The 72,089-nt window shown below is 44.6% G+C and overlaps 2 protein-coding genes and 1 long non-coding RNA gene across 5 annotated transcripts in view; 2 read left to right on the top strand and 1 right to left on the bottom strand.

Annotated features, from left to right (window-relative positions):
* Positions 1-24,956: 24,956 nt before the first annotated feature.
* On the top strand, positions 24,957-51,069 carry mettl26 (methyltransferase like 26). The gene is made up of 6 exons (XM_070901193.1): positions 24,957-25,306; positions 33,979-34,141; positions 36,217-36,276; positions 48,445-48,512; positions 48,636-48,714; positions 50,082-51,069. Exons 1-6 carry the CDS (start codon positions 25,101-25,103, stop codon positions 50,136-50,138), a joined length of 633 nt encoding a protein of 210 aa, XP_070757294.1. The 5' UTR covers positions 24,957-25,100; the 3' UTR covers positions 50,139-51,069.
* LOC139281170 (uncharacterized) lies at positions 36,284-40,416 on the top strand. The gene is made up of 3 exons (XR_011596836.1): positions 36,284-38,503; positions 38,625-38,787; positions 39,019-40,416. It is a non-coding gene; the product is annotated as an uncharacterized lncRNA (long non-coding RNA).
* A 13,326-nt stretch (positions 51,070-64,395) lies between the features above and the next one.
* The window catches only part of LOC139281171 (ras-related protein Rab-40C), a 109,370-nt gene continuing 101,676 nt past the window's right edge, over positions 64,396-72,089 (bottom strand). For all 3 annotated transcript variants that reach the window (XM_070901195.1, XM_070901194.1, XM_070901196.1), the window contains 2 exons: positions 68,493-68,715; positions 64,396-66,138 (listed from right to left, as the gene is read on the bottom strand). In XM_070901195.1, the coding sequence (XP_070757296.1) occupies positions 65,861-66,138; positions 68,493-68,715 (501 nt within the window). In that variant the 3' untranslated portion in view covers positions 64,396-65,860. The remainder of the gene's footprint in view (positions 66,139-68,492; positions 68,716-72,089) is intronic.

The following is a 72,089-nucleotide window of genomic DNA, read 5'->3' on the forward strand; positions in this document are numbered from 1 at the left end:
ACGTGGCGATGGACCAGGGAGTTAACATTGTGAATGCGGCTCAGGACCCTGCAGGCAGGCAAGGGCATTTTGAAGCCGGCCAGGCAGCAACAGACGCAAGGGTGGGCCTGCAATAGGGACAATGGAAAGGGGATCGGCAATTCACGCCATCTCGAGGAACAATGCGTCCCGTGATGGGACCATTGACACCCACCATCAGAGCGCTTAGAAACAACCAAAGGGACAATCAGAGAGGAATGCCTGGTAACAGCTCTTTTGTTAACAACAACCTCAGCTCATGCTGGAGGTGTGGGGGTAGACATACTGCGAAAAGCTGCAGGTTCCAGCAATTTATCTGTAGGAATTGCAACATCAGTGGACACTTGGCCAGAATGTGCAGGAAGGCTGTAGCGTGGCTAATCTATGAGACAGAGGAACCAGACGAGGGGTCTGCAATGCAGGATGATGCTTGGGGCAAAACCATGGATGTTGATGTTCAGCGGGTTTATGTGGCTGACGGCCACAGCTCATATACCAAAACGCCACCCATGATGATGAAAGTTTTATTGAATGGCATCCTGGACACAGGAGCCAGCCAGTCCCTTATGAGCGCCCAACAATTTGAGAGACTATGGCCACACAGAGCTAGCAGGCCAAAACTGGAACGCATTGATACGCAGCTACAGACGTACACCAAGGAGATCATCCCAGTGCTAGGCAGTGCAAACTTGGTGGTAACACATAACGGGTCAGAGAACCGGCTGCCGCTCTGGATTGTCCCGGGAAACGGCCCCGCACTTTTGGGGAGGAGCTGGCTAACCGAGATGAACTGGAAATGGGAGGATGTGCACGCCATTTCATCTGTGGAGCAAAGCTCATGCTCACAGGTCCTACAGAAATTCAGGGCACTGTTTCAACCCGGTGTCGGGACTTTCAAGGGCACCAAAATAGTGATAGACATCACTCCGGACGCCAGAGCGGTGCCGTATGTGATGCGTGAGAAAATTGAAAGTGAATTGGACAGGCTGCTCAGAGAGGGCATAATCTCGGCCGTTGAATTCAGTGACTGGGCAAGCCCCATCGTTCCTGTTCTCAAAGCGGATGGCTCAGTCAGGATTTGTGGCGGCTACAAGGCCACCATCAACCGAGTGACACTGCAGGACCAATACCCGCTTCCGAGAGCGGAGGACCTCTTTGCCATGCTGGCAGGTGGCAAGCTGTTCACCAAGTTGGACCTCACTTCGGCCTACATGATTCAGGAACTAGCTGAAGAATCCAAGCTTCTGACTACCATCACGACGCACAAGGGGCTATTTATCTACAACAGGTGTCCGTTTGGCATTCGTTCGTGGCCGCTATCTTTAATAGGAACATGGAAAGCTTCTTAAATCCATTCCTGGAGCGATCGTATATCAAGACGACATCCTAATAATGGGTCGAGACACCGAGGAACACCTCCAAAATCTGGGGGAGGTGCTACGCCGACTGGACCGGGTAGGCTTGCGGTTGAAAAAGCCCAAGTGTGTGTTTTTGGCTCCAGAGTTCAAGTTTTTGGGCAGGAGAGTTGCCGCAGACGGGATTCGGTCCACCGAAGCTAAAACCAAGGCGATCCGCCGGGCGCCCAGGCCTGGCAACACATCGGAGTTGCGATCATTCCTGGGACTTTTGAACTATTTTGGGAACTTTCTGCCGAACTTAAGCACATTGTTGGAGCCGTTACACATGCTCTTGCGTAAAGGTTGTGAATGGTTTTGGGGGGACGGTCAAGAACGGGCTTTCAATAGAGCGCAGAACCTCCTTTGTTCTAACAAGCTGTTGACTTTGTACGACCCCTGTAAAAAACTGGTTTTAACGTGTGATGCATCATCCTATGGGGTTGGGTGCGTGTTGTAGCAGAGTAATGATGATGGCCGACTTCAACCAGTGGCTTATGCCTCCAGGTCGCTCTCCTAGGCAGAGTGTGGATACGGCATGGTCGAAAAGGAAGCACTCGCTTGTGTTTACGATGTGAAATAGATGCACCAGTACCTTTTCGGTAGGTGGTTCGAGCTCGTAACACCACAAGTCGTTAACATCCCTGTTGTCCGACAGCATGGCTGTCAATGCCAATGCGTCAGCTCGCATACAGCGATGGGCTCTCAAGCTGACTGCGTATGACTACACCATACGGCACCGGCCAGGCACCGAGAATTGCGCTGATGCGCTCAGCAGGCTCCCACTGGCCACCACTGAGGGGGCGTCGGAGCAAAGCGCTGAGTTGATCATGGCCGTTGAGGTTTTTGACACGGCAGGCTCCCCCATCACAGCCCGCCAGATCAAACTCTGGACCAACAGGGACCCCCTCCTATCCATGATAAAGAAATGTGTTCTGACTGGGGATTGGGCGCCCGCACACGGGGCGTGCCCCGAGGAGGTCAGACCGTTTCACAGACGGATGGATGAGCTCTGCATCCAAGCCGACTGCCTGCTATGGGGCAGCCGGGTAGTCATGCCCCAGAAAGGAAGGGAAGCATTCATCTGGGAACTCCACGGCAAGCACCCTGGCATCGTGCTAATGAAGGCCATTGCCCGGTCACATGTATGGTGGCCGGGAATTGACTCAGACCTGGAACACTGGGTTCGCAGGTGCACGACATGTGCCCAGCTGGGCAATGCCCCCAGGGAGGCCCCCCTCAGTCCGTGGCCTGGCCCACCAGGCCATGGTCACGCGTTCACGTAGACTACGTGGGCCCATTCATGGGGAAAATGTTCCTGATCGTTGTCGATGCATACTCGAAATTGATCGAGTGCAGAATTATTAAACTCGTGCATGACATCCATCACAGTGGCGAGTCTGCGCACGGTTTTCGCAACCCACGGCTTGCCGGACATTCTGGTCAGCGACAATGGCCCGTGTTTCACCAGCCATGAATTCCAGGAGTTTATGTCGGGTAATGGCATCAAACACGTCTGGACAGCGGCGTTCACGCCGGCTTCCAATGGCCAGGTGGAACGTGCGGTCCAAGTCATAAAACAGGGCACGCTTCGTATCCAAGGACCCTCCCTTCAGCACAGCCTATCGTGCCTCCTACTGGCCTACAGGTCCCGCCCGCATTCGCTCACGGGAGTCCCCCAGCGGAACTACTCATGAAACGCACGCTTAAAACGCAGCTGTCCCTCATTCATCCAGCCCTGACAGACATTGTTGAGGGCAAGCGCCAGGTCCCAAACCGAGTGCCATGATTGAAACGCAAAGGGGAGGTGTATTGAAATTGATGACCCGGTATTTGTTCTTAACCATGCTTTGGGACCCAAGTGGCTTGAGGGCACCGTAATTGGCAAAGAGGGGAATAGAGTCATAGTGGTCAGACTCAACAATGGGCAGATATGTCGAAAACACTTGGCCCAAATAAAGAAAAGGTTCAGCATAGACACTGAGGAACCTGAGGAAGTGCATGAGATGTTACCTACACCACTGCCAGTGGACGAGCAACAAGGACATTCACGAACATGCACAGTCCCTGCGGCCAGCCCGGAAAGGCCGGAATCACCTCAGGTGACAGAGGTGCATGCCAAGGCTCAGCCACCAGAGCCCCAACTGCAGCGCTCCACGAGTGAGCGTCGACCACCTGAAAGACTTAACCTTTAACACAAAAAGACGTGAGGGGGGAGGTCATGTCATGTATGCAACCTTCATACAACTGTAACCTTCATGTAACTGTAACCTTCATGCAACCACACTGTACACTGTATATATGTCCTGGAAATGCACACCTTGACCACAGGGGGTGAACTTGTGGAAGACATTCCTCACCTGGGCATTCAGGTATTTAAAGGGAGGTCCCACGCAGGGTCATCACTTCTTGGTCCTGGGAATAAAGGAAGGTCATGCAGTGGCCGTGTCTGCAATACATGCCTCGTGTGATTCAGTAACAAGGTGCAGGGACACCACAAATGCGAGGACATGAATTGATGGGGACCAATGGGGGGATGTTGAAAGGGTAATTGACAGGTTTCAGGACTGCTTTGTGTCAATGGCATTAGGAGGGGTGGGGGAAGAGTGGCTGTTGCATTTTCTGGTGACAAAGGTACACTGCTGCAAACTAAGTTAACTTTGCATTAAGAAGTGCATCCCTGGCATCCCGGGCAGCAGTGTGAGCAGCTGGGGACACATTGCCCTCATCACCCTCCTTCCTCCTCCTCCTCCCCCTCCGAATCACCCGCGGAGGACCTGAGCTCTTTGCCTTGTTCTTCCTGCAGGTCCAAACCTCACTGTTGTGCAATGTGTGCAGTGCACAGCAAACCATGACCATTCTGGAGACATGGCAGGTGTCTACTGAAGGGTGCCTCCAGATCTGTCGAAGTATCTGAAGCTCATCTTCAGCATGCCGATGGTCTGTTCAGTCACACATCTGGTGGTGATATGGTATTCATTGTAGGCTGCTGGGCTTCAGTAGTGGGGTTTCTGACGGGTGGCATGAGCTCGGTTTGCAGTGGCCGAGCAGCCATCCCTGAAGTCTACTTCCAGGTGCGAAGAGATCAGGGAGCTCAGACTGCCGGAGGATGAAAGCATCGTGGCAGCTACGCGGAGATTTTGCACACGCCTGCATAAACATCATTTTGTGGTTGCACACCAGCTGCACATTGACCTGGCAAACATCAGTCACCTGTCTTATGCATCTGTGCACGGCCGAGTGAGTGATCCCGGATATGTCTGCAGCAGAGCCCTGGAAAGATTCGGAGGCAAAAAAGTTGTGGCGGGTGGTGACTTTGATGGCCACTGCTAACATGTGGTCCAGGTCCAGTTGGCAGCAGGTCTTCTTCTAGGAGGCTGCACCACCTGATGTGACATCCTCAGCCTCCTGAGACATCATGGGTAGTACCTCTCTGCTAATCCCCTCTCTACTGGTTCCCTTTCTGCTGTGCAGCCACCGGTCTATGAGCATCATCATCATCATCATCATCATAGGCAGTCCCTCGGAATGGAGGAAGACTTGCTTCCACGCTTAGCATGAGTTCTTAGGTGGTTGTACAGTCCAATACGAGAACCACGGTCTCTGTCACAGGTGGGTGGGGAGTCTGATTTGCTGCACGCTCCTTTCGCTGCCTGCGCTTGATTTCTGCCCTCCCGGATGCACTTTCTCCACTTAGGGCGATCTTTGGCCAGGGACTCCCAGGTGTCAGTGGGGATGTCGCACTTTATCAGGGAGGCTTTGAGGGTGTCCTTGTAAAATTTCTGCTGCCCACCTTTGGCTCGTTTGCCGTGGACGAGTTCCGAGTAGAGTGCTTGCTTTGCGAGTCTCGTGTCTGGCATGCGAACTATGTGGCCTGCCCAATGGAGCTGATCAAGTGTGGTCAGTGATTCAATGCTGGGGATATTGGCTTGGACGAGGACGCTAACATTGGTGCGTCTGTCCACCCAGGGGATTTGTAGGATCTTGCGGAGACATCGTTGGTGATATTTCTCCAGCGACTTGAGGTGTCTACTGTACATGGTCCAAGTCTGTGAGCCATACAGGAGAGTGGGTATTACTACGGCCCTGTTGACCATGAGCTTGGTGACAGTTTTGAGAGCCTGGTCTTCAAACACTCTTTTCCTCAGGGCGCACTGGAGACGGTGTTGGATCTCGTCATCAATGCACAGCAGGCGGCTGGTCATCTTGGTCCTCATCTAGGTCCAATCTAAGGCTGCATAAGCGGCACCCAAGCTGATGTGATAGAGCTAACGCCCGAAATGTAGAAAGTAACCTCAAAATTGTACAAAGTAGTCTCTCAGCAGAAGTACTGTGAATAAACCCTTTCCCACCAGTAGGTAAGAAAGCAGCTGTGAGTGCTGAGCGTTTATTGCCATCTTTGTCTGCGATTGCTTCAGCTCCCTCAATTGCGCTGTGTACTCGTCATGCTCTCACTGGCGAGTTTCAGGGAGCCCGGGGAACCCATGGACCCAACATTAAAGTGAAAACAGTGCATCAGTGTCGTAGCATGCGGAAATTCACAACCCTCCTTTCCCTAGGAGATTGCACGCAGGCAGCCTATTGTGCTGGAGTCAAATGCGGAAGTCGGCAAGTTGGAGCCGCACTGTCAATTTCGCCGGTTTTAAACCGCCACCCACACCCAAACCCACGCGTCATCCACATTAAAATTCAGCCCTATGATTCTTTTATTGCCTTGATCACAGATAATTCAATTCCTCTTCCTCTGAAGAGGAATCTTCCTTGCTGTGAATGTAGAACATACAAACTGTCCAACGTAATGCATTTTAAGATGTAGCTTTTGCAAGAATGTTAGCTTGGTTGTGTCTGGAGGAAGAGGGCTGGCAATTGATAACCAGGGCACGGACTTGTCGGGGTTTGAATATAATGTGGCACAACTCTGGAAACTTTAGAATGGCACAGAAGATTTATTTTCCTCTTTTATAGAATAATAAACGTAGAATAGTAAATACCCTGCTTGCTTCTATTCAGTGAAATCTGAGTCAGGAATTTCTGTTGCTCATTTATGTATACATATTTAATTTATGATGCTAGCTTCTGAAATGTGAATATCTTCACATGCTCTATTGCTTCTACTGCTTGCAAGTTGATGGTTTACAATAACAAAAATCAGATAACAGAATAATCAAAAGGGATCTGTAATTGAGAGGTGAACATGAAAAAATGGTGCATTCCCAACAAACATTTACAGTTATATTAGTGAGCAAGTGGAAATAACTGAGTGATGTCACATCATGCAGCTTTAAGCTATGGCCTCTAGGTTCTGTGATAGCCTGCAATTTCACTGGATTATCTTTTGAAGTCTTGGTTCCATGCTGTTGTTGGTATGTGAATTATATTCCTTTTGACATGAATATATTCTGTGAGGGCAGAATTTTCCACTTAAAGATTTTCTAAACCACCAATAGTTTTTTAATATAACATACCATTTATTTATGACTTCTTGAAGTAATTATTGATAGTCTGCCAGCGCATTGCATTTATCCCACGGGAGGAGAGGCACCATTCCTTATTTCGATTTTCCCTCTATGGCCCCTTATGCATTTCTTTTAGGTTTCTTCTAACCGAGCGAGTATTAGAATTGCCACCAAATCTGACCAGGTGATTAAGTCCATTTAATGTTATTGGTGTCATTTTTACAGTTATTTGTTAATGTATTGTTCCATGCTAGTCACTGAGCAAGTAGCCAGGGAACATTGAAAAGTACATTGGAGGTCTTCTGTTTTGTTATTGACATCATCATAGGCGGTCCCTCGAGCAAGGATGACTTGCTTCCACAAGAGTTCACAGATGTTTCAATGAAGGACCCAATGTTCCAGTCCTAAACTCTAATTGAGGGGGTGGAAGATGCCTGTGCGTGGATTTTTTTAACGTGTGGTGACTGTTGCACATCAGCCACCACATGGGCTTTGACAGAGCTGGGCCTTTATCCAGTGGCAAGGGTTGAACCAGAACGACTGGAGACCAGCTCTGCTGCATGGACCTATTGCGTGCACATAGCGCAGTGTGGGCAGGCCCGTGCTGCCCCTGGGCCCTCGCCTCTTCTGGGCCCCGAACCCTCATTCACCTTCACCAATGATGTTCCAGGGCCCAGCGCTCCAGCTCTATTTATCGCCCCAACTTGTGGTGGTGTTTTCACACAGGTCGGGGCGACCCATGCCTATCCTCACCCACCCATACATTAGTGTATGGTGTTAATTCTGCTTTGCAGCACGAATCGGGGAATGGGAAACCTGGCAGATTCCTTCTCCCAATGGTTAACCAAACGCAAGCCAGGAGATTTGACGGGAGATCTCATTGAGTTCAGCTTTTCACCACATGCTGCAGCTTAAGCCAGAGAACTATTTGAAGGAGCATTTGAAGGAAAATATGTGCGGACGGACACAAATGCTTTTGAGAGCTAAAATCGCTTTTCGCCATTCCCACTGGATGCAAAGTCTGTCGAATGATGCGTACAAGAAAGTGGGAATAGCACCATAGTGGTACGTTACTGGACTAGCAATCCGGAGACCAAAGTTCAAATCCCACCACAGCAGCTGTGGAATTTAAAATTCAGTTAATTAAATAAATCTGGAATTAAAAAGTCCGTATCAGTAATGGTGACCATGAAACTACCGGATTGTCATTAAAAACCCATCTGGGGGTTCACTAATGTCCTTCAGGGAAGGAAGTCTGCTGCCCTTACCCAGTCTGGCCTATATGTGACTCCAGATCCACAGCAATGTGGTTGACTCTGGAATGGCCCAGCAAGGCAATTAGGGATGGGCAATAAAGGCAGGCCTTGCCAGTGGTGCCCACATCCCATGAATGAATTTTTGAAAAATGCTACTGAGAACCCGGTCTCCTGTAAACATTCAAAATGGGACAGGCTCACCAAGGTACAATGAGCGAGCCACAGAAAATCCCTGTAACCTCACAGTTTAAAGTTAAAGACATCATGAAACAATACAAAACTTTCACATTTTACAAAAAAACAATAAGGACAAGATATTTTATACATAATAGCTGCTTACTTTAAAATCATGTATGCAGGACACCACTGCAGAATTCAAAGCCCTCCAAAATAAAGGGGGCCACTTGTACAGCAGTATCTGATATGGCAGCTTTATAAAATGGAGCAACTTGTACACCAGATTTTACGGTAGTGGTCAAAATCATTTGAGGGGGCCGAAATGTCCTCCCTCTTTAAGACCCATTACCGCCTCCAATGATGTCCTTATGATATCAAGCTCTTCGATTCATTATTGACATAAAGATAATGTAGAGAGCAGAGATTTTATCCCTTCAGGTATATTGTATAAGCTGTAATTACTCAATGAAAACATCAGGTACACAAAGCAGTTTTCCATTTTTCTCCAATCTCCAACTAATTAAATATTCACTAAAAATGACTGGGACAGGTTTGTCACAGATGAGGGTATTTCTCTAGTTCTGTGTGTCGTTCAGTATACATGATAACATTCATTTTTAAACTCCTGATTTACCACAAAATGAGCACTGTCAAATTTTTAGATTAATCCAACTGATAATCAGTTGTCTGCTTTGTCCTTTCACTTTATATTTTTCTTATTTTCTAGAGTTATATTTGCCAGGGAAAAATCATTTCTGGTCTTAGACTTATAAATCACACATAAAATAACATTATTGTTTATCTGTCTTGCTTGAAGTAAGCATTTGGCTATATGTTTCCTCATGGAATTAGCACCATCTAAATGTTATGGGTTGATATTCCTTTTATTTCACTTGGATGTAAAAGAAGAAATAAAGACTTGCATTTATATAGCGCTTTTCATGACCACCGGACGTCCCAAAGTGCTTTACAGCCAATGAAGTACTTTTGGAGTGTAGTCACTGTTGTAATGTGGGAAATGCAGCAGCCAACTTGCGCACAGCAAGCTCCCACAAGCAGCAATGTGATCATGACCAGATAATCTGTTTTTACTATGTTGATTGAGGGATAAATATTGGCCAGGACATTAGGTAGAGGGACATTAGGTAGAAATGATCATATATACATAGCGAAGCCTGTTTGATTTTCTGTCCATTTAAGTTAGTGGATGGAAGATCAGGTGGGCTGTTACAGTCGTGCAATTTGACCCACTCAATTTTTTTCCTATGTCCTGTACCCTGGCAATCTTTTACGCCCAAGTGGCAATAAGAGGAAAATTTGCCCTTGACTGTTTAAAGTGGCAACTTTAAAATTCTTAGCGCGATGATGGTTGTTAGTGCTAGGGAATTAAATACTTCCCACTTTAGACACCCAGGCCCCAATATTTAACAGGGAAGGGCTTTGTGTGTGTGTGTGTGTGTGTGTGTGTGTGTGTGTGGGGGCAGGTGGAGTTTCGAACAGGAAAGCCAGAAGCCCGGGTTTCCCCACATGCTGTGGAGTTTTAACTCTACAGTGTGTGACTTTAGGATCCCCTGCCTGGAAGTCAACCTGATTAAAAGGCTTGGCTTCCAGTTAGGTGGGGAGCACTCCAGATCACCCTCAAGTGCCAGCAACAAGCACCTGCTTGCCAGGCATAGCTTTTTGCAGATGCAGAGTAAAGCTCCCTCTGCTGTACCTGAACACAACAACTGGCAGTTATATAGCATCTTTAACATAGTTAAACATCCTAAGGCGCTTCACAGGAGCATTATCAGACAAAATTTGACACAGAGCCACATGAGGAGATATTAGTACAGGTAAAGAGGTAGGTTAAACAGAGCGTCTTAAAGGAGAAGGGAGAGGTGGAGAGGTTTAGAGATGGAATTCCAGAGTTTAGGGCCTAGACAGCTGAAGGCACAGCCGCCAATGGAGGGGTGAAGGAAATTGGGGATTCACAAGAGGCCAGAATTGGAGGAATGCAGAGTTCTCGGAGGGTTGATGGGGCTGGAGGAGGTTACAGGAATAGGGAGGGGTGAGGCCATGGAGGGACTTGAACACAAGGATGAGAACTTTTAATTTGATGCGTTGCTAGATCGGGAGTCAATGTAGGTCAGCAAGCACAAAGGTGATGGGTGAACAGGACTTGGCGCGAGTTATGCTACGGGCAGCAGAGTTTATGATGAGCTCAAGTTTACAGAGGGTGGAAAGCGGGAGGCCGGCCAGGCGAACATTGGAATAATCGAGTCTGAAGGTAACAAAGGCACGATTGAGGGTTTCAGCTGCAGATGAGCTGAGCCAGAAGCGGAGATGAGCGAAATGTTAAGGAAGTAGCAGAAGGTGATCTTGGTAATGGAGAGGATATGTGATCAGAGCTCACATTCAAATAGGCTGGCAAAGATGCGAAGAGGTACCTCAAGTCTCAACTCCAGTAGGGCACCCCCTACTCCACCACTATGGTAATTTCCCCATTTTCCACATCACTCAGCCTTATGTCAATTTGAGTAACATTGTCAATTAATACCATATTGGGGCAGGTTGCTGTAGGTGCACGTTCACTAGGAACAATTGTGGCTACCAAATCTAATTTTACATAAGACTCTTAGAACCAATAGATTAGAGGACATTAATCTCATCAACATGGGTTGGATTTAAGGTGAAAGGCCAGCATCTAATCCACTGCAATGTCTGGTTCTCCTAATGTGGCAACTCGATGTTTTCATTGACTTGATGATCTGAGTAATGACGTGTCCTCCAATATTATAAAACAGTCTTAAATCACCCCTCCCCCTGCCTCCCCCTCCCCACAGGATAGTGTGAAATAGGTCCTGATGGAGTGTGGTAGGAAAATAAATAACTTACATTTATATACCACAAAGGTAAGAATCTCTGGATTACTACCTGAGCCATGAGCAAATTTGCACAAGGTAAATAAGATCAGAGAGTTCAACACTTGTCAAAGACTGGTGTGGGAGAAATGTGTTTTGGTTCGTGGGACACTGGCACAAGTACTGAGGTAAGAGGGAGCTGTTCCGTTGGGATGGGCTCCACTTAGACCGCGCTGGGACTAGGATCCTGGAGAATCAAATAACTAGGGCTGTAGAGAGGGTTTAAACTAATTAATAGAGGGGAGGATTCAGGTGAGCAAAAATCAAAAATGTCAAAGAATAAGGAGAAGGCAATAGAGCAGGGTAGCACTGGGGGAAAATGAAAACCAGGGCGTGCCAGGAAGGAACAGAATGTATAAACATAAAAGTGAATCAGAAAGTGGGGTCAAAGCAGGAAAAAATGGTAAAAGAACAAATTTTAAAGTTCTTTATCTGAATGTATGCAGCATTCGTAACAAAATAGATGAGTTGATGCACAAATAGATACAAATAGGTATGATCTGATAGCCATTACAGAGACGTGGTTGCAAGGTGACCAAGGCTGGGAACTAAATATTCAAGGTTATTTGACAATTCCGAAGGAGAGACAGAAAGGAAAAGGAAGTGGGGTAGCAATGTTAATAAAAGATAAGATCAGTGAGTTAGTGAGAAACGATATTGGCTTAGAAGATCAAGATGTTGAATCAGTGTGGTGGACTTAAGGAATACTAAGGGGAAAAAGTCACTGGTGGGCATAGTCTATAGGCCCCCCTAACAGTAGCTACACTGTTGGACAGAGTTAAATCAAGAAATAATGGAGGCTTGTAAAAAAGGAACCACAATAATCATGGGTGATTTTAACCTTCATATCGATTGGACAAAGCAAATTGGCCAGGGTAGTCATGAGGAAGAGTTCATAGAGTGTATCCGGGATAGTTTCCTTGAACAGTACGTTGCGGAACCAACCAGGAAGCAGTCTATCTTAGATTTGGTACTGTGTAATATGACAGGATTAATAAACCATCTCCCAGTAAAGGATCCTCTTGGAATGAGTGACCATAACATGGTTGAATTTCAAATTCAGTTGGAGGGTGAGAAAGTTGGATCTCAAATCAATGTCCTAAACTTAAATAAAGGAGATCACAAAGGTATGAAGGCAGTGTTGGCTAAAGTATGGAACAGTTGATGAGCAGTAGCAGACATTTAAGGAGATATTTCATAACTCGCAACAAAATATATTCCAATGAGAAGGAAAGATGGTAAGAGAAGAGATAACCATCCATGGCTAACTAAGAAAATAAGGGATGGTATTAAATTGAAAACAAGGGCAAGACTAGTGGGAGGCCAGAGGATTGGGAAACTTTTAAAAGCCAGCAAGGAACGAATAAAAAAAATAATAGAGAGGGAAGATAGATTATGAAAGCAAACTAGCACAAAATATAAAAAGAGATAGTAAAAGTTTCTACAGATACATAAAAAGGAAAATAATGGCTAAAGTAAATGTTGGTCCCCTAGAGGATGAGACTGGGGAATTAATAATGGGGAACAGGGAAATGGCAGAGATGTTGAACAAATATTTTGTATCGGTCTTCACGATAGAAAACAATAACAACATCCCAATAGTGGATAATCAATGGGTTAGAGGGAGGGAGGAACTTAATACAATCACTATCACTAAAGAAGTAGTACTCGGTAAAATAATGGGACTAAAAGCAGACAAGTCCCCTGGACCTGATGGCTTATATCCTAGGGTCTTAAAAGAAGTGGCTGCAGAGATAATGGATGCATTGGTTGTAATCTACCAAAATTCCCTGGATTCTGGGGAGGTCCCAGCGGATTGAAAAACTGCAAATGTAACGCCCCTATTTAAAAAAACGAGGCAGACAGAAAGCAGGAAACTATAGACCAGTTAGCCTAACATCTGTTGTTGGGGAAAATGCTGCAGTCCATTATTAAGGAAGCAATAGCAGGACATTTAGAAAAGCATAATTCAATCAAGCAGAGTCAGCATAGTTTTATGAAAGGGAAATCATGTTTGACAAATTTGCTGGAGTTCTTTGAGGATGTAGTAAGCAGGGTGGATAAGGGGGAACCAGTGAATGTGGTATATTTGGATTTTCAGAAGGCATTCAATAAGGAGCCACATAAAAGGTTACTGCACAAGATAAAAATTCACGGGGTTGGGGGTAATATATTAGCATCGATAGAGGATCAGCTAACTAACAGAAAACAGAGAGTCGGGATAAATGAGTCATTTTCCGGTTGACAAACAGTAACTAGTGGGGTGCCGCAGGGGCCTCAACTGTTTACAATCTATATTAATGACTTGGATGAAGGGACCGAGTACAATGTAGCCAAGTTTGCTGAGGATACAAAGATGGGTAGGAAAGCAAATTGTGAGGAGGACACAAAAAATCTGCAAAGGGATATAGACAGGCTAAGTGAGTGGGCAAAAATTTGGCAGATGGAGTATAATATGGAAAAATGTGAGATTTTGAAGGCAGAGATAGACAGATTTTTAAGTGATAAAGGACTAAAGAGTTATGGGGAGCGGGCAGGGAAGTGGAGCTGAGTCCATGATCAGATCAGCCATGATCTTATTTAAATGGTGGTACAGGCTCAAGGAGCCAAATGGCCTACTCCTGCTCCTATTTCTTATGTTCTTATATAGTGCCTTTCATAACCTCAAGATGTCCCAAAGAAGTATTTTTAAAGTAATTACTGTTGTAATGTAGGAAAGCCAATAGGCCCATTCTACTCAAACTTTCCTCATAGGACAGCCTTCTCATCCCATAAAGCAATTTAGTGAGCCTTTATTGCACTCGCTCTAAGGCAGATATGTTCTAATGGGGATCAAACCCTCGATCTTGGCGTTATTAGCACCACGCTCTAACCAACTGAGCTAACCGGTAACGCGCCGTCCCTTCAGCCCGCTCAGCGTCCCTTTGGTCCACCTGGAACTGGCGACTCGGCATCCCTTCAACCCACATGGAACTCGTGGCACGTGGTATGGTGGCCTTCCTGTCCTCTCCAGCGGCTCACCAAGAATAAAGATGGAGCGGAGTGCAGCCAACAAAAGCGAACAGGGCCCCAGTGGTTCCCACCCTCACCCTCCACACATCTGGTCCCTCAACACCTGTCCTGAAGGCGCTGCTGAGTGCCAAGCTTATGGCTCACATCTCAGCATAGGCAACTAGGCCCATATAGGAGAGCCTGGCCTCCAGTCGTCTCTGACCCACTTGCCACTGGGCCAAGACCTCGCTCTACTAAGCCCGGGCCACCCCACGTTAAAAGAACTCACGCACAGGCAACTTCCACCCTTCAAAATTAAGTTCTGGACCTGGAACATTAGGACCCTCATGGACAATCCCAACAGCAACAGACCGGAACGTCGCACTACTATCGTTGCCCGGGAACTCAGACGACTTGACGTTGGCATCACCACCGTAAGCGAGTCTAGGCAGATTGGGGAAGGCTAGCTCAAAGAGCAAGGTGGTGGTTACACTTCCTTCTGGAAAGGCAAACCAGAAGAAGAACGCCGCCTCCATGGAGTTAGCTTTGCCATCAAGAATGGGAGCTCGGCGGACGGGAGTCGACACTAGAACGGGAGTGGACCGCGGGTCTGTCCCCGGCGGTAAGTAAGAAGATCCTGAAAAAAAGGTTAGTGAATATTTTATATATTTTTTTTCCATAGCGACTTACCTGGATGGGGGTCCCCTGATGGTCTTCCGATAGTTTAAAAAAAATGTTTTCCTGAGGATTTTTTTTTTCCAGCTGTTCGATCCTCCGTGGGCCCGACTCCATCCTCGGCGGCACTTGGGCGGCAAGCTCCTCTGCTGCCAAGAATGAGACCTCCCGCATGTTGCTGCCCAGATTGGTGGCATACGTCATCCATTTGCCGCCCGTCAACCTTCGAGGGACCTCGGCGATGAATATCCCGCCCAAAGTACCGTCCGGTACCTCGGCGGCCATCGGCGGTGTTGTGTTCCTAACACAGATGAGACTGCACACAGGGAGGTTAAAGTAACAGTGACCTCAGTCTTTATTAAGACACTCCAGAGTGAGGAACAGGCCTTAGGGGCCGACTTATATACAGTGCTCCCAAGGGATGCTGGGATCCCTTGGGGCTTCAGGGGATGCACTCCCTGGTGGCGGAACATGGGAGTGCATGCTTTACAGATACACAACATCACTCCCCCCAAAGTCAAAGTAAAAATTATTTACAAGGTGAGGCAGTCAGGAGCCTTTCTTTCCCTGGTGGACCGTCTCGGTACAAATGTCTGTTCTGGTGTGTTGGCTGTGCCCTCACTGGGCTGACGTGTTGTTGGCCCTGCAGAGCTGCTGGGTGAGCCTGGCCTTGGTGGGCTGTTGGGCGTGATGGGTTCAATTTCCTGGTCCGGCATGATGTTGTTGATCCTTTGGGTTTGTGTTATGTGCTCGAAAAAGGTGGTGTCTGCTGTGGATTGTTCAGGGCAGTCTGTGAACCGCAGCCTCATTTGGTCCAGGTGCTTTCTGCAAATTTGTCCATTGTCTAGTTTGACTACAAACACCCTACTCCCTTCTTTAGCTATCACCGTGCCCGCGATCCACTTGGGACCATGTCCATAGTTTAGCACCATACACAGGGTTATTCAGATCAATTTCCCGTGACACAGTGGCGCGACCATCATTTACATTTTGTTGCTGCCGCTTGCTCTCTACCTGATCATGCAGGTTGGGGTGAACCAGCGAGAGTCTGGTTTTAAGTGTCCTTTTCATGAGTAGCTCAGCCGGGGGCACCACTGTGAGTGAGTGGAGTCTCGTGCGGTAGCTGAGCAGTACTTGGGACAGGCGGGTTTGGAGTGAGCCTTCTGTGACTCATTTGAGGCTCTGTTTGATTGTTTGTACTGCCCGCTCTGCCTGCCCATTGGAGGCTGGTTTAAACGGGACCGAGGTGACATGTTTGATCCCATTGCGGGTCATGAATTCTTTAAATTCGGCACTGGTAAAACATGGCCAGTTGTCACTGACCAGTATGTTAGGCAGGCCGTGGGTGGCAAACATGGCCCTCAGACTTTCAACGGTGGCGGTGGCGGTGCTTCCCAACATTATTTCACATTCAATCCATTTTGAAAAAGCATCCACCACAACCAGGAACATTTTACCGAGAAACAGGCCCGCATAGTCGACATGAATCCTCGACCATGGTCTGGAGGGCCAGGACCACAAACTTAGTGGTGCCTCTCTGGGCGCGTTGCTCAACTGAGCACACACGCTACATTGCCGTACACAGGACTCTAAGTCAGAGTCGATATCGGGCCACCACACGTGGGATCTGGCTATCACTTTCATCATTACTATACCCGGGTGTGTGCTGTGGAGATCCGAGATGAACGTCTCCCTGCCCTTTATGGGTAGCACTACGCGGTTACCCCACAACAGGCAGTCTGCCTGAATGGACAGCTCGTCCTTTCGCCACTGGAATGGCTTGATTAGCTCTTGCATTTCAACGGGGATGCTGGCCCAGCTCCCATGCAGCACACAGTTTTTTTACTCGGGACAGCAGAGGATCTTGGCTGGTCCAAGTCCTAATCTGGCGACCGTGACAGGTGATTTATCATTTTCAAATGCTTCCATGACCATCAACAAGTCTGTGGGCTGTGCCACCATCAACAAGTTTGCAGGCTGCGCCATTTCCATGCCCGTGGTGGGCAATGGTAGCCGACTGAGAGCATCCGCACAGTTCTCGGTGCCTGGCCTGTGGCGGATGGTATAATTATACGCTGATAGCGCGAGTGCCCACCTTTGTATGCATTAGTATTTATTCCCTTGTTTTTAGCGAACAGGAATATGAGGGGTTTCCAGCTCAAATTTGAGGCCAAACAGGTACTCATGCATTTTCTTTACCCCGAACACACACGCTAATGCCTCTTTCTCAATCATGTTGTAGGCCCTCTTGGCCTTAGACAAGCTGCTGGAAGCATAGACGACAGGTTGCAACTTCCCCGTAACATTAGCTTGTTGTAATACACACCCAACTCCGTACGACGATGCATCACATGCTAGCACAAGTCTTTTACATGGGTTATACAATACAAGCAGCTTGTTGGAGCGTAAAATGTTTCTGGCTTTTTCAAAAGCAATTACTTGGTTTTTTTCCCCATACCCAGTTCTCACCTTTACGCAATAACACATGTAGGGGCTCTAAGAGGGTGCTTAACCCTGGCAGGGAGTTACCAAAATAGTTGAGGAGTCCCAGGAACGACCGCAACTCCGTGATGTTCTGTGGCCTGGGCGCGTTCCTGATAGCCTCTGTATTGGCGTCTGTGGGTTGAATGCCGTCCGCCGTGATCTTTCTCCCCAAAAACTCCACTTCTGTTGCCATGAAGACGCATTTCGACCTCTTCAGCCGCAGCCCTACGTGATCCAGTTGCTGGAGGACCTCCTCCAGGTTTTGTAGGTTCTCGACAGTGTCCCGAGCCGTGACCAATATGTCGTCCTGAAAAATCACCGTGTGTGATACCGACTTGACTAGGCTCTCCATGTTTCTCTGGAAGATCGCTGCAGCCGACCGAATTCCAAATGGGCATCTGTTGTGCGTGTTGATGCAGGTGAGGCCCTTCGAAGACTCTTCCAGCTCCTGCGTCATGTAGACCGAAGTCAGATCGAGCTTGGTGAACGTCTTGCCTCCTGCCAGTGTCGCAAATAGGTCATCTGCCTTAGGTAGCGGGTATTGGTCCTGTAGTGAGAAATGATTAATAGTTACTTTATAATTGCCGCAAATCCTGACCGTGCCATCACTTTTGAGTACTGGAACAATCGGGCTGGCCCACTCACTGAATTCCACTGGGGAGATGATGCCCTCGCGTTGCAACCTGTCCAGCTCGATTTCCACTCTCTCCCTCATCATGTGAGATACCGCTCGCGCCTTGTGGTGAATGGATCGTGCCTCTGGGACCAAGTGGATCCGCACCTTCGCCCCGGAAAAGTTTCCAATGACTGGCTCAAAAAGGGAAGGAAATTTGTTAAGAACCTGGGTACATGAGGCCTCATCGACATGTGATAGCGCTCGGATGTCATCCTAGTTCCAGCGGATTTTGCCCAGCCAGCTCCTTCCAAGCAGTGTGGGGCCATCGCCCGGGACAATCCAGAGTGGCAATTCGTGCACTGTGCCCTCATAGGTGACCTTGACCATGGCGCTGCCCAGGACAGCGATAAGCTCTTTGGTGTACGTTCTCAGTTTCGTGTGGATGGGGCTCAGGCTGGTCTGAGTGCCTTGTTGTACCACAGTCTCTCAAATATCTTTTTACTCAAGATGGATTGGCTAGCGCCAGTGTCCAGTTCCATGGCTATGGGTAAGCCATTCAATTTTTACGTTTAGCATTATAGGTGGACATTTCATCGAAAATGTGTGCACACGGTGTACTTCAGCATCTGCCTCCTCTCTTTGAGGCTCGAAATTGCTTTGGTCCACCATGGACCGATCTTCCTCTGCCACATGGTGGTTAGCAGGTTTTGCAGAGCGTGCAGCTCATCTGCAAGCTCGTTGGAGGTGCCCCATTGTTCCACAGCTCTTGCAAACATACCCTTTGAAGCGGCATGAATAGGCTGAATGGAAGCCTCCACAATGCCAACAAGGTGTGAATTGCCTTGCATTCATCCTTTATTGGGACTCTGAGTCATCTGAGGCCTGCTGGCAGTTGCAGACTCGTGGTTTCTGCCCTGTACATTTCTGCTCGCAAACACAGTTCCAGTTAATTTATGAACATTGCTAGCACTGTGGAGGCTTCCATTCAGCCTATTCATGCCGCTTCAAAGGGTATGTTTGCAAGAGCTGTGGAACAATGGGGCACCTCCAACGAGCTTGCAGATGAGCTGCACGCTCTGCAAAACCTGCTAACCACCATGTGGCAGAGGAAGATCGGTCCATGGTGGACCAAAGCAATTTTGAGCCTCAAAGAGAGGAGGCAGATTTGTTTGGTGTTATCACTGGTGGACATAAACGCCTGTGCTATTGCAATGGCCTTACTGAGGGTCAGTGTCTCTACAGTCAAAAGTTTTCGTAGGATGGTCTCGTGGCCAATGCCCAGTACAAAAAAGTCTCTGAGCATTTGCTCCAGGTAGCCATCAAACTCACATTGTCCTGCAAGTCGCCTTAGCTCGGCGATGTAGCTCGCCACTTCCTGATCTTCAGATCGCAGGCACGTGTAGAACTGATACCTCGCCATCAGCGCGCTCTCCCTCGGGTTAAGATGCTCCCGAACCAGTGTACACAGCTCCTCATACGACTTATCTGTGGGTTTCACTGGAGCCAGAAGATTCTTCATGAGGCTGTAGGTCGGTGCCCCGCAGACCATGAGGAGGGCCGCTCTCCTTTTTGCAGCGCTTCCTTTTCCGTCCAGCTCGTTGGCTATAAAATACTGGTCTAACCGTTCGACATAGGCTTTCCAGTCCTCACCCTCCGAGAACTACTCCAGGATGTCCACAGTTTGCTGCATCTTTGCGTTGGATTTGTGTACTCGTCGTCAGTTGTTGTGTTCCTAACACAGATGAAACTGCACACAGGGAGGTTAAAGTAACAGTGATCTCAGTTTTTATTAAGACACTCCAGAGTGAGTCACAGGCCTTAGGGGCCAGCTTATATACAGTGCTCCCAAGGGATGCTGGGATCCCTTGGGACTTTAGGGGATGCGCTCCCTGGTGGCGGAAAATGGGAGTGCATGCTTTACAGATACACAACAGGCGGCACTTGGGCGGGCGGGGGCCTTCACCAAATTCGGCCCGTATGTCTCTATTTATAAAGGCCAGGATCCTGTATTTTTTTAGCAGCCTTATCAACCTGTCAAAGATTTGTGTATGCAAACCCCCAGTTATCTCTGTTGCTGCACTCCCTTAAAATGTAACCATTTAGTTTATACTGCCTCTCCTCATTCCTCCTTCAAAATTGCATCACTTCACACTTCTCTGCTTTAAATTTCATCTGCCACATGTCTACCCATTTTACCAGTCTGCCTATGTCCTCCAGAAGCTTGCTACTCTCCTCCTTATGGTTTAATATATTTCCAAATTTTGTGTTATCTGCAAACTTTGAAATTATACCTCCTATACCCAAGACCAGGTCATTGATATCAAAAAGAGCTGTTGCCCTAATACTGACCCCTGTAGGACACCACAGTATAGTTTCCTCCAGTCTGATAAACAACTGCTCCCCACTACTCACTGCTTTCTGTGCCTTAGCCAATCTTGTATCCATGCTAGCGTGGCTGAGATTCGGCGAATGTTTGGTGCAGAAGTGCGGTGAGAGATTGTGGTGGAGGTGCGGCGAATGTTTGTGGCGGAGGAGTGGCGAGAGATCGCGTTGGAGATGCGGTGAATGTTTGTGGCAGAGGAGCGGTGATCAAGATCGTGGCGGTGGTGCGAATGTTCGTGGCGGAGGAGCAGCGTGAGATTGTGGCGGAGGTGCGGCACGTGAGTGTAAGGGGGCCAGAGGAGCCGAGGGCCCAGAGGCAGCATGGGCCAGCCCACACTGCGATATGTGCGCGCACTCGGTCCATGCAGCAGAGCAAGTCTCCAGTCGTCCTGGTTAACTCTTGCCATTGGATAAAGGCCTAGCTCTGTCAAGCACGTGTGGTGGCTGATGTGCAACGGCCATCACACGTTAAAAAAAATACACGCACAGGCATCTTCCACCCCTTTAATTGGAGTTCAGGACTGGAATATTGGTCCTTCATTGAAACATCTATGAACTCATCTCTTTTGGTGTGGAAGCAAGTTATCCTCATTCGAGGGACCGCCTATCCATGCTACTGCTGCTCCTTTAATCCCATGGGCTTCAATTTTGCTAACAGGCCGATTATGTGTATCATCTAATGCAATAAATTGAAAAAAGTATGGTAACAGCAAAGATAATTGTTGGTGCCAGTTTTAAAAGGTGATATTTCCCTTAACCATTAAGGAGCTCTTATGTAAAATCAAAGGATTCTCTCTGTTTCACAATCTGGAAAAAAAAGTCAGGAATAAACACTCTGAAATAGAGAACATTAGGTTTCCATGGAAACTCAGTGCTCAGCATTGGATTTTAAATGTGTTAAATTGCATTGTTCATTTCCTGTTGGGTAATGACTTTACAGATTTTAATTACTTCATTTTGTTAGTACTGTCTGTGACCATTTATCCTACTGTTGGATTTATTTTCCTTTGGTGCTTATTGCTTAGTGTTTCAGATTTCTAAAAATAAAATAGTAATTTATGTTGATTCTTTCTCTAACCTATCTTTCTAAATGGCAGAGCTGCTTCACTAATGCCTTGTAGTTTTAAATCATGAGAGGGAGTCTTGAGATGCTCTCTCAACACAGATGTAAATATGTCACGTAATAGAGAGGGAGAAAAATATTGCATCAGTGGAAAACAAGGACTAGTGGTTTAACCCACTTCTCCTTTCTCAGCATTTTCGCCCAGCTTTCTTTGCTCCTCACTTGAAGATGATGATTTATGCTGGGATACAGTTCCGCAGGTGCTGGCAATCCCTTGGTACTTTGCTCAAGTGGCCATTCTTTGAAATAATGGGTGTCAGCGGGCCATCACAGCTGAGCCTCGTCCTGTCCTTACCTAGTATCCGTACTCATGCACTTTCCAGCAGGAGTCATTGAATAGAAATCAGGGCGGTGATTTTAATCTAACCCGTCCATCAGGAAACTGACAGATCGTGTACTGTTCACAACCTTGGTTGCATATTTGACCTTGAAATGAGCTTCTGACCACATATCCGCAACATAACCAAGACCGCCTATTTCCACTTCCGTAACATGCCCATCTCTGCCCTTGTCTCAGCTCATCTGCTGCTGAAACCGTCATCCATGCCTTTGTTACTTCTGGACTTGACTATTCCAATGCATTCCTGGCTGGCCTCCCACATTCTACCCTACGTAAACTTGAGGTCATCCAAAACTATACTGCTTATGTCCTATCTTGCACCAAGTCCTGCTCACCTATCACCCCTGTGCTCACTGACCACACTTGATCAGCTCCATTGGGTGGCCACATCATTCGCATGTCAGACACGAGACTCCCAAAGCAAGCGCTCTACCCGGAACTCCTTCACGGAAAACGAGCCAAAGGTGGTCAGAGGAAACATTACAGGACACCCTCAAAGCCTCCCTGTAAAAGTGCAACATCCCCACTGACACCTGGGAGTCCCTGGCCAAAGACCACCACTAAGTGGAGGAAGTGCATCCAGGAGGGTGCTGAGCATCTCGAGTCTCATCACTGAGAGCATGCAGAAATCAAGCGCAGGCAACGGAAAGAGCGTGCGGCAAACCAATCCCACCCACCTTTTCCCTCAATGACTATCTGTCCCACCTGTGACAGGGACTGTGGTTCTCGTATTGGACTGTTCAGCCACCTAAGGACTCATTTTAAGAGTGGAAGCAAGTCTTCCTCAATTCCAAGGGACTGCCTATGATGATGATGACATTGGCTCCCAGTTAAGCAACACCTCGATTTCAAAATTCTCATCCTTGTTTTCAAATCCCTCAATGGCCTCACCCCTCGTCTCTCTGTAATCTCCTGCAGCCCCCCAAACTCCCGAGATATCTGCGCCCCTATAATTCTGCCCTCTTGAGCATCCCTGATTATAATCACTCAACCATTGTTGGTCATGCCTTCTGTTGCCTAGGCCCTAAGCTCTGGAATTCCCTGCCTAAACCTCTCCACCATGCCACCTCTCTTTTCCTCTTTTAATAAGCTCTTTAAAACCTACCTCTTTGACCAAGCTTTTGGTCACCTGTTCTAATATGTGATTATGTGGCTCGGTGTCAATTGTTTTTGTCTTATAACACTGCTGTGAAGCGCCTTGGGATGTGTTACTATGTTAAAGGTGCTATTTAAATACAAGTTGTTGTTGTCTTACACCTACCCGATTTTACTCTCCATTGATCTGATCTTTTCCCCTGACTTACACAACTAAAGTGCTCAGAGGGCTACCCCTGGTATTTCAGAGACCGTTCTAGTATACCTGTACCCCCACCACTATCTGGGTTGACATCAGTTCACTTAGTACAGGCCAGAAATCAAGCCTGATATCAGCTCAGTCTGTATGGCTTAATATCACAACATGTAATGCAGTTAACCACGGAAATATTAGGGGAAGCCCTCTTATCACTTTTATTCTGTAGGTCGTAAGTGTAGGATTGGTTTGATGTATTTCTCTTTTCTCAACTGGAATACTATATCAAACTTACAGTTTCATAGTATCCCCACTGGGTCCAATTAGAAATCTCATATCTAGGAACAGAAAAAATGTTTCCACTTGTGGAGGAGACCAAAATTAGGGGCCATAAATATAAGATACTCACTAATTAATCCAATAAGTAATTCTTAAGAAAGACTTGCAATTATATAGCGCCTTTCAGGAGCACCAGATGGCCCAAAGTGCTTTACAGCCAATGAAGTACTTTTTGAAGTGTAGTCACTGTTGTAGAAAATGTGGGAACCAATTTGCGCCCAGCCAGCTCCCACAAACAGCAATGTGATAATGACCGGATAATCTGCTTTAGTGATTTTGGTTGAGAGATAAATATTGGCCAGGACACCGGGGATAACTCCCCTGCTCTCCTTCGAAATAGTATGATTGGGTCTTTTACATCCAGCTGAGAGGGCAGATAGGGCCTCGGTTTAACATCTCATCCAAAAGACAATACCTCTGACAGTGCAGCATTCCCTTGGTACTGCACTGGAGTGTCTGCCTAGATTTTTTTGTGCTCAAGTCTCGAGTGGGACTTGAACCCAAAACCTTCTGACTCCAAGGTGAGGGTGTCAGCCACTGAGCCACAGCTGACACTTTTATATGGAACTCGCTACCACAAGTAGTTGAGGTGAATAGCATAGATGCATTTTAGAGGAAGCTAGATAAGTACATGAGGAGAAAGGAATAGAAGGTTATGCTGGCAGGGTCAGCCTAGATTGGTACAACCCTAAAGGGGTTACACAAACAGAGAAACCTGGGAGTATGTGTGCATAAATCGTTGACGATGGCAGGGCAGATTGAAAAAGCAGTTAAAAAGGCTTACAGGATCCTGGGCTTCATAAATAGAGGTGTAGAGTACAAAAGTGTGAAAATTGTGATAAACTGTATAAAACACTGGTTCGGCCCCAACTGGAGTATTGTGTCCAATTTTCAGCACCACACTTTAGGAAGGATGTGAAGGCCTTAAAAAAAGGTGCAGAAAAGATTTACGAGAATGATTCCAGGAATGAGGGACTTCAGTTACATTGATAAGACTGGAGCAGAGAAGATGGAGAGGAGATTTGTTGACAGAAGTGTTCAAAATCATGAGGGGTCTGGACAGAGTAGATACGGAGAAACTGTTCCCATTGGCAGAAGGGTCGCGAACCAGAGGACATAGATTTAAGGTGATTGGCAAAAGAACCAAAGGGCAAGAAAAAACTTTTTCAGGCAGAGAGTGGTTAAGGTCTGAAATGCACTGCCTGAAAAGAGTCGTGGAGGCAGTCTCAAGTTTATCTTCCAAAAGGGAATTGGATAAGTATCTGAAGCAAGATCATTTTCAGGGCTATGGGAAAGGGCAGGGGGAGTGGGACTAGCTGAGAACCAGACTAGCTGAGAGCCAGTGCGGGCTGTAACCATTCTGTGTCTATGGGAGGAGACTCACGTGGAGTGTAATATTCTCTTGTACAAGGAGCGTCCGCGAGTGCGCAGGCGCAGCGGTGCCTGCTGGGAGTTGTAGTCCGCTACGGTCCCTTTGCCGCCCCGCGGTATGCAGACGGTGCCGGGACTACAAGTCCCAGAGCGCCGAGCGGCCAGGGGGGACAGCTCTGGGAAAGTTTTTTTTGATTCAGTGAGCGAAGCCGCACCGCAGCTCAGCTCACACACCGGCGGTGGCTCTCCGCTCGCTCCGCACCCTCTCCAACCTCGGCCCCAGGATGATCGTGGCGCCGGCTGCCGAGAGGAACAAGGAGCCCATCCTGAGCGTGCTGAGGCAGCAGCTGGGGCCCGCCGCCTCCTCCCCCGCCCCCGCACTGGCCCTGGAGCTGGCGTCCGGCTCCGGCCAGCACACGGTGCACTTCGCCCAGTCGCTGCCCAACGTGCTGTGGCAGCCCTCGGAGGTGGAGCAGCGATCGCTGGAAAGGTGAGGTGCAGGAGGCCGAGGGCGCAACAGGTGGCTCCCCCCCCGCCCCGCCACTGTTGTAGCTTCAGTAGTTTTCAAACTGACGGGCAGCGATCGGAATGGAGGTGAGATTGACCGAGCCGGGCGCCTCTTCACCGGCAACCGGCACTGTTACTCACTCACCTTTTGTCACTCACTCTCACCCATTCACTCTCTCACCTATAGTCACTCACCCACTTACACACACACTCACTCACACCCACTCACCCATTCACTCTCTCACCTATTGTCACTCACTCTCTCACCCACTCACCTATAGTCACTCACCCACCTATTGTCACTCACTCTCTCACCCACTCACCTATAGTCACCCACTTACACACACACCCTCTCACCCATTCACTCTCTCACCTATAGTCACTCACCCACCTATTGTCACTCACTCTCTCACCCACTCACCTATAGTCACTCACCCACCTATTGTCACTCACTCTCTCACCCACTCACCTATAGTCACTCACCCACCTATTGTCACTCACTCTCTCACCCACTCACCTATAGTCACTCACCCACTTACACACACACTCACTCACACCCTCTCACCCATTCACTCTCTCACCTATAGTCACTCACCCACCTATTGTCACTCTCTCTCACCCACTCACCTATAGTCACTCACTCACTCACTCTCACCCACTCACCATTGTCACTCACACTGACTCTCCCCCACTCACACCCACTCCCAACTCCTGGGCTCGTCTCTTAAAGGACGCGTCTAGTGACAGCGAAAGTCATTGTTCACCAATTGTGACTCCGTTCGTCAATAGTCACTGTTAACCAATGGTCATTCTGTTTTTCAGTGGTCACTATTTGTCAATAGTCACTCTTTGTCATTGGTCTCTCCGCTGGTCAATGGTGTCTCCGCTTTAAATTAGCTCGATCAACAAACCGTGAAAGGTTTGTGACTCAATCATTAGAACTAAAGGTCGCCGTATTCCCGCTGCGTGTATTCAGCACGTTTAAACAATTTCCCATTCTGATTCTAAAATGTCAAACGCCGTTGTCTGTTCAATGTCTTAAAATTAAATCGAAACGAACCTACAGCAACCTCAAAACGATGCATTCGATTTATGCGCCGTGGCACGAGCGGGGCTGAAAGTCCAGATCATAAATGTCTTGTAGTGTTTGTTGATGGACAGCGCTATAATCCTGTTCCTTTATTCTGTCTCAAACAACCAGTGCTGAAGGAGGGACGATCATGATCAAGATCTGGGAATGACTAGAATCCAAACAAAAAGACCTGAAGCAGAAGCAACTAAACTGAATTCCAGACTGCAAATGATCAGCCAGGCACAAGATTTTTTTTAAATCAAACTGTATAACCATCCTATAGTTCAAAGGGTAAATGATGCACATGTTATGGTATTGATCTCTGGTATGTGCTGATCTCAGCTGAGCAATGGTGGGATTCTAGCTACTGCTGACTTCTGAATCCCTAGTTTATAGCAGAGTGGAAAATGACCTGTCAATTATCCAGGTACTCCCTGCTGGAATTGCTGGCATGTGGTGGAAGGACAGGATCCGGCTAGACTGTGATGGCTCTAGTGATTGAATGCTAACATTCAGTGTCCAAGCGCACATATAAAGAATGAGAACTTGGATGAGACACCAGAGGGCTGTCCACATCTGTGAAACAGTACCATAGCTTAGAATCATGGGTTAATTCTGGGGATGAGGGGGTTGATTTATGAGGAAAGGTTGAGTAGGTTGGGCCTCTACTCATTGGAATTCAGAAGAATGAGAGGTGATCTTATCGAAACGTATAAGATTATGAGGGGGCTTGACGAGGTGGATGCAGAGAGGATGTTTCCACTGATGGGGGAGACTAGAACTAGAGGGAATGATCTTAGAATAAGGGGCTGCCCATTTAAAACAGAGATGAGGAGAAATTTCTTCTCTGAGGGTTGTAAATCTGTGGAATTTGCTGCCTCAGAGAGCTGTGGAAATTAGGACATTGAATAAATTTAAGACAGAAATAGACAGTTTCTTAAACGATAAGGGAATAAGTTGTTATGGGGAGCGGGCGGGGAAGTGGAGCTGAGTCCATGATCAGATCAGCCATGATCTTATTGAATGGCGGAGCAGGCTCGAGGGGCCGTATGGCCTACTCCTGTTCCTATTTCTTATGTTCTTAATAGTTACAGCACAGAAGAAGACCATTCAGCCTGTCGAGCCCGTGCCGACTCTCGGGTAGTCCCACTCTCCTGTCCTTTCCCTGAGGGCAATGTAGGGGAGGATTTGCCTAAATGATCCCAACCAAAATTGAGTGGGATCACAACCGAGAGTGTCAGAAAATGCAGGCAGTGAGGTCTACCGGTGGCCATTGCCCTAACTGGGATTTCCTCCTTATTGGGACTACTGTTGGTCACAACGTCCCAATCTGCCACGTGCAAGTGGCACCAAGAGGACAGGGCCCGAATCACCCGAATTTTTATCTTTCCGCCCCACTTCCCAGGGCTGCCATATGGAAGGTAGTGTATGGCCCCAGGAATTGGTGGTAAAGTCCAACAGGTGCCCCCCCCCCCCCCCTCCCCAGGCAGCTCCAGAGATTTACCTGCTGGCCTTCAGTAGGACTTCATTTCAGATCTTTAGGGAGCTTCTGTCCCTTTAAGACCTCTTGCTGGATCTTCTGGTGTTGCAGCAGCCTTTGCAATGGCCAGCTCCCTCTTGACAGCGGGAATCCGGTTGGGAGCCCTAGCTTCCATACCTCATGAACCCTGACCCAAGAGAATGGGTTGGGTCTGGACCATACACTGAGGGGAGGGCGGAAGTCTTGCCCCACCAGAACTCTGTCCCAAAAAGGAGAACTCCCTGACCTCAACCTGCTCCATTAGTCATTGCCTTCAGGAGAGACAAAATTGACTATTAACTAAATCTATGAACATGCCAGAAGCTAGTAAAAGATGGTCTTTCCAAATGAAGATTTATCCTGTCCTTCAAGATTTTTTCCAATAATTTTCCCACTACTGAGGTTAGGCTGACTGACCTGTAATTACTCAGTCTATCTCTTTCTCCCTTTTTAAACAAAGGTACAACATTAGCAGTCCTCCAGCCCACTCGCACCACACCTGTAGCCAGCGAGGATTGGAAAATGATGGTCAGAGCCTCTGCTATTTCCTTTTGTGCTTCTCTTAACAGACTGGGATACATTTCATCCAGGCCTGGGGATTTATTCTCTTTCACAGCTGCTAAGCCCCTTCATACTTCCTCTCTCACTATGTTTATCTCGTCTAATATTTCACACTCCACCTCCCTCATTGCAAAGTCTGCATCGCCCCTCTCTTTTGTGAAAACAGATGCAAAGTATTCATTAAGAATCCTACCAAAGTCTTCAGCCTCCACACGCAGATTTCCTTTATGGTCTCTAATAGGCCCTATTCTTTCTCTAGTTAACCTCTTGCTCTTAATGTATTTATAAAACATCGTTGGGTTTTCCCTGATTTTACTTGCAAACATTATTTCATGCTTGTTCTTTGCTTTCCTGATATCTATTTTAATTGTACCCCTGCACTTCTTATACTCCTCTAGAGTTTCTGCAGTGTTGAGTTCTCGGTATCTGTCATAAGCTTTCCTTTTTTTTTTATCCGACCTTGTATGTCCCTTGTCATGTGTGTAGTTCTAGTAAAAGACCAACTGTAATTTTCAGTGTTTTTCACTATACTGTAACGAATACACTTTGGCTCACCTTGTCAAAAAATTATGAATAATGTTTTTCACATATATGTGGGCATGGAGCATTGATAAAATGTAGGCATTTTTAATATTTTACCAGGCAGCCTACAATTTTTGTACAATGGTGCTCTGTGATAGCAATGCTATTGGGCTTGTTTCTTGAGATATTCATTATTTTACTTCTGGTTAGTCTTTTTTTTACTTTTTCAATCATCATAAAGTTCTTCAATGCCAGAATTTGTTTGATTCAGAATTCCTTCTCTGTATGTAATTATCCCCTTTTGCTTGTGAATGCTTTTTCATATACAAGCAACAAAAAACTAGGCTTTTGGAAAAAGGGGACCTTCAATCTTAATGACACAAAGTTTGTTGTAATTTTACTGGTGTGCATGTCTGTATAACCAAATGCAGATTGGGTGATCGCTTTGTGAAACACCTCCGTTCAGTCTGCAAGCGTGACCCCGAGCTTCCGGTCGCCTGTCATTCTCCACTCTGACCTCTGTCTTTGGCCTCCTACACTGTTCCAGTGAAGCTCAATGGAAGCTCGAGGAACAGCTCCTCATCTTTCTATTAGGCACTTTACAGCTTACAATTGAATTCAACAATTTTGGATCATAACCATTGCTCCCATTTTTTTCAGACAGCAAGTGCTGGTATGATTCTGCTAGTCCCATTTACAGCTCCTCTAGACCCATCTTTTGTTTCTTTACTTGTCCCGTTACCATCTCTCTTTGCCTTGCATCATCGTCCCTTTTGTCATTTAATCTCTCCTGCCTTCCACCCTATCACAGATCTTCCATTTTGCTTTGTTCCTCCCCTCCTACCTTTCCCTGCCTCTGTACTTGCCTGTTACATCTTTAACTTTTTCCAGTTCTGACTGTAACATTAACTTTGTTTCTCTCTCCACAGATGCTGCCTGACCTGCTTAGTCTTTCTAGCATTTTCTGTTTTTATATCTGTATAACCCGTAGCTTAATCTGTTTTTGTGCATGTATTTAAAAAAAAAAATCAGCTGCTCAATAAGAATTGTAATGATTTTTCAAAATGTATTTTTTTTGTTCCTTCAGGGGATGTGGGCATCACTGGCTAGGCCAGCATTTATTGCCCAACCCTAATTGCTCTTGATATTAATATTTATATTAATCGTTGAGTTTATTTGGAGTTCGTGTGGTCAAGCAGGTTGTAGGGAGAGGAGAAAGATAATCTGCATTTGCAGGTTGTAATCCATCCTTTCTCCACTTTGACCTGTGCATTTCAAGGTTACCAACTCATCGTTTTGATGAAAAGTGGATGATTTTGTGCGTTAGACAATTTACAGTCTGTTTGCAGCAAGCTTCCCATTACCTCACGCAGTCAAAATGAATTAGCAGGAGGAACCTGAGAGAAGAACTTGGGTGATTTATATATCACCCATTTGAAGGAATACCGCAGGATAAAGCTTTTATCATTAAGCGTTAGAAAACTATATCCCCAGTGGCTTTGTTTTGTAATTGTTTATTGAAGAAAGATGTTTAAAAAGCAGTTAGTGAAAGTATTACATGCATCAATACTCCTGCAGGGATATTAGAGAAGATTAAAAAAGGAACCTGACTGAAGTGGAGTAATTATTCCAATCCTAATCTTCAATTGCTGGAGGTGTGTATATAATGATTTACACAGAGGCAGCACAGAGAGCAGGGGATCCAATTCACTTTGTTATATAGAGGATAGACTTGGGGGTGAGATTTTAATGAGGCAGACAACTGTAAGGTTAAGGTAGTGTGCCAAAGAACCAAATGTAACAGTGAACCTACAGGATAACTGCATTGCTGCATGATTGATACCATTTTAATAAGAGATGTAAAAAATCCTATAAGTTGACCATTACAATTGGCATTTTGTAGTGATACTCTGGGTCCAGTGTCAACCATCACGTCCTCACAATTGCCTGTGGTAAAAAAACTAAAGGATAAAAAAAACATTTTATTAAATTGTAAATTTCCCATGATGTTTTTTTCCAGCAAGACAAAATATGTTCTACACCTTATAACACACAATGTATGCACACCTGCAACACAGTGGGGGTTATTTTGAGGACAGGGTGAAAACAGGCGCTAAGTGGGTGCTGTGTTAATAAGACACGCCTAATTAAAAATCTGGTTTTAGTCTGCAATTTTAGGGCTAATTAGTGAGAACCATGATTTAAACATGCCTGGAAGGGCTAAAATGGAGACCTGCATGTTTAGCACTCAATCGCTGATCAGGGGCAATTTTTGTGGAGTGATATATGTAGCCTTCACGTGCACACTTCCACTAAAGGTGTGGAGTGCACTGGCTGACAGACAACGACACGTATCAGGATGGCTCAGGGACCGAGGGAGAGAGCTCACATGTTCTCGGATGCGGCACTGGAGTTCCTGGTGGTGGAGGAGGTATAGAGGAGGAGGGCTATCCTGTACTTGCAGGGGGCAAGAAGACCACAGAAGCAAATAATGCAGCGGATGTGGGAGGAGATCGCATGGGAGGTGACAGCCAGGAGCCCTAGCCCCAGGGCATGGCTCCAGTGCCAGAAAAAAAAAATGGTGACACGTGTAGTCAAGGTAAGATCCCATCTCACAAACTTCTCAATAACTGCTCCACCGCCATCATCATAACCTCAACACACTTTATCCACCATCTAACTATAGACTGACATTCACACACCCCACAATATTGCATCCTTCACAGGCACTGCTCACACCTCAGACACATCTCTCCGCTCTTCTACCATGTGAGGCATCACACGCGCATATGCACACACTGACACAGACCTGCTAATAGACTCATTCACAATCATCACTCTTTCTCTTCCAGGACAAGATAGCATATTACAGGCGGCAGTCGCACCTGACCAGAGAGGGGAAGCATGACTGCATGAGGAGGCAGTGCAGATGGTGATGGGGAGGGGAGTGGCAGATGCCGTGGCTAGAGGCAGAGCAGGGCATATCTCACTTAGAGGTATGTGGCCACTTCGGCCTCCTTACATAGCTACAACTATTCCAAATACTACCCCCCCCCCCCCCCCAAAACCTATCCTCACAAGCTCCATATGGTCTATCACACACATTTTAGTGGCCAAACGTACTGCACCCTAATCCTGCTAGCTCTATCATTGCAAGCTTCCAGCAACAAGATCCACCTCGCCCCCCGGAGGAACTGGAAGAGCAGGAAAAGCCACCCTGCACCCCCCCCCGCAAGAGAGCGATGAAGGCGGCACTGCGTCAATCGCTACCACTGTCGCAGGCACCAGCTCAGAAACCGACACCATGTATAACTTAGACTAGTGTAGAACACGGATCCTCACAGTGACACACACCTGGCATTAGTGAGCAGCAGCCACGCCAAGTGGAAGGGACACCATAGGTGCCACCTTTTCAGAGGGCAAGGTCGCATACTAGTTCTGCTGTAGAGGAGTCAGATGAGGACCTTGCAGGGCAAGCTACAGGAGAAGGCTGATTGGTTTAACAAACCAAATGCTTGGTGCAATGGACAGCCTGCCTGAAAGCTTGCGGATCGTGGCTGTAGAGATGGAGGAATCTGCCTCCAGCATGGAGAGGCTGTCCAATTCCATCCAGTGACCTGTGGAGCCCAACATCATAGAGCGTCTGATGACTGAGGTCGCAGCTTCCACTGCAGACATTGTGGCTTCCATGGAACGACAAAATGCTGCAATGGCAGCTCAGCCAGCTGTCATTGTGTCTGTGGGCTCATTGGTTGAAAGTAGCTTGCAGTGTCTCAGCTGCCCAGTGATCTGCCCTCCAGCAGATGCCCTGAGGTAGTGGCGTGGGAATCATGGAGAAGGAAGCTACTGGCCTCCAGATGGGAGCATTCTTGCTCCCTCCCCCACCACTGCATCATTGCCCTTGTAGTTGCCTGTCAGCCAGGCGGACCAGATTGCTCAAGATCATATTGAGATAGTTTGAGTTGGGGCCATCGCGGTCTGCAACCTACCAAAAGGTGTTCCAAAAAGACATCTCAGCTGCCCTCTTCAGAATCTTGTGCCGCTGCCACTCTGGTTGCACTTTGTAGAAGCACCAGAATAGGCAAGAGCACTTATACATTGCCACTAAGGGTAAGTACCAGGGTGAATAGTTTAAGATTGTCTTGTTTTCATTGTTTTTGCTCTAGATAAAGTGATTATGGTAATTGTGTAGTGGTGGGATTGGTGGTTTTTATTGTGTTCTACATGGGGAAGGAGTTGAAAGGATTGAGTGCAGATGATGGATTTCTTGATGGATCCTCAATTGTGGAAGGTAAGACGTGGGAACAGTGCTTCGAAATCTGATGGTGGAGAACGTCTCTCAAAAGCAGTCCAATTAGATGGTGATGATTGTCCCTCCCAGGTGCGGGCCATCTACCTGGATCTCTCTGCTCCTCCCGCCCTTCCTCTCCCCTGCTCCTGTCCCTCCTCTAGACCAGGGGGGACCCCTAGCAAGATCCCCATGACCAAGCACTCTCTTTCTCCTGGTGAGTACTATAAAGTATCGTAGCACAGCACTCACTCTCTTTAGATGAAGTCCTCAGAGAATTTGCAAAATAAATGTTGATATTGTTGGTGAATTCTTGACAAAGTGCCCCAAAAAGTCTCCTGATGAGCATCAAACGTCCTCTTCAAATGCAGTGTAATCAGTTGATCTCCAGCAGCAAGTGAACAGAGAAAGCTGAGCATGGCTGTACATAGCGCTCGCAATCCTCACCAAGGATTTCTTTACCCCTGTTCAACTGGTAGCTGTTAGAGGTCGTCAATTGTAGCACTAGCAAGCAAAATGGCGTGCAGTTTCTTTAATGAGCATTAGGAGCACTATAATTGGTCATCAAAGCCTTAATGATCTTTGGGGCAGCTGCTCAGAGATCGTGCTTCAACTCCTTTACCAAGATGGCATCTAACATGGTTGTCTTATGAAAAGACGTATCTAAAAGTATTTTTAATGTTTTACTTTTAGCATTTCTGCATATATTGCAGCAACAAGAGTGCAGAATGTCAAGCAGCCACTTACTATTGACTGTTCGCAGAGCTGGGAGACCTGGGGAGGATTGAAACCAAACACTTTTGATCTTATTATAAATATCAACATGATTCACATCACCGAGATAAAATGCACTGAGGTGAGATTTCTATTTGTTTGTGTGAATTCATTTTGTTAGATCTATAGCTGTCATTCTTGTCAGTCCCAAATAACCAAGTTAAACTACATGTTCAAAAGATCAGCCATCCTTTGACTATCCTTTTACTGTTTATATGTTTATAAAATACTTTTTGGTTCCCTTTTATGTTAGCCGCTAATCTATTATCATACACTGATAATAATGAGGAGTCCATTTTCGCCTCCCTGAGGCCAGTTTTAGTGACCCAAAAGATCAACATAAATAGTCACCTCCTCCAACATGATTAAAATAACCTTGGTGAGTTGCTGCAGTGCATCCTATAGATCGTACAACTATTGAGCCACTCATCATCATAGGCAGTCCCTCGAAATCGAGGAAGACTTGCTTCCACTTAAAAGTGAGTTCTTAGGTGACTGAACCGTCCAATACGGGGATTACAGTCTCTGTCACAGGTGGGACAGACAGTGGTTGAAGGAAAGGGTGGGTGGGGAGTCTGGTTTGCTGCACGCTCCTTCCGCTGCCTTCGCTTGCATTCTGCCTGCCCTCGGTGACGAGACTCGAGGTGCTCAGCGCCCTCCTGGATGCTCTTCCTCCACTTAGGGCGGTCTTTGGCCAGGGACTCCCAGGTGTCGTTGGGGATATTGTTTTTTATTGAGCCACTGAGTGCAACTATATCAGGCTTGGACACCCGTCTCAAGATGTTAGTGAGGCGGATGTTGCAGGTTTGAATGGGCTGAGATTTCCAAAGTCTGTTTTACTTTGCCAATAGGTCCCTCAATTCCTTTCCTTATTTTTGAGCTTGGCAGTAATTGATTACAAATGAGTGTCTTGCTAGAGAGCATTAAGAGTCAACCATGTAATGTGGGACTGGATGTTGCATGTAGACCAGACCTGGTAGGGGCAGCAAGATCTGCTGCAAAAGGACATTCATGAATGTAGTTGTGTTTTTACGACACTTGTGCCTTCATGATTATTTCTTGATGCTCGCCCACAAATTACCAGAATTAGTGAATTCAATTTCACAACTTCCATGGTGGGATTTACATAGGAACTGGAGTAGACCACTCAGTCCCGCTAGCCTGCTCCACCATTCAGTTAGATTGATCTGTACCTCAATTCAACTCACCTGCCTTTGATCCATATCATTTGATACACTTGCCTAATCGATCTTGAAAATGTCAATTGACCCAGCAGCCATAGATTTTCGGGGAAAGTGAGGTCTACATTTTCACCACCCTTTGTGTGGAAAAAGTGCTTCCAAGTTTCACACGTGAATGGCCTAGCTCACACCATCCAGTACCATATCCATGAGGCTGCTGTATGCTGTTTAATGGCTTGCACCAGTTGTATTTCCTTTTCTAGATTTTCAAGTTAAACTTAACATATGATAACAATCAGACATTTCATTGTACTTTGCTCCATCAAAACAAGAGGAATGGAAATAACAGCATTCACAATGTTGTTGCTGAGAGCCAGGAGTGTCACTGAAATGCTTCGATCTAATTTAAGATTGGTTGCCATCACTTTTTAAACGACATGCGCATCTAACACACACATTCTATTTTTATCACAAGCCTCTGTAATTCTCTCTGGCTCTAAGTTTTTGTTGTTTTACTCACCCAAGGCGGAGTGGCATTATTCTGCCAATGTAGAAGCTAGTACCAGTATGTACTGCTGCTGATCAGTGGTTGTACATTTTTCCAGTTACTGCTAAGATGCAGCAATAACACTGTGGCAAAAATCCTGCAGCCTCTCCCTTTGTTCCTTTAAAAACCTTTTTTTTTTTCCAGCTCTATACCATTTATTTTTGGTGTTTTCCCCCTCACCATGAGCTAAGAACCTGACCGGCTCCTCCTAGGCTGTTGTCAATGCCTTGAGACTGCTCTGTGAGGACCATACACATTCCCTTGCCTCAGGAGGAGCATCTTCTCTGATAGTTTAGCTTTGAATGTAGATGAAACCAGCCAAGCAATTCTCACTGTGCATAATAGAGGAGTTTGTGAGGAAAAGAATCATAGGAGCCAGCGCTGTTATTTAATAAGATGTCATTATTTACAATATTCTATTTCCTGCAGGGTCTGTTCAAAGGTGCTGGACAGTTATTGAAACCAAATGCCTTACTTATCACTTATGGGGTAAGTAATCCATGAGATTGGATTCTATGATAATGGAAAGATTTATTGCCTTCTAACGTACCAGTCATGTTAATAATGCAAAAAACAAATGAGGTTTTACAGAATTTGCACTGCAAGTCATTTATTTTTTGAGACGTGATGTATGGCACTATACTCCAAATGGAATGAACTTTATAATGCAAACCTTGAGCGCCTTGTCGTATGTCCTTGGGAAAGTTCGGCCAAGTCTGAGACATTGAACTGAATACATTAGCAATACTGAAGTGGCATAGAGTGCAACTGTGAAACCTTTCAGAATTCTGAAATACCGAGGGTGATTTTTCCGTTGAACGTACATCAGGTGGGTGGTGAGCAGGCTGATATTGTCGGGAAGCCCGAACGATTTTGTTGATCAGGCCCTCGTTAAACAAAGTAAAATTTGGCAAGCTGTTGAACAGCACTGACGGCATCTCACCGATCGGGTGGCCGGGGCCAGGAAGTCTGCCAGCTTCTCCATGGAGCAGATCTGCCAGGGACATGGTGGGTGAGGGGCACCAGCACTGGGAAGGACAATTTTTGTAGTGCCATGAGGAGCGTTCATGTTCCTAGGCTCCACCAAAACCATCTTTAAATAAAATTACCACAGGAATAGGCCATTCAGCCCTTCGAGCTAGTTCAGCCATTCAGTAGATCATGGCTGATCTGTATCCGAACCCATTTACCCATCCCATGATCCCTTGATACCCTTACCTAACCAACAGTTATCGAATACAGTCTTGCAAATTTCAATTGACCCAGAATCCACAGCCTTTTGGGAGAAAGAATTCCAGATTTCCATTGTCTGTTATGTGAAGCACACATTTCTAAATGTCCTAGCTCTAATTTTAAGATTGTGCCCCCTTGTTCTAGATTCCCCCACTTGAGGAAATAGCTTTTCTTTATCTACGCTATCAAATCCCTTTATCATTTAAACCACCACAGGGTAGAATTTCTGCCTGTTTGCACTAGTAATATCAGCGCAATCTGGGTGGAATCTGCCAAACCAGCACAAAAGAATTTCAAATGTGAGTAAAGCCCAAAACCACTTATATTTGTGTTTTCCATGATCTTTTACACTGGTTCAAGATTCAATTCCCCCATATCAGGCCCTGCCCACAAAACTGGCCACGTCCCAGGTTAAAATTATGAGATTCCATCGATTGCACTGGTTCGAGAAGGTTCCTCAAATTGTGCTCATTTTCTTAAGCGCACAGGCACGTTTCAAACGTTTTTTTCATATCAAAAAATATTTAATTTGGTAAGAAACTGATTAATGTGCACCAATGAAACTTAAATGCTTCAATATAGTTTCAAGTCATTTTCAATCATTTTAAATTGGGTTACTCCGAGGTAGAGGACTGGACACTCTTAATAACAATGCTTATTTTTGGCAATAAACACTTTCAGCTTCATTAATAAAACTGCATCAGGTTATCACTGTTAAACAATAAAATCCAATTAGAGAATGCTCCCTTCATCTCTGCTCTCTATCTTCTACCTCTCAACCAATTATCAACCCATGTCACAAGTTTACCTCCGCTTCCATGAGCTTTTTTCTTTGATGATCTCTTGTGCGGAACATTATCAAATGCCAGTTAAAGCTAATAACATTTGGGAGTTTCTGTGGGCTCAATTTTCCCCAATGCCGTTTTTTTGCCATATTTCAAGAGTTGCGCCCGTTTTTTTCAGCCCTACCACGGCAAAAAAAAACGTGCAACTTTCCCCATTGTAATTTTTGAAATTGGCGCTGCGCAGCCTGTCCTTTAACTTTGGGGGGGTGGAGCTTAAGGTCTACACCGAAAAAAGGAGGCCCATCCCCCTTCTGCTCATGCGCAAAAAAAATGCCATTTTTTTATGTGACGGGTATGGGAGTGCATGCCCAGTACACCTCCCGGTCTGCATTCAGTCATTTTTAAAGAGCCAGTTGTGTGTGAGAACGTTTCTTCTGAGTGGAAAAAATCCGAGCTGCAATATGCAACGCAGCTCAAGGACCAAGAATTTCTCTCAGGACGAAGTAAAGGCCCTGGTTTCTATAATTGAGGCCAGATGGCACGAGTTGGACACCAGCAGAGGTCAAATAAATGCTTCACCAAAAGAAATGAAGAAACGCTGGAACCAACTTTCACAAGATTACTGTGAAATGGTGACCACCCAGAAGTCCGAAGGCCAGTGCAAAAAGAAGTGGCAGGACCTTGGCCAAACAGATGGTGTAAGTAATATTTTCATTTATTCACTGGAATTGGAATTGCAATTGCAAATGTGACCATCTGTATGTCCCACCCAACAGAAAGACACCCTCTCTTTAAAAAGTTATATTTTCATCTTTGCAGAGGAAGGAGGCCCACAATAAAAGAGAGAGAACTCGAACAGGAGGAGGTCCGGCGAATCTGCAGCCACTGACACCCGTGGAAGAGAGAGTCGCTGCTTTAATGGGTCCTGCCTGGAGAAGAGCAACCACCACTGCACAAACTGGGCCCACACTTGAAGGAGAGGGTAAGTCCTGCAAATTCCACAGTCTGGCTTTGCTAAATGTTAAGTACTGCGCTGGCTAGCCATGCTTCGGTTCATGGGGATGTCTCAGTCAGCTATACTTCGGTTGATGTAATGTGCTATCGTTCATCGTGGTCCTTCAAATGAGTCTGCTGCCTGTGCTGTGTGAGCCTACTCATGCCATCCTGCCCCCTCTGCTGCTAACCATTTGTCTGTTCGATTTATATTTTGCAGAACTTGAGGCCAACCCTGATGCTGCGGAAGAAGATTCAGACGTGGATTAGCCTGAAGAGGAGAACATCTTCCAGTCTGACCTTCCAGACCAAGATCAAGGGGGGAAGAAGAGAGGAGGAGGAGGAGGAGAGAGAGAGAGGGAGGATGAAGACCCCACTGTTGTATTCACTCTGGAGGAGATGCTGGTGCAGCCCACTGAGGTGCCAGCCCCTTTCCTGAGTGGTGCGAGTGTTGGGACATTTCCTGGTTTCACACTGTCCGAGGCTGCGGGTTCCAGTGGGATGCAGCGAGCCACACCCAGGGTGAGGAGGGGAAGGAGAGCTTGACAGCGCTCTCCTGAGATGCAGGATGTAACAGATGTGGTTCAGATGATGACAATGAGTGGGGAGAGCATTGATCTTATGCGATCACTCCTGGATTCTATAGCTGGGGTGGGTGATGAGATATTGGGACTGTCGGGAGAAGGGGATCTCATAGAAACATATAAAATTCTGACGGGACTTGACAGGTTAGATGCAGGAAGAATGTTGGGGAAGTCCAGAACCAGGGGACACAGTCTAAGGATAAGGGGTAAGCCATTTAGCACTGAGATGAGGAGAAACTTCTTCACTCAGAGAGTTGTTAACCTGTGGAATTCCCTACCGCAGAGAGTTGTTGATGCCAGTTCATTGGATATATTCAAGAGGGAGTTAGATATGGCCCTTATGGCTAAAGGGATCAAGGGGTATGGAGAGAAAGCAGGAAAGGGGTACTGAAGGATTGATCAGCCATGATCTTATTGAATGGTGGTGCAGGCTCCAAGGGCCGAATGGCCTACTCCTGCACCTATTTTCTATGTTTCTGTGTAAGTAACAACACTCTCGCGAGAAATAGGAACACTATCCAGGCACATAAGGGAGAAAATGTCGGAGGTAGCTGATACACTGTCGGTGCACATAAAGGAGGAAATGTCGGAGGTAGCTGCTGCAATAAGGAAACACGCCCAGACCCCACGGCCATTGACTGAATCAACTGCCACTCCCACTCCAATCCCTAGACCAGCCTCTGAAGAGACCCAAGCCGGGCCTTCCATATTACTGCCTGCCCACGTCCCCCAACAAAAAGTGCGCATTATCCGAGCTGCTCGAAAGAATAAGCTTGGTACCAACCCAAGAAATGTTGTGCCACCGCCAACGGGCAGGGGTGGAGTCGCCAAGACCAAGCGCAGCGGGCGGTCTTAGAATAAGGTGGTGGAGAGATGGGTGCAGCCTTTGTTTGCTGTTGTTGTTATTGTTGTAACTGTTCTCAAATTAAAAGTTTTTTGTAAGTGATGTAAATTTACAAGTTTAAAAGTTTGAAACTGATCTTAACTAAATAGTTTAAAGTTTGATACAAGAATATTTTTATTAAAGTTAAGTACAAACAATATTAACATTTTGAAATAAAATACATATTTTAAATTATAACTGAATCATTTACATTATTTGTTCCATTATTAACACAACACAACAGTACGGAACAGGTCCAAACAGTTAAACATGGTCCATTTTGAATAGTTGCCGCTGAGTCGTCGGGCGGTAAAGCGTTCACGGATGAGCTGCTGGCGCAAGGCTCGAGCAATCGTTAAAGGGGCACGACGGCCCACCCTCCTCCACTGTCGTGCTGTGGGTTCAGGTAGTTGCATGGCTTCATCGTCCTCCTCCTCGTCATCTGCATCTTGCTCCTCATCATCAGCCACTCTCACCTCAGATGGGTCTTCTACCAGCTGCTGTTGCCTCATGATGGCTAAGTTGTGCAGCATGCAGCAGACAACAGTGAACTGACCGACAATCTCAGGAGTATTGCAAATAGCCTCCGGAATGGTCCAGGCATCGGAAACGCTGCTTCAAGATGCCAATGGTCCTCTCTATTATGTTGCGCGTTGCAATGTGTGACATGTTGTATTCCCGCTCAGCTTCCATCCGGGTTACGGGTCAGGGTGTCATGAGCCAGGTGGCGAGGCTGTACCCTTTGTCTCCCTGCAGCCAGCTCTGCCCTTCTGGCTGCTGCTGAAACATGGCAGATATAGCACTCTCGCATAGGCTGAAAGCATCATGGGTGCTCCCAGGGTATCTCACATTAACTGCCATGATGCGATGCATGTCGTCAGAGATGAGCTGCACATTCATCGAGTGGAAGCCTTTTCTGTTTGTACATCTCTGAATCCTCCAAAGGTGCTTGCAAGGCGATGTGGGTACAATCAATGCAGCCCTGTACCTTGGAAGCCAGCAATTCCTGGAGAAACCCGCAGCCCTGTCACACATTGCCTGGATGGTCATGAGGAACTTTATGTAGTCATTCCTCCAGGCATATAGTGCAGCAGTCACCTGCCAAATGCAGATATGTGTTGCATGTTGAGAAATGGTGTACACATCCACAGTTGTGGCCTGGAATGATCCAGATGCATAAAATGAAAGTGCAGCTGTAACCTTTACTTCAACTGACAAAGCAGTCCTCCTGACACTTCTAGGATGCAGGTCTGCTTATATTAACTCACAGATCTCGGTTACAACTTCTTTGCAAAAATGCAGCCGCCTCACACAGTCTGCCTCACTCAGGTGCAGGTATGAACGCCTGTCTCGATATACCTGATGGGTAAGGCCTCCTGCCCATCATTCTACGTGCTCTGAGGTTCCTCAGCTGATGCTGTCTAATCAATCTTCTCCTCCGCAGCACCATCATGCAGAAGGCTTGCACGAGGTATGGCATTTTCAATATTGCCCCCATAATTAAATTGTAGTTTTGCAACAATCTCAACACTCAGACAAAGCACTCACATCTTCTCTTCCCTCTCTCTCTCGAAGGTGGATGCTCTAGTATGGATCACACCCTGGTCTGCGCATGCGCAATAGGCTTGCTTACAACGGGAAGCTAGGCATTCACTGAAGACATTTGGGGCAACAAATTGTAATGCAATTCTTGAATTTTTGATTTTTTTTTCACGAAGTACCACCCCACTACCTCTCCTCTCCTCTCCTCATTGGGCACGAGTGTCGGAACATCGGCCGGCAGAATCGCTCCCTTGCCCGGTCACGGGCTTGGCTTCCACCAGCAACCCCCCCTCTCTTTCTCCCCCCCCCCCCCCCCCCTTACCCTGGGCTGCTTTTGAAGCCGAGCCCCGAGGTCCTATGTCCGGGCGAGGGAACAGTTCTGTTGGCTGACGCTCCGACCCTCGAGCCCGGTGAGGAGAGGTTTGGTGGTGGGGTGGTCCTTTGAAAAAAAATCAAAAATTCAAGAGTTGCATTACACTTCCAATTTCTCCCTTTTGACTTTCACAAACTTAAGATTTATGATGCACATTCCCTGCCGCCTTCACTCCCTCCAAATCTTCAGCTAAAAACAATGGCGTCTTTCTGCGCTGATTTTTGTTAGCTGCCCAGAAGGTTTTTTGGGAGTGGTCACATACGCCGTCCTCGGAGAAATGTAAGTTTGCCAAACTTGCTTAAATGTCAAAAACTGGCACAGACATCAGGTTATGCCCCCATGACGCAAAAAAATTGTAGCCTAAAAAAATTGTACCTAAGTGAATTACGCTGGTGCAGAAACTTTGGGGGAACTTGGCGATTTTTATTGACTCCAAAAAAAATGGTGCACGCTAAAAAAACGGTGCAGATAACTGGGGAAAATTGAGCCCTATGATATAGCATCTAATAATTATGTGCCAGATTAAATCTGAGCTCTAATAGTTTAATGTTTAGTGTTTGAGTGCATTTATAAAAAAAAATCCCATTACTTCTCGTTTCTTAAAGACAGTGCTAATGTTGGGATATTGGCAACCACAAACATTTCACCCAAATTGTAATTCTTCATGTGTGAGATTAGTCACTCACTGAGTGCCACAGTTGAGCCCAACTATGTCTTCACTTAGTATTTGCATGCTTCGGAGTGGGAACCCTGTCTGATTTGATATTTGTGCTTTCTTCTCTCCCCTCCCTCCTCCCCCCACACCACTGCTGAAATCAATTGCTGTGCCTCATTAGTATATCTCTTTTTTTGTTGCCTGTCTATTTTGCAGTTGCAATGTTTATTCACCTCCATTTTAATAGGCTGTTACTTAAATGAGGAAAATACATGTTGCCTTCATTCATGGTTATTTTTACTTTTTTGTGGTATCTGCCCATGTTCAGTAATAATTCATAGTCCCCAAGATTTAATTTTTAATTTTCTGCAAGAAATGAGGGCTTTGTTATCTCTTTGAAGCTGCTACTGGGTTGTTACTAAGCAACCATAATAAGCTCACTGGAAATTACATCGATCAACTATATCTTAGTCAATAAAAGTGCCTGATGTTGTCTCATATTTAGTGTTCTGCTTTGCTTCTTATTCATTGCTGTTATGGAGTTATTGACTCAAAAGTAATATAATCACTGTGGTTTCCCAAGGTGGTTGTAGATAAGTTTTTTTTAAAACCTATCTCCAATGTTTTTTCCTAAAGGTGGCGTGACTAATGCTGAGGTAAGCTTCCATGAGCACAGGCCGCCTTCTGATATCTTTCTTAGGTGGTTGTTCTTCTTCCTGTGTGTGGATACCCAGTGAGTGTTAGTCTTTTCAGTCATGGCGGATATCATAGCAGAGCCCAATCCTGTGCTCACCAGACATCCAACATATACATCATTTCTAGCAATCAGGTCTGAAACACTAACCCTCCCCAAGCCCAGAACTAAACAGTCCCGACTGTGCCTCGACTTCAATATTCTCATCCTTGTTTTCAAATCCCTTCATGGAGTAATCTCCTCCAGCCCCACAACCCCCCCCCCCCCCCCCCGAGATGTCTGCCCTCATTAGCATCCCTGATTTTAATCGCTCAACCATTGGTGTCCATGCCTTCTGTTGCCTCGGCCCAAAGCTCTGGAATTCACTGCCTAAACCTCTCTTTCCTCCTTCAAGACGCTCCTTTAAAACATACCTCTTTGACCAAGCTTTTGGTCATCTGCCCTAATTTCTCCTAATGCGGCTCAGTGTCAAATATTTAAACTTGTAATACTCCTGTGAAGCGCCTTGGGATGTTTCACTACGTTAAAGTTGCTATAAAAATACAAGTTGTTGTTGTGCTATGGCTAAGAACAGCTAATTCAGCATGAACCTGGGACTTTATTGGGCTGTGTGGCTTCGTTTGAAACACTGGGCAGTGTACGAGCAGGCCATTGGTGGGTTTAATTATTTAATTAGTATGACCAGTTCTATTGGTACTTCAGTTTTCCTTTATTGTAAACTTGCATATTTTTTTGCTTTTTGAAGCTGACTGGCCACAATTTCTTTTTGCTAAAATCGCTGGTATGTAAGGAAAACTATTACCCCTTCAATGTTTCAATAATAACTTTGAAACATTTTTAAAAGGTAATTTTGAAACAGGACTTTTTATTTTCTTCAAGACTAAAGTTGCCAATTGCCACTTTGTCTCCCCATACAGGACATTGAAGAAATTTGTAACATGTTAATAAATGAAGTCAATTCAATTTCTCCTCCCTGAAATGTGAGTGGCTTACAGACCTCTTTGCTCCCAGTATTGAGCTTTTCCATCAGTTGCCTCAACTTTCTGTCCATTGCTCTCTTCTGAGCCCAACTCGGTCCTCACCTCTGCATCCTGCAGCTTCTTGCCCATCTGTCCCCACTCCTCATCAGACTATCTCCTCCATGAAGCCTACCATCTGCTCCCAGCACCGCTCTTAACTACTCAACTTCCCCACCTTGGTCACATGCTTGCCGACATTGGCAGGACCATGGGTCACTAATTTTTTAAAATCCGTTCATGGGATGTGGGCGTCGCTGGCAAGGCCAGCATTTATTGCCCATCCCTTATTCCCCTTTAGAAGATGGTGGTGAGCCGCTGCCTTGAGCCTCTGCAGTCCGTGTAGTGAAGATATTCCTGCAGTGCTGTAAAGGAGGAGTTCCAGGATTTTGACCCAGCGACGATGAAGGAACCGTGATCTACTTCCAGGTCAGGGTGGTGTGTGACTTGAAGGGGAACGTGAAGGTGGTGTTTTAAGTTGTGTAGGACTAGATCTAGATTAGATATCAGGAGATGGTTCTTTTCCCAGAGAATAGTAGACCTCTGGAACAAGCTGCCCTCTCGTGGTGGATGCAGACTCACTGAATTCCTTCAAGCGAAAGCTGGATTTGTTTCTGGTTGTGGCAGAGATCACCTCTTACAGAAGGTAGGTACTGCAGGGAATTCAAGGCCAGAGTGATCTGGTCTCGTTTCAATTGCCTTGAAGGGTCGGAGAGGAATTTCCCAGATTTTTTGTTCCCAAATTGGCCTGGGTTTTTTATCTCTCTTTTTTGCCTCTCCCAGGAGACCACATGGTTTTGGGTGGGTGGAGTGTATATGTTGTGATACACAAGGTATCGCAATTGTGTGGGTCAGGCTCAATGGAACAGATGGTCTTTACCTGTCCTTCATTGTTTGTATGTTCGTATTATCACCTCTGCCGATATCACTACCACTATTAAAACTGACGCCATCATCCCTTCCTTATTAAAATGCCCACATTCATCCCCTCTTTTTTTCACATGACTGACCTTTCTCTAACTTCTCTTCAAATTCCTTGAACATATTGCCACCCAGTTATGTGCTGTCTTCTCGTACCACTCTGAAAAGTTAACACTAGTACTTTATTAAGTAACTTTAAAGAAACGACAAAGCAATGGATATTTTTCAGTTTACAGCAATCTCTAAATAAAGTATTGCCAAATTAAAATGAAGTATATTGCTGCATTCAACAGTAAGTTAATGTAATTTATCGCTTGTCTTCAGTGGCAGCCTACAGCCCTGTCACAGACAGTGATACAATGTGCAAGTGTGCTTTACTTTATCATTGTTCAATTCACCACAATGCCATGTACCCATTGTCCTGAGAAGTTGTGTGATAGGTACACACATGCTGAATAATTATTCTTCCATGGAACTTAGTCACTTTCTGGTCATTAGAAATTTCTGTGAATATTTTAAAGAACCTTGTTTTTTTAAAAAAATGTATTGTTGGTGGTAGGATTTAAGGCTGCATCCGCAGCGCCTCAAAACTGTGGCGTCATGAGGGCATGAGAAGTGGAAATGGGAAACCAAAAGGTGCTAAAAAGTGAGGTGTTGTTGGCAGAGACCTACCTACCCTCTCAGCTGGAGCATGTTGTGGGGATATTGCAAGGGGAGTTGTTTGTTGTGTGCCGTGTAAGAGAGATGCTTTTTTTAATACAAGTGTGTTGTTTGATAACATGATTATACCATAAAATGGTGATGCATGTAGAAAGCACTTGTCTCCATAGATATTTTAGCATCCTGGCTGTCCGATGCAGTATTGAAGAGAGGACTAAGTTAGAATGAACCCACCTGGCATATTGATTTAAACTAAAGGCATTTTTTTTTTTGAAAAATAGCAGCTAGAAGAGCTGAACAGGGATTAGGAAGAAAGTAGAGAATATCAAGAAGATCTGAGTACAACTGAGGAACATAAATTAATGAATATTTAGTGCTGAAAGGAAATGGAACCAGTAATGAGAACTGGACCAGAGAGATTTGTCAGCATAATTGGGCTTTCGATTCTTTGAAGGTTGCTGCATTTTTCCCAATTTATATGTTGCAATTACACATTTCAATTAATTAAACGAATGGTCAGTGATACGATTTGCAATGGCAGATCTTAATTGTAAGTATTATAAGCCTTGAGAGTGTTCTGAGTGACTGCAGCAAAATTAACATAATTTAACTCATTTATTAGTTGCTCATAAATTATATTACATACCCTGGATGTTTTGACTTGAACCCTGCTTGTATTATAGTGCTGCCTGCAGAGTTAGCATTGTAATATAAATAAGACAGCATTCATGGAAGTACAGCTATTCAGGAGAGGGGGGAGAGAGAAAATAGGGAACTACAAGCCAGTTAGCCTGACATCAGTCATCGGGAAAATGCTGGAATCCATTGTTAAGGAAGCGGTAACAGGGCACTTAGAAAATCAGAACATGATTCAGCAGAGTAAATATGGTTTTAAGAAAGGGAAATTGTGTTTGACAAATTTTAGAGTTTATTGAGGATGTAACTTAGATAAAGGAGAACCAGTAGATGTAGTATATTTGGATTTCCAAAAGGCATTCGATAGGTGTCACAGAAAAGGTTATTACACAAGATAAGGACACATGAGGTTGGGGGTAATATCGTAGCATGGATAGATAATTGGTTAATGGACAGAAAACAGGATTGGTTAATGGATAGAAAACAGAGTGTAGGGATAAACGGATCTTTTTCAGGTTGGCAGGCTGCAACTAATGGGGTGCCGCAAGGTTCAGTGCTTGGGCCTCAGCCATTTACAATCCATATTAATGACCCAGGTGAAGGGACCGAGCGTAATGTATCCAAATTTGTTGACAATACAAAGCTAGGCTGTGAGGAGAACACAAAGGGGGCGAAATTGGACTCCTTTATGCCTCTGAAGCGCTAATGGACGCAAATGGGCTTGCGACCGGGTGCATATACATATGTGTTATGGTGTGATAACATTGACCCCCCCCGCTAAATTCGGTGAGAGTTTGTGGCGGTGGTATGGGGTTGCGCCCAGTTTTCCTTCCCCCAGGAGATTGGAACATCATCGCCGTGCGCATCGCCCCGGACCCGAAATTGCGATACGCCCCCTGCAGCATCGCTGGGCGAAAACACCCGACAGCTGCAGGAGGCATGCATTGAGCGGCCAGCCGCTTCAGGGGAGAGGTGGCCGAGGTAAATTTAAAATAAACGTACCTTCTCTCCTGCAGGTTTTTTCCTGGGTTCCTGCCTACGATCGATCAGCCTGGCACTCTGCCTGAGTGCCGAGCTGATCGAGTGGGATCGTGGCTACCATCGTGGAGTAGGTAAGTTTTTAAAAATTCCATTGCAGAGCCTGCAGCGATGGCCTATTCTTTTAAGGGAGGGAAGGAGTCTTTCTACACGGCAGCGCTGCACGGCCCAGTCAACGCTGCTAACTGATTTAGCGCTCCGCTTCCTTTCTGGAGCACAGCCGCCTAGTGTTTTAAAAGTTTGAGACCATTAGCACCTGGTGTTTAAGTTAGCAAATTTCTCCCCCTGAGTAACTGCATGAAGTGATGCCCAAAGAATGAACACTTCAGAACTGCATTTCCAACCAGAGTAAACTGAGTACATCATTAAACATCAATATTATTAAACTAGTTCCTGTGAATAATCTTGTTGCAGTTTGAGTTCTCCCAACTTCCCCTGGAGCTTGGCCAGTAAAATCATTCGTTCTAATGGGAGAGTTTACTGTAACACGGTTTGACTGTATTTACTAGTGTGTTGGTGAAAATAGAGTTTTACGGATTGCACAAAGTCCCTTTCACTGTTTCCAGGCAGGTTACTGGAGGGAATATTTTGATAAATATTGATAGTCATTGACTGACTTAATTTGACTATCTTCTATTCTGCAGCCCTACGCAGTCAATGGCGTGATTACTCCGCAAAGCAATATAGATTTTGATTTGAGCTTAAGGCAAAGGTAAAATATGATGCTAATATTTTTTGATTTTTATAACGTTTGTTTCTGTCGATAATCCTAAAAAAAAATTTAAATATGGTTTTGAAACAGCTCCCTTTAAATGTAATATTTTTCTTTTAAAAGAAATCCAAGCTGGGGCTTGAGAGATACGAGCATATTACAAAAGTTTGCTGCAGAGAGCGGGTTGACATTCAAGCGGATGGTATGAATTACTTATTTCCTAAATAATTATGATACATGTGAAATGGTGACTAACTGAGTGTTTCAGTACAAACAAACCAATGTTGGTCACTCAAAATGCATCCCATGCATTGATATTTATTTTCCTCAAAAACTTCTAATATAGGATATACGGCACAGAAACAGGCCATTTGGCCCAACCAGTCCATGCCGGCGTGCCTACTTCTGTGGTATTGCACACTGAATAGTCACTCATTTGCCTACCTGTCAATGTGTCTCCTGTTATGGTTCTGTCTCTTTCTCTTCTCTTATGTTTATCTCTTTATCATCTTTTGCTTTACTTTTTTCATCTCTCCTTTCAGGTGGAATGTATTGGGTGGTACGGTGCCGTGGGAAAGATGTCACCAATGGCTGATGGCTGCTTTTAGATAGGGTTTTCAAAGTAATTATGGCCCTCAGAAGCACCCTTCCCCTACCATCCAGCAATCATTTGTGCTCCCCCCGTCCCCCATATCCTTTCGTTCCCATCGTATCCTTAAATCTTCCAGCTTCCCATTACGTATTTCCCTTCCTACCACCTGCTAACTCACCACTACCCCACCTGGTGGAAACTGCATGAGTAGGCAACTAAAATGGACTTACTCAGTGATATTCCACTGGATTTCACCGTCTTCAATTTTAACTGGCTTTTCTAAGCAGGCGGAAAGGACACCTGCCTGAAACCGCTGGGGGCCCTCTTTAAATATGCAGATCGAGGTCCGATGGCGTCATCTGCCACAGATGGGCGGGAAATAACTGAAATCAGTAGCTGCCTGTCGGAAACACTCTTGCAGTTAAAATCCCGCCACCCCCCCCCCCCACCGTCCCCGGTTTCAAATCCAGCCCAGACGGGTGGGATGTGCTGACGTCAAGGGTCCAATGTGAAATCCGTTATACCCCAGTTCCTAGTGAGTGCCATATTTTAGCACTAAGTTGCCACCCTTACTCACCTATTCGCCTCAGCTACTGAATCTGGTAGAAAGTTCCATTCCAACCACTCTCTGGGTAAAGATGGTTCTCCTGAATCCTTATTGGATTTATTAGTCACTGTCTTATATTTATGGCCCCTAGTTTTGACTCTCCCACTGTACTGCATTGTGTGAATTTTCCACTCCTTCATTGTATCTGTTGATTTACAGAATGGTACATTTGTGAACTGTTGTTTTGAAAATTAGATGAAGAGAGCAATGCAAATCAAATGAGTGATTTGTTGAGAACATTTAGTCAAACCAAAAGGTAAATTTGTTAAAATGAAAGGGTTGTGGCTGATTTTGTGGTAATGCTGCTTAAAAGCCAGAAGGGGTCACTCAACAGCCTTAGTGTGTTAATGGTATTCTGGATTGTTTTCAGGTTGATATGCCAGCTAACAACAAATGCCTGATTTTCCAGAAAAGGTCAAGTGTATAGCAGAGTCATCTGTTTCAACAATTCCATGGCTCAACACTGGAAGGAACTGTAATGTTTAACTCTAATTATTGTAACAACCCTCAAATGATGCAGAAGTGCTGAAAAACTTCTATTAACTAGTTACTTTCTCGACTGAGCCAAAGGGATGACTTGCATTACAGTTAATGCAGTCACTGGACAGAATTGTTTTTAACTGGTCAGTGAGCAATTTTCCTAAAATTACTTTCAATGCTTAACAAACTTTGCCTTCTGCTTTGGAAATATACTGACCCGTAGAATGTTATTTTCAATAGACTTGCATTGACTTGCCTCATTAGCTATAAATGGATTGCTTGTGATTGAAGAGTACTTTTAACTTTCCCACCAATGGTATTCATGTCTTCACAAGCGGGCTGCATGTCCGGTCTGTCCATGGGAATTTTCACTGGTCATGCAAAGCATTCGGTGTAAGAAACTTGCCAACTCCCTTTTCCATGTCTATGTTTGAGGTGAGAAATTGAGGCCTTGATAATCACTGTTGGATTTATGCAGTGAACACTAAATGAATGCTGTCTCCCAAATGTTGTATGACAGAAGTAACTTTTTGAAAGAGGATTTGCTCTCGTTACCAGCAGCATGTGTTTATTGTTGGCTTGGAATACATTGTGTGTGTGGGTTTTGGCTGTAATTTGTATATGTATTCAAGGTGGCTTTTATTTATACAGCTTGTAATTAAATGAATCCAGAGTTGTACATATTGATGTAAAGCTTGAAGGAAAACTAACTCTACCATTTAACTGAGTGACTTTGATCTGTATCGAATTATTATTGTAAACTGTGACCAAGTTTAAAATATGTGCAAAAACCCCACACCATCGAAAGACATTAAGACTGAAATTATTGTTTATAATTGGTAAAAGTCATCAATGGATTAAAAACTGACAAAACTATACATGGACTTTTTTTTTTAAAGCTTTCTTGTTGAAGGCGATCGTGCTGATCCTGGCCTTTCACATTTAGAATCTGGTTTCAAATCCAGCCCAGATTGATACAACAACAACTTTTATATAGCGATGGGATGAAAATCCACTTTGTGCTGACTGTAAGGGTCCTTTTGAAATAAGTTTGGAGTGTCATTTCAGCTTCTAATGGACATAGATCCACAGCCCTCAACTGTCCCCGATACAACACTAATTTGCAGTGTCACTCAGAGGATAGTTAGTGTGGGAAATAGAAAAATACCACAGTGATGCAGTCGAGAATGCTCTTCTGAGGTTGAGGATGAGATACATTGTTGGGGCAGAGTAGAGGGAGCTTTGCTTTGCATCTGGCTGTGTTGCACCGGAGGAGTGAGTCCTTTAAGCTAACACTGGTATGGAAAGTGTCCCATTCCTTAACACTAATATCTCTCACCTTGGGGGCTGTGAGGAGCCGGAGCGAGATATTCTAGCAACGATAGGAAAAAGCCAGCAGCAGAGACCAAGAAGCCATGGTTGGTGTTAGTGGAGGAGGTCAGCAGCAGGATCCTGGATTCAGTGCAGAAAGCACTTTAATGACCTAAGCAAGTCAGGAAAGGTGAGTGCAGTTCCACATCCACCTACATCCTGCTGTGTGCATCACCCCGTACACTTGTCAAGCCTACTCCAGCACATCACTCCTCGCACCCACTTACCTCACAGGTGCACCCCTCTTTCTATGCACTTCCTCACATCCCCATCTATCCATCCATCACTCCCATGAATCCTCATCCTTATGCAGTATCATGCCTCTCCCTCACAGTCACCTTCACCAAATGCACTCCATCAGATGAACACGTGCCATTACACTCACTCCTGCGTCTATTCTTTCCCTCCTTGCAGGAGATAAGAGCACAGAACATAAATTCCTATGTTCCTAGAACACCACGGAGAGGGATAGAATCAGAGTCAGCCCTCCAAACATCTCGCAGCTGACAAGCGCAGAGGAGGAGGTGCTGGAGATCAGTGGAGTTTCAGCATCCCTGGCCATTGGAGATGGGGAGCCCCCAGCTACCTGGTGACACAATTAAATAAAGGCCACCCATGTGTCATATGACACACAAGTCATATTGACTCGATTTCAACAGCGGGTAAAAGATGATCATAACTTGCAATATATTCTTACCTTGCCAGCACTAATTCATGTCTTCTTTCTCCCACAGGGCCTTCATGTGTATAGCAGACATCAGTGGAGGTGGCCGATGCCGATTAGTCAGAGGACCCGAGTCCTTTTGAGGGTGCACCATCACTGGACTCGTGCAGACCAGGCACCAGCTCAGATACTCACACTTTGGGGGGACTAGTAAGGCAGATAGTTGGGTTTTCACCTGGTGACTCACACTTCACAAGTGAGCAAGAGTAGATGGTGGAGACAGGGACAGTAGTGGAGAGTCCGCGTCGGATCGCACAGCCCTCCAAGCTCTGCTCAGCTGGACACAGATGCTGTACCTCAGGGATGTTGGTGGCCGTCGATGAAGAGGAGTATCATTGAGCAGCAGCAGGCAATGTGCGATGCACTGACAGGCCTTCAAAGTAGATTCACCATGATTGCAGAGCGATTGGTGGAGTCCAACTCGAGGCGGTGGGGGTGCGGTGGGGGGGGTGATGTCACAGGCCGTTGAGATGATGTGTTCTTCATGGATAGAGTGGCCAGCACCACGGACCGTCATATGCTCCAATCAAATGAGTCCATGCACAACTTGAACTTCAACACCACCGTGCAGATTCTGGATGCCAACATGTCTGCCACCTTAAATAAGTTGATAGAAACCTTAGCCTTGGCCTTGGAGGGCAGTACTGATCTGCACCAAAGTGTTCTCCAGCACAGTGGTAACAGTGAAGTGCGGCTGGGCCGTGAGGGGGATGATGCTGAAAGGGGTCGTGGAAGTGGGGACTCTACACAAAGCACTTCAACTTCTCACCCACAGCCTATCTCTCAGTCAGTAGCCTACATGCTGCCTTGTCGCCCAATGTCTAATCTGTCCCTGCACAGAAGCAGTTGAAGCAGTCTTTGGCAGGGCCCTCACAAGCTCCAAAATCCAGAGGACGTCGAGCATATGCATCTCAGCAGTCAGAGCAAGGATCTGAGCTGCCTGCCTCTACCTCTGCTTTGTCCTGTTGGAACTGAGCCCTAAATTCAGGTCGGGATCCAACTGTGCACTTCTTGGTCAATAACTCTTCAACCTGATTAGTGAATTTCTGTAGCTTTTTACCCATTAGATTCAGGAAATGTACACGCAAATGTTTTCTGAACTTCTGTGGGTTACTGCAAGCATCTGACTTTATACAGTATTTTTTTCCTGTACACTGACCAGCTATTAATCAGATCTTGCAAAACTTCTGCTTGATCACCCTCACTGAGTATATTTCATTTTCAGTCTTCACATTTATTAGGCATCAGACATGTTCTCTGAAAACTTAATAGCAGCTCTTCACAAGTTACTGATAATGTTTAAATGTTGTCTGTCATTTAATTTTATATTTTCTCTCTAATTACAGAATCTGTTAGAAAAAACTGTAGGGCAATCTAACTAAAGATTAGTTATTCTATGGTTCTTTAAGCCAAAAGATGTTGGGCTTTGGGCTCATTCCTTGGCAGCCAACAATGTGGAAAATTGCCTAGGTATGTCCTGTCCACATACTGCAGGACAAAGCCAACCCAGCCAATTAATCGTCCTATCAACTTACTCCCAATCATCAGCAAAGTGAAGGAAGGAGTCACCAACAGTGCTATCAAGCAGCACTTATTCACCAATGACCTACTCACTAATGCTTAGTTTGCATTTCACCAGGACCATTTGGTTCCAGGTCTCATTATGGCCTTGGTCAAAGGATGGACACGATCTGATTTTCAGAGGTGAGTTTAGCATGACTGCCCTTGACATTGAGGCAGCAGTCAATCAAGAGTTGCACTAAGGAACCCATGTAAAATATAAGTCTATGGGGATCAGGTGGAAATCTCTCCAGTGGCTGGAATCATACCTGGCCTGAAGGAAGATGATTGTCACCGGAGGCCACTTATCTCCACCCCAGTACATTGCTGCATGATTTCTCAGGGCAGTGTCCTAGGCCCAATTATCTTCAGCTGTTTCATCAATGACCTCCCCTCTATCATAAGGTCAGAAGTGGAGCTGTTTGCTAATGATTGCACGGTGTTCAGTTCCATTCCCAATTTCTCAGATAGTAAAACCATGCCTGCATACAGCATATCTTGGACAAGACCCAGACTTGGGCTGATAGGTGGCAAGTAACATTCGTGCTGCACAATTGCCAGGCAATGACCATCTACAAAAAGAGAGAGTATCTTCCCTTGACATTCTAAGGTTTTACTATGGTACCATCCCTCACTATCAATATCATGGGGTGGGGGAGACACTCAACTCAACTCAATTGGACCAGCTGCATAAATATTGTGGCTACTAGAGCAGGTCAGTGGCTGTGTATTATGCAGCGAGTAGTTCAGCTCCTGATTCCCCCAAAGCATCTTCACCACCTACAAGGCACACGTCAGGAGCGTGACAGAATGCTTGCCTAGATGAGTGCAGCTGCAATAACACTCAAAAAGCATTCACAATGCATGCCTACCATGTGTACTATCTACAGGATGCACTGCAACATCTCACCAAGGCTTCTTTGGCGGCACCTCCTAAATCCATGGCCTCCACCATTTAGAAGGACAAGGGCAGCAGGTGCATGGGAACACCATCAGCTCTAAGTGTTCCACCAAGTCACACACCATCCTGACTTGGACATGTAGTGCCATTCCTTCATTGTTGCTTAGCGTATGAAATCCTGGAACTACCTAGCTAACAGCATTGTAGTAGCATCTTCACCACACTGGCTGCAGCGGTTCAAGAGACCCCCCCACAACATCTCTAGGGATGGGCAATAAGTGGCAGTTTTGCCAGCGACACCTATATCCTGAGAATGTATTTTTAAAAAGCCAATCCTAAAGAACATAAGAAGGTTTGGATCAAAATGCTCTTTCACAACGAACAAACTCTACATGTATCATTTCTGTAATCTTATGGATATTCCAGCATGAAGATCTTTTTATTGTTTAATAATTAATTTAGATTAATGTGGTGTGCTTGTGCAAAATTATAATATAACCATGAAATCAAAATTTAAAAAGAATTGCAAGTCATGTCTCAGCCAGTCATTGATGGTGCTGCCATTAAAAGTAGCTGCTTTGCTCAGTGGTAGCATTTTTTCCTTTGGAGTCAGAAGGTTGTTGGTTCAAGTTGCACTCCAGGACTTCAGCATATCATCTAAGGAGATACCTCAAGTACAGTACTGAGAGCGCACTTCATTGTCAGAGGTGCTGTTCTTTCAATGAGACATAGGCTCTGTCTACCTGTTTAGATGGATAGAAAAAATCCCATGGCACTTTTTTGAAGAGCAGACAGTTCTCTCAGCCAACCGCACTAAAACTCGTTAATTAAGCTAATTACTGTGTTGAGACCTTGCTGTGCACAAATTGGTTGGCACGTTTGCCAACAAAACAGTGACTACATTTCAAAAGTAATTTATTGGTTGTGAAGCACCCATGCATATCCTCAGGCTATGAAAGTGCTACATGCAAGTTTGCTCTTTATTTAGTAAAATTACACACTGCAAGAAGTTTTACAATCACTTAGCGGCAACCACCTCTTTAATCTTCAAATTTAAGGTCTTCACTCATGATTACACTTGGATTGCCTTTATATTCTGCTCCCCTTCAAAAATATATAATAAAAATCTTCTATACTACTCCGAACTTACAGAGACAACTCCAATTTATACTAGGCTGGCCAGACGTCCCGTTTTCCGGGGACAGTCCCAGATTTGGGAATGTGTCCCCAGGCAAACAATGTTCCCGGAAGAGTCCCCGGTTTAAAAATCTCGTCCCCGAAACTGAGTCTTTGATTTTTTTTTCAATGCTAATATACACAGAACTCCGTTTCTCAGAGATTCTCGACTCATTTGAGTTCAGGAACAAATTCCTGGAGCGGGGTTGAATGGAGGCGTCAATGGTGTCCTACGGTCCCACAATGCAGTGCGGTTGAGAAAAGGCCCTATCTATAGCTAGGGCCGCACTGCCACTGCGGGGGATTGAGTCACCTGATCAGTGTTTCATTCCATGGTGACTGGGACGAGGGTGGGACCTTCAGGAGAAGCCAAGGGAGTGGTGAGAGGATTTGATTTACTTCACCAGTTTACCTGTATGGTGCATTGTGTGTTTTTTTTTAATTGAATAAAGGAAGGCAAGCTCTAAATTCTGCCACTGAGAAGGGATGAATGTGGCTTTTTGAAGCGCAGTGAAAGGTTAGAGTAGGTGAAGTTTGCCATCTTGTCCAAGATAATGTATCACAAACAACTGGCCAGACTGCACCTAACGACAAACCTTTAGTAACCCAGAATGACTTTATAACAACTTGCCATCCAGCCCATCTGTTTTACTGCTCAGCTGAGTAATTCCCCGTAACATTTTCTTCACCTCCAAATCCTACTTTAAAAGAAGCATTGGTTTCCTCTTTGAACTCTTCTGAACATTGATAGCAACCTCTTGCAGAATACCTTGCAACACGCCACACTGTGTAAACCAATCCCATCTTGTTGGGCACAGTCGGTTCATTTTGCATGGCTCCACTCTTGAAACGGTGGGTCACTGCATCTGATTTAGCGCTGCATTTTACAAGGAAACGTTTATTAACTACATTGATGTACATTTTGATTAGTGCATTCCTTCCTATAAGGTTTTATTTTTCACATTGCAAGGTTTCTATTATCACTATTTTCCTGTAACAGGCTTGATTTCAGCCACTGTTTCGTTTGCAGTAAGCAAAGTGCTCAGGCTGAGATTTCCTTTGTGGGTCTCGAGCACTCCCAAGGTTTGCCGGAGGAAGATTAGTTCATGAGAGGACGCATGTGCCTATCCAGCCAGAAGATTCTGCCCCTCTTCTGACAAAATCTCTGGCTGCTCCTCAGCTGTGCACTGTGCCATAACCAGCAAGTAGCTCATTAACTGCATTCCCCGGGGCACGAGTTTGCGCTTTAATAAAGTTTGGGCATCTGGGCCCTGCGTCAGTGGGTGCAGCGTTAAGGGAGATGTTGTACACCTCTCTTGGCACAACGAAAGGAAACTCCTGAGCTAAACAGCCAGCCAGGGAGCATTCCGAGAGAGGCCTGTGGTGGGTGTGGGGAAACCTAAAAACCCCCACAAAAACATTCCTAAAACATTACACAAGTCACACGAAAAATAAAAAATAACACTTGCACTTTTGGCGCCCATTACCTTCCTTTCCACCGCCGGGACCGTTCGAACACTGATTTCCTAGGCAGTCATTGCAGGGGCACCTTCGGGCGGATGGATCAAAATTCGCACTGGTGTCACAACCAGGGGCGTTGCACACCTGGGAGGATCGCGGCGAGGCGCTAGTGACCTCACTGCCGCCTTTCACGCCGCTCCGGGGTGAAACCCGGAGCACAAAGGACTGGAAAATCTCGCCCGTAGATTCTAAAAACCTGGGGCTGGAGTGGGTCGAAGTCCCATTTCTGCCCGGGAAGCACAATAGATGGGCCAAAACCTAATTGCACTGGGATACCATGCTGTTTAGACCAGACCTCTTAAATTCCAGTCAAGGATTTTCCACCCCCATCAAGCAGGGCTGAGAAAGTTTTCAGGCTTCCCTGGGAAATTCCTCCCTTGAAAGGCCTCAGCAGAACTCACGCCAATTGAGACCTAGTGCGTGCCCATTTGAGGCATCTACTGCATGAATGTCTCTTTTGTTTCTTGATGACCAGAACGGGATGCAGTATTCAAGGTGCAGTCTGACTGGAGCACTAGTACAGTTTGAGCACTAGTTCCTCTGACTTGTATTCTACTGTTTTAGCTATGTAGTTCAACATTCTATTGGCTTTGGTGATTACTGCTCTGCGTTTGTTGGACATGTTTAGTGTTGAGTCTAATATCCCCAAATATCTTTCAGCTTTATCCTTAGCGATTTAAACACCATTCATAAAATAAATGACAAATTACATTACTCCACCCTATGTATAGCACTTTACACTTTTCTGACGGAGAATTAAAGGGACAGGCGACCAGAGGCTCGGGATCATGCTTGCGGAATGAATGGAGGTGTTCCACAAAGTGGTCACCCGATCTACGTTTGGTCTCCCCAATGTAGAGACTACACAGTGAGCACAGTATAATAAGTTGCAAGAAATACAAGTAAATTGCTTTTTCACCTGTGATCAGGAGTGTCTGGGGCCCTGCCCCGGCCTGCGAGGAGCAGACGGAGCAGCGTGACAGCCTAGCCCAGCATTCTGCACGGCCCCCTGCCTGCGAGCACCATCGGAGCAGGCCGGGGAGCGGAAGGAGCAGCGTGGCAGCATACCACTCCAGGGAGCAGAAGAGCAACGGCAGTGAAAAGGGACGTCACCAAGGTCCAGGTCGGTGATTGGAGCGTGGGCAGGAGCAGCAAGGTCGGGGCGAAGGAGCGGGGAGAGACTGTAAAGGGACGTGATCGGGACCCAGAAGAGTCGAGGGCCCAGGGGCAGCACGGGCCAGTCCACACTGCGATATGTGTGCGCACTAGGACCGTACAGCAGAGCAGGTCTCCAGTCGTCTTGGTTAATCCTTGCTACTGGACCAAGGCCTAGCTCGGTCAAGCCCGTGTAGTGGCTGGAGTGCAATGGTCACCCACGTTAAAAAAATCCAAGCACAGGCATCTTCCACCCTTCAAGATTTAGTTCGGACCTGGAATTTTAGGTCCATCATTGAAACACCTGTGAACTTTTTGACGTGGAAGCAAGTCATCCTCGTTTCGAGGGACTGCCTATGATAATGATTGGGGCCCTGGACGGTAGGGAGGAGATAAAAGGGCAGGTGTTGCAAATCCTGTGCTTGCTCGGAAAGGTGCCGTGGGAAAGGGAGAGGTTGTTGGGAGTGATTGATGAGCGGACCAGGGTGTCGCGGAGGCAGAGGGAGCGGTTCCTTCAGAATGCTAAAAGGAGGGGACAGGGGAAGACGTGTTTGGTGGTGGGATCATGCTGGAGCTGGCGGAAATGGCACCAACATTAAGCCTCAAGGCACTCCGCACAATACTTCACCCTCCCCATCCCCATCCATCCTGACATTACTCCTCTAACTAGTACTCATTGCTCCCTACCCATTCTATTAGTTGCTTATTCAGTCACCAGGTTTAATCCAAGTTTTTTTCTTTTTTATCCTGAATCCCCCATAGCTTTTGAGTTTGAGTTTAAAAGCCTTTTGTGTGGAACTTTATCAAAAGCCTTTAGGACATTATTATAAGACTTACCACAGTTTATTTGTGTTGTTACTTCTTAATAGCGGCTCAAGAGGTTGGATCTTCCCATTCCCATCGACCAAGGAAAAATTAACTATGGAAGGGGAAAATAAGTTTTACAAAACTGAATCTACATCAATATCCCTTTTTTCAATCACATTATCTGCAACTATGTTAATAATTGGTGCAGTGCTCATGTAATTAGAAGGGTCGGTCAATAGATGGAGACATTTTAACCACATACTGCCGTTAGTGAAATTTCATGTTTAGTATCCAGTTTACATTGTTTTAATAAGGCTAACACATTAAGGTCTATAAAAAGAGAGTAAATAAGCTAAAAGCTACCATTAATTTTATACAAATACAATTATAAATGTAACAGCAAATGTTATTGATATTAACATAAAACTTATCTGAAGATTTTTTTTGAAACTGAGTAATGAAAGCAATCATTTTTAGATTAGATTAAAATATGACAGGATTTTGAGCAAGCCATTAAAATTTAGAAGGAAATCAGACTGAGAGGGCATTACAGCCTATAATGGCTCAGAAGTGGCATGGATCTTGGCAACAGACAAGATCTCTCCCTGATTTCAATGTAATTCTCAATAGGTTTAACTAGTGAATTGCTGAGGGGGAGATGCAACTTCAGTACCCCATTCCTGCTTTCTCACCATACCCCTTGATTCCCCTAGTAGTAAGGACTTCATCTAACTCCTTTTTGAATATATTTAGTGAATTGGCCTCAACAACTTTCTGTGGTAGAGAATTCCACAGGTTCACCACTCTCTGGGTGAAGAAATTCCTCCTCATCTCAGTCCGAAATGGCTTCCCCTTATCCTTAGACTGTGTCCCCTGGTTCTGGACTTCCCCAACATTGGGAACATTCTTCCTGCATCTAACCTGTCTAACCCCGTCAGAATTTTAAACGTTTCTATGAGGTCCCCTCTCATTCTTCTGAACTCGTGAATACAAGCCCAGTTGATCCAGTCTTTCTTGATAGGTCAGTCCCGCCTAAAAAAATTCTTATAACCGCAATTCTTTTTGATTATTTTAATTTACGCTCTCATTACCATCTCGACAACCAACTGCAACAGTCCATCGCTAGTTCCTTTATCATAACCCTCCATAAATTGTGAAAACCTTTATAAGGCTAGGTTTTAATCTTCGCAGCACTAGTTTAAAAAGTGCTAACTTCTCAAGTCTCTCTTCATATCTGTAACCCTTCATTGCTGAAAGTAATAACTCCGAGTGCCTGTCTGCTAAAAATATCCCAGATAGAAGAGCCTATTTTTCAATGGAGCACATCCACACATTCTGGAAGTGCAAATGAACCTAGACAAGTAGGCTCGAGTGCCTGATAAATGAGGCGCCAGATTTAGCAACCTGAATTTTTTATATTCGTCATTTGGAAGGCCTTGCACAGATCATGCATGAGCTTAATTGTAGGTGCTCTTATGCAAATTAGTCTCAATCCAACAGCTACAATCCTTTAATGTGGTTTACTCTTTTAGCACTGCTCATCCATTTAAAATGGTACTGGTGAGATTTCCTGCCTTTGCTTTTTGCAGTTTAATTTTTAAATGTGTAAATTTGCTCGTGTAGTAATTTCTTTAAGTTTTCACACAGCTGATTCTGCATTATCTTTGAAGCATTACTCTCTACAAAAGCAAAATACTGTGGCTGCTGGAAATCAGAAATAACAGAAAGCACTGGAAATACTCAGCAGGTCAGGCAGCATCTGTGGAGAGAAAAACAGAGTTAACGTTTCAGCTCGATAACCTTGTTCTCTCTTCACAGATGCTGCCTGACCTGCTGAGTATTTCCAGCACTTTGTTTTTATTATAGCATTACTTTCTGTTGCTGTTTGCTAGTACATTTTGCAGATACCTTTTTACCACAGCATTGTTTCATTAGTCAGCGATGGAATTGAAGTGTCTTCCAGCAAAGGGAACAAAGGCAGGTGTACCACATACTTGGCTTCATTCCGGGAGCTAGGTCTCCAGATATAGGTACACTTACTTGGGCGTTGTCTGAAGAGACTTGCCTTAGCCGTCTGCACTTCACAAGGGAGGCTAACACCAAGTTATGCCAACTGCTCAGACCCTGCCTTCAGCCAAGACCTACACCACTGGTAACATTTGCCAATTAAATTGCATTTAAATAGTTTCTTTCCCATCGTAAGGACATCCATAACCCACAAACCGATAGAAGAGCCAATTTCCACAACCAATGAATTATTTTTGTAGTATAATCACTTAAGGCGGCAAATGTGGCAACCGATTTGTACATAGCAAAGTCCCCAAAAAGCAAAGAAGAGCAACAGTTATACATTCCCTTCTGGCGCAAAAACACAAAAGGAAAAGTGGCCCAACCATGGCTAACAAAAGAAATTAAGGATAGTATTAAATCCAAAGGAGTCATACAAAGTTGCTAGAAAAAGTAGCAAGCCTGAGGTTTGGGAGCAGTTTAGAATTCAGCAAAAAAGGACCAAGAGACTGATTACACTCATACTCTTTTCCCCTTTTAAAGTTGCAAGGAACATAAAAATCGACTGAAAAAGTTTTCACAAGTATGTAAAAAGAAAAAGATTAGTGAAGACAAATGTAGGCACTTTACAGTCAGAAATGGGAGAATTTATAATGGGGAACAAAGAAATGGCAGAACAATTAAATACTTCGGTTTTGTCTTCATGGAAGAGGACACAAATAACGTCCCAGAAATGCTAGGGAACCAAAGGTCTTGTGAGCAAGAGGAATTAAAGGAAATGATTATTAGTAAGAAAATAGTGCAGGAGAAACTAATGTGACTGAAGGCCGATTAATCCCCAGGCCTGCTAATCTGCATCCCAGAGTACTAAAAGAGGTACTCATGGAAATAGTGGATGCATTGGTTGTCATCTACAAAATTCTATACATTATGGAACAGTTCCTGCAGATTGGAGTGTGGCAAATGTAACCCCACTATTTAAAGAAAGAGGAAACAGGGAACTACAGACCGGTTAGCCTAACATTAGTAGGGAAAATGCTAGTGTCTATTATAAAGGATGTGATAATGGGATTAGACAAAGTCAACATGGATTTATGAAAGGAAAATCTTGTTTGACAATCTTACTAGAATTTTTTGAGGATGTAACTAATAGAATAGATAAAAGGAGAACCAGTGGATGGTAGTGTATTTGGATTTTCAGAAGGCTTTTGATAAAGTCCCACACAAAAGAGGTTAGTGTGCAAAATTAAAGCACATAGGATTGGGGTTAGTATACTGGTATGGATTGAAAATTGGTTAACTGACAAGAAACAGAGAGGGGATCAGTGTTTGGGGCACCAGCTATATAAAAATGATTTGAATCAGGGAACCAAATGTACTATTTCCAAGTTTGCTGATGACACAAAACTAGGTGGGATTGTGAGTTGTGAGGAGGATGCAAAGTGAATTAGATAGGTTGAGTGAGTGAGCAAACACATAGCAGATGCAGTATAATGTGGATAAATGTGAAGTTATCCACTTTGGTAGGAAAAACAAAGACAAATGTCAGCCAGATGGAGTATGGTTTGAAACCACAACCTACTGATTCAGAGGCGAGTGGGCTACTAACTGAAGCGGTTACTTAAGTCAGTCCACAGATACATAAAACAAGTGAGTCAGCTGGAAGTAGGGACACATTGGGTAGTCTGAAGTGAGGGTAGCAGCAGGTGGTTACCATTTACCTTCCGTGATGCATCACCAGCCCAACCACCCTCTTACTTTACCAAAAAAAACAAAGACACAGGTATTGCCAATGCAAAAGCTATTTACAATTTGGGAAGACATGGAAAGAATGGAAGCTCCACAGCAGAGGCACAAAAAACAGTGAAGTAGTTGTCAGCCATAACAATTGCATTTATATAGCACCTTTAACATAGTAAAATGTCCCAAGGCCCCTCACAGGAGCGTTATGAAATAAAATTTGACACCGAGTCACACAAGGAGAAATTAGGTCAGGTGTCCAAAAGCTTCATCAAAAAGGTAGATTTTAAGAATCATCTTAACAGGAGTAGAGAGGCGGAGAGGTTTCAGGACTTAATTGCAGAGCTTATGGCATAGGCAGTTGAAAGCACGACCACCAATAGCAGAGCGATACAAATTGGGGATACACAATCGTCCAGAATTGGATAGAGAGATCTTGGAGGGTTGGAGGATTGGAGGAGTTGAGAGATAAGCCATGGAGGGATTTGAAAAGGATACCGTGTAAAAACAATAAATAAAAATTGATTGAGAAATAAGATTCCGATGAATCCTTTTGTAGCAGCAGTTGGGCGATTTAAATGGACTTCTATGTTGCAGTTATCACCTAGCAACCCTGGACACACCTATTTTATACAGGCATGATTTACATTCTGCATTAACGACAAAAAATGTGATGATTTTCAGGTGGTATGAAGAGGAAAACCCAGACGCTATGGTTTTAATATTGGCCCCATGGACAACCTGCTCTATCAAATCATTGCTGCCGCTACCTTACCTGCTTATAACCCACTGTCTGCTACTTCAGACGCAAATTTCCACCCTACATTCCAAAGATGATGCGATAGGCTCCCCCCCACCCCACCCCAACTAAACTCCTTCAGCTTGGTCTGTGTGCTCAGACTGCATGCTTCCCTGGTGCTTGCACTTGGTAGAAGTGTACAGTGTGTGACGTCTACTTAAACCCTGTGCTCCTTCCAAGTGCTATCTGGGAGGAGTAAATGTGGTGGCAACCTGCTGCTCTTCAGTGTGGACTGCACACGACTGTGGTGCTGTACCTCTATGCTGGGTATGGAGATGGCTTCACAATAATAGTTGTTATCTAGAATGCTGTGCAACTGTCCAACCATTCCTAAAATATTACCCATATTTTATCATTTCTTGGAAAGATGACTACATTCGTAAAGATGTCGCTGCAGTGCGTTAGATAGTTCAATTAAATGAAAAAAGACAAAATCAGGCATCTTATTTTGCAAAAAAAATGTATTTCACAGTCGAACATTGAAACTGTACAAAGAAAAATGCCAATAAAACACTTAAAAGTCAGTCTTAAGTGTGTCACACAGCAGCTATAATGTGAAATAGTGTTTTACATAATTGAACATTTTGCTTCAATTGTTCCCTTTTTTCTCAAAAAGACTAGGTGATACTGCAACTATTATCCAGTTACAGGTGCAGAAGGTGGCCTATTGTGTTACAGTAGGTCTCTCCTATGTATTCTCTCCATTTAGTCAGTTTACCTTTGACAAGTGTCATCCAAAATAGAAAGCTGTTACAATTAGTGGCCAAAATGCAAAGATTTTTTATAGAAAGAAGAGAAACACAGTTATCACTTACAAAAGAGGGAGACAGTTCTATTTCTTTTCCTTTTTTGGAGAGGGGGAAAAAGGGGTGAGAGAAGTGACAGGGTGCTTCTGGCATAATACAAATACTAAAATCATTGCTAAAACATTTTGTTCCAACGAACTGAAAGGACAAAGGCCAACTGGAACGTTTCTGTTTGCTTAATTTATATAATTTCCATTCAGACTTCAGTAGCACCGGGAGAATTTTTTTGTTGTTGATGTAACATCTTGAAATTTCTCGGTGTTGCTGGAAATAAAGACACCATACTTGATTTGTCCAGAAGCTGGAGATGGAGGTTAAATCCTCATCACTTGAACCAAGATTACCACAACGTTTGCTAATGTGGGAGACAGTTAAACAACCACTAAATCAACAATGACATCATACATTATGACAGAGAAAAATATTACAAAAGAAGTAGTCTATGTCATATAAATTAAATAGTAACACATATTAATCTTTGTACTAAGAATTGTGGAAAAACATATGACCTTGTCAGTCAACCTTTGATCTTAAGAGTTGTCCTGGTCTTTAGAAGATAAAGATGCAAGGCATGGCTAAGGTATGAAAGGCCACATGCAGACCGTTGCAGGCTAGATAGTCTATAATATCAAAAGGCACGGAAGTTTAGTGATGCTAGTAAGAATTATAGTAGCATGAGCATTCTTTGCATTTGTACTGGTTCAATTACCAGAGACACTTCTTTCCACCATGTAGCAATAATATATTAGTCACAAGGACAAAGGTAAAGATTTATGTTCTGATCAAAGCCATGTAAACATGCCAGTACCACCTTCCTTAAAATTGGCTGTCTCTATTAACAGTGGCACCTGCCAGCCGCTTTAAAACACTCTAGCTTGAAATTTCAGTGCAAATTGTAAAAACAAAATGTTTTGAGTGTCGGTTTCAACTAGCGTGTTTGCTCATTGATTAAAAAAAAAAGATTCCTTTGAAAAATGCAGAGCATATCTTCATTTGGTCCAGTAGGAAGCTGCAAGAACTATTTCATGGAAGTTCAGGTTCCAAGCTTGGCCAGCTGGCAAAGTTCTTGCCAAACAGGAGAGCTTGAAACAAAATCCTTTTGCTAAGAGATTTTGCAGTTAGTGCGTGTGCAGCTCTGAGGTGGACTCTGTGGTGGTCGGGGAAGTTTTGTTGACCTCTTCAAGCTGTTGCCCTTGCTTCCACCGCTGCTCGAGGCCAGCGAGTACGAACGGCCATGCATCATGACAGCATTCATTCCATTGGCCATGGAGAAAGACTTGAGGTGACTTTTTATGGCAACAGGTAGTGGTAGTTTGTCAATAAGGTGAACAGGTGTGCAAGAAACAATGGCTCGGCAACAGAGGTCTTGCAGTGTGAAAACTAAAAAAAAAAAGAAAATAATTTATCAGTTCCTTTTCAATAATAATATAAACCCACAAAGAGCCTAAAATTAATCTAAAACCTCTAGAAAACGGCAAGATTATCAATTATTTTTGAGAATGGCGTGCGTCAGCTGTGGCTCAGTGGGCAGCACCTTCGCCTGAGTCAGAAGGTTGTGGGTTCAAGTCCCACTCCAGGACTTGCGTGCAATAATCTAGGCTGACACTCCAGTGCAATACCGAGGGAGTGCTACACTGTTGGAGGTGCGGTCTTTTGGATGAGACATTAAACAGGTCCCGTCTGCCCTCTCAGGCGGACGTAAAAGATCCCATGGCACTATTTCGAAGAGGAGCAGGAGAGTTATCCCCGGTGTCCTGGCCAATATTTATCCCTCAACCGACATCACTAAAGCAGATTATCTGATCATTAGATTACTATTTGTGGGAGCTTGCTGTGCACAAATTGGCTGCCGCGTTTCCTACATTACAACAGTAACTATGTTTCAAAAAGTACTTAATTGGCTGTAAAGTGCTTTGGGATGTCCGGTGGTTGTGAAAGGCGTTATATAAATGCAAGCCTTTCTTTCTATTAAAAAGGCTCACCTTAGAGAGAGATAAAAAAATATATACAGAAGACAACGGTGGTCTAACCAACCCTTCAATATCTTGGAACGGCAAACCTTTTAGAAGACTAAAGGCAGTCACAAAATAGCCACAATTTTCAAGATGTCTGCACCCATGTAGAAGCCATGGTTCAAATTACTTGGTGGCAATGCAGTTTCAAACAAGACCACCTCGTACACAAACAAGGCTTCAAAATGTCAGTGGGGAATTTGACTCAGTGGGTAGTTACAAGGAGTCAACAACTGCACAATGTTGATTAGGTGGCAACTCAAACAACCAGTGTGTGTTTTGGTCAAAGGGCCTGATTTGAAAAATAGATACAATGGCAAACACTTTGCCAAAGTGTTCCCCTTTGTAACAAAAAAGGTATTTACTATTTTAATTAAAAAACAATGATTATTTTCCTTACAGCAGTTTCTAGGCCAGTTATGTCATCCCAAAGCAGGAAGAAAGAGTCAACGGGTGGAAAATGAAGTCCCCAGCTTCAGTCTTGCCAAATAAACTTTGAAGAACAATCTTTTAACAACCCTTGGCTCTTGACCTTTTATTTCATTAGCGAACTCTACACAAAAAACCTATTGTGCAGTTACCAATTACCCAGGAAAAATTAACTTTGAAGCCCTTACTAATCTTATTCAAAAGTACCAATACGTTAAAAGTTTAGCTGTAACGGTGTGACTTACTCTCAAATTGATCCAATACATAGATTATTTGACAAACATCATGGATTGAAATGTGAAATTGGAAACCTCTATTGTTATTCCTTGTACTACCAGGTCTGCTCACTTGGAGGCAGAGATTACTGCAAAATTACATTAACACTATTACACAATACATCAAAGTCGAAAAATATATCACAGTTTAAGTCATTGTGTGTGTTTTTTTTTAAAGCAATAATCCTTAGTGCGGCTTTTAAAGAATGCCATGGTCATTAGACACCCTTTGGGAAAATAATGCCAACATTTAAAGATCAACTTCAGCAGAATTTTAATCTCAAGCAAGTGCTAACAGCAGCATCTAAAGAAGCACTATATGCTTTTACAAAAAAAAGTGTACCAAATCCAGTTGACGCAGATGTTCTCTAAATATTTATTTGCTTTTTCAAAATGCCATAAAATCCTGTTATTAAAAGAACATATTTAGAGAATATGGTGGTCCATTTTAAGTCATTGGTTGAAAAATCTTATGATTCAATAGTTCCTAATGTCCCACATAATTGTGCATCACAAGCTTGATATTCTGCAAGGTTTTGTGAATACCCAACAGCAGCAGAAGTTTAAAAAGTCAATACTAAAAAGCTATCAGTTTGTGACATCATTTGGCCTCCTCAAATTCCTGCCTCGATATTCACCCACAGAACCTTCTATGGTTTTTTTCCTGTTTATTCCGACACTTCCAGATATCATCAATTTTCACTTTTGCTTCCATTCCCTCCTGAAGCAAATATAATTTCACAGATGCTGGTAGCCCTCTGGCACCGCATCCAAATGGGCATTTGTAAGCCTAGATGGTGAATGCTATTCAATCACGGAGGCACTAGAGCCGAACCAAATGATTGCTCAGGCTAATTGTCATGCTCCTGTTGCAATCTCAGCTGAGATTCACTAACTCAACATCGATGAACAAATTTCTTCCTGCTGATCACTGAATAAATGTTATATACCCATTTATGTAATAACATTTGATTTAAAAAACTCTAAAGAGCAAGAATGAAAAATCTAACAACTCTACCTCGGTTTGGTTTCCAGAACCTTTCCATGCCATGTCTCATAAGCACAATACGAGACAGTTCTGTGAAGGACTCAGTCACGTTGAAGTTGCAGAGTGGACTGACTTCAAAGAACGTCATCCCATTTTTCTCAGCATAGGCACGTGCCTGTTCAGTGGGAACCTGCCGCTTGAAGGCAAGATGCAACCTGTTACCGACCAAGATTCTCGGCACACCAGGAGCATGCTGAAAAGAAAGAAAATATAGAATCAATTGAGAGACACTTTGTATACTGTGCACATTTGATGGTGTTGAACGTGTTTGATTTTTGTATTCTTCAGCAACAACACTGATCCTTTAAATTACATTTTCTGGCTAAATAATTCCTAACTGACATTCAGCAAGTATCAGCCTTGGTTGTGATAACCTTCTGACTCCGAGGCAAAAGTGCTATGGGTTCAAGCCCCACTCCAGAGACTGGAGCACATAATCTAGGCTGGCACAGTCAGAAGTGCTAATTTGTTGCCGAGTTGTTAAACTGAGGCCCTTTCTGGCCAGTCAGCTTGACATTAAAAAAACCATGGCACTATTCTTCCACCCTCCATAAACTTGCTCATCCAAAACTCTGCTGCCCATATTTTAAATTCGCACCAAGTCCTGTTCACCCATCACTCTTGCTTGCTGACCTACATTGGCTCCCTGTCTGGCAATGCCTCAATTTAAAAATTCTCATTCTGGTTTTCAAATACCTCCATGGCCTCACCCCTCCCTATCTCTGCGCATCCCAGATTTTAATCGCTCCACCATTGGCAGCTGTGCCTTCAGCTGCCTAGGGTCTAAGCTCTCGAATACCCTCCCTAAATTTCTCCGCCTCTCTACCTCTCCTCCTTTAAGGCGCTCTTTCAAATCTCTCTCTCTGACCAAGCTTTTGGTTATCATTGCAAATATCTCATGTGGCTTGGTGTCAAAAGTTTTGTTTGAGAGGGCTCCTGTGAAGCACCTTGGAACGTTTTACTACATTAAAGGCGCTATAGAAATGCAAGTTGTTCTGTATTCGAAGAGCAGCAGGGGAGTTCTCCAGATGTCCTGACCAACACTCATCCCTTAACCAACACCAGAAACATATCAAGTCATGTATTTCACTGCTGTTCATTGGACTTTGCTGCGCAAAAATTGGCTGTTATGTTTCCCTACTACAGTGACAACACTTAATTAGCTGTAAAGCACTTTGGGATGTCGTATGGTCATGAAAGCATTATATAAATGCAAGTAATTTCTTTCATTATAAAAAAGGAAATGCCGCTGCGCCCTAGGGCGAGCTTGTTGATTTGTCCCACAGCTGATTTTTCCAAATTGGCATGCATTTTCCTCACCCACACTTCTCCCTTTTAATGAACACTGGATGTAATTGGGTGGGGAAGAGGGCACCTGCTTGGTCAAAGTTCCAAATAAAGTCAGATCTTTGCTCATTGTCCGTAACAATGTCATCAAAGGACTATTTTAACTATCTTGTATGGGAAAGAATACCTATACTGATCAAATATGAATTGTAATCTGTGCATGTGAATTACAAACATGATTACATTATAAGGAATAAGATGTGAACTTTTACCTTCTGATCAATTCCTGTGTGTAGCAGTATGAATACTGATAAACACTATCCAGTGAAAATTGGAATGCAGACTCTTTAATCCCACATTTGGAAATATCGCAAGTACTTATTCTTAAATTGTTCAAGATTCTAGTTTGTACATTTTGCTACATTTCTAGAGGGCATTGTCAGCTAACTACATCAACTTGTACAATTTTTGCCATCTTGTTATAACAGACTATGCTGCAGGGTTTTTATTTATAGTCTTTTAATGGATAATGACATTGCTTAAATTAAATAATAGCGAACACTTTTGTTCCTGCTCCACATTTTTTGTCCTTCCTGACTAGAGGTCGAGTCGGTTATCAATGGCTCCAAATGTGAAATTATATACAGGCATAATGTAATTTTAGTTTTGAGTGCAATTTGGAATAAAAGTTCCTGACGCATGGTTTTAAATCGGAACTGACTGTCGGAATAGTGGTAAATGATACATCCATCATAATTACCTGACATTCCTTTAGCATAAATAAGCCACAAAGTAACTCTCCAAACCTCTCCAATTCACTTAACAAATCTGATATTTCAACCTGTTTGCAAGAGGATCACATATCAGTGCAGAAAAGTTAATTATGTGGTATGGTTCCTTGCTCTGAGTAATGGCCACATTTTGTTAGTAAATGTAATCGATTTATATTTAGCCAAAAGAATGTTCCTGAATATAGGTATTACTGTCTGAAAAAACCCATGAGCAACTTTTGTAGTTACCCCTCTCTCTGTCTTCTATCTAAAAATCAATAATCTCAAAAAAAAATGAATTTAAGTTGCAAAAATTTAAAGTTGGCCATGAAGCCAAGTGAAATTCAAGTGATTTGCTATTTATCTGCTTTGTATAACTGGCCACAATTGAAATGTGTTTTTTTGGAATATTCCAAGACCAAGTTTGTTAACTTAAATTTTATGCCAATATTTTGTATTGTATTCTTTAACAAGTGGTCAAGTATTGTGTAATTTTTTTTCCAGGATTTTCGATAATTACTTTAGTCAAAGTAGTGCAAACAAATTGAGAGTGTGTTTCTCAAATAAGAAAAGTTAAGCAAATTGTGTGATATCTGTGGAAAAATAAAAATCAGACAGCTCTTGTACCTTGATGAAAAAATTAATTTTCATAAAGAGAGTGCCCCTACAAACTACAAGGTAACTCCACAGGCAAGCACCATTACTTATAGATACTTAGCCAAAGAATTCCTCCAGGACTTGCAAACCCTTGTAATTCTTTTGTGTTTTATTTACAGGCTTTCTCTACAGATTGTTGTAACCAGTGTGGACAATGGAAAAGATGCTGCAACTGCATCCCACCCACAGAATGGGAGTACCTTGCAAAGAGAGTGAAGTTTTCTTGCCACCGTCCGAAGTTTGCCAAACATTATCTCCGTATATACACACACGTTTTTAAAAAACATTAATTCCTATAAAAAGCTATATAGGAAACAAAAAAATTGTTGACATGGAAGAAACTCTGATTAAGCACTGGTCAGTATAATACAGCTGTAGTAGTTATCCACTACTGGTATCATCTTAAAAAGATTAAACCCCAAAAATAACTATTGGTGACATTATTGGACAAATGCTTAATGTGTCTACAATATTCTGCTGTGTACTATTTAAATACAGATGTTAAAGCAGCTGGTTTAAAATGGCCGGTTTTATATATTTCTTTTCAGTCTCATTTCATAATCACACATACTATTTTATTGCTTCATAAAAGTACTATAATAAAATGATGGCCCTACTAACTTTACACTTACCAAAGTAAAAATAATGGTATGTTTAGTGCATTACACGAACATAATGCAAGAGAGGATCACCATGACAGAACTTCTTTCCATTCTAGGTTACTGTACTTTATTTCTAAAATGGATTCCAAGTACTTTGTGGCAAGGTGAAGATGTCATCAGTATTGCAGTCAGTTGTTGACAAAGGGTTACACAAGCTTGGATTGAAATGACTGAACAGGTTTTTCTAGTTA

Source organism: Pristiophorus japonicus, chromosome 15, assembly GCF_044704955.1.
Source record: "Pristiophorus japonicus isolate sPriJap1 chromosome 15, sPriJap1.hap1, whole genome shotgun sequence".
NCBI classification, from domain to species: Eukaryota; Metazoa; Chordata; class Chondrichthyes; family Pristiophoridae; genus Pristiophorus; species Pristiophorus japonicus.

Excerpts from the sequence above, each read along its gene's own strand:
- mettl26 (XM_070901193.1), top strand. The coding sequence starts at position 25,101 with ATGATCGTGGCGCCGGCTGCCGAGAGGAACAAGGAGCCCATCCTGAGC. Across the intron at positions 36,277-48,444 it reads CCTTACTTATCACTTATGGG|CCCTACGCAGTCAATGGCGT; the intron begins GTAAGTAATCCA and ends TCTATTCTGCAG. Across the intron at positions 48,513-48,635 it reads GATTTGAGCTTAAGGCAAAG|AAATCCAAGCTGGGGCTTGA; the intron begins GTAAAATATGAT and ends TTCTTTTAAAAG.